Source organism: Nannobrachium achirus, assembly GCF_963921795.1.
Source record: "Nannobrachium achirus genome assembly, chromosome: 11".
In the NCBI taxonomy this organism is placed as follows: Eukaryota; Metazoa; Chordata; class Actinopteri; order Myctophiformes; family Myctophidae; genus Nannobrachium; species Nannobrachium achirus.
This window is the reverse complement of record NC_137820.1, coordinates 61,948,631-62,020,719: the sequence shown is the minus strand read 5'-3', so window position 1 is coordinate 62,020,719 and position 72,089 is coordinate 61,948,631. Positions and strand designations below refer to the sequence as shown.

At 41.2% G+C, this 72,089-nt stretch overlaps 2 protein-coding genes across 2 annotated transcripts in view; both read left to right on the top strand.

Annotated features, from left to right (window-relative positions):
• The window catches only part of dkk3b (dickkopf WNT signaling pathway inhibitor 3b), a gene marked incomplete at both ends in the record, with an annotated part of 4,996 nt that extends 190 nt beyond the window's left edge, over nt 1-4,806 (top strand). Inside the window, 6 exons of the mRNA XM_080737244.1 lie at nt 1-116; nt 463-573; nt 750-830; nt 3,195-3,287; nt 3,426-3,570; nt 4,652-4,806. The exon at nt 1-116 is cut by the window's left edge and continues 24 nt beyond it. Coding sequence (XP_080593370.1) covers nt 1-116; nt 463-573; nt 750-830; nt 3,195-3,287; nt 3,426-3,570; nt 4,652-4,806 — 701 coding nt within the window. The remainder of the gene's footprint in view (nt 117-462; nt 574-749; nt 831-3,194; nt 3,288-3,425; nt 3,571-4,651) is intronic.
• A 19,389-nt stretch (nt 4,807-24,195) lies between these two features.
• far1 (fatty acyl CoA reductase 1) lies at nt 24,196-49,893 on the top strand. Its single transcript, XM_080736717.1, has 12 exons — nt 24,196-24,315; nt 25,012-25,128; nt 26,153-26,328; nt 28,573-28,752; nt 33,792-33,969; nt 34,703-34,747; nt 35,529-35,656; nt 36,030-36,097; nt 37,261-37,432; nt 43,124-43,253; nt 45,863-45,990; nt 48,740-49,893. Exons 1-12 carry the CDS (start codon nt 24,244-24,246, stop codon nt 48,900-48,902), a joined length of 1,557 nt encoding a protein of 518 aa, XP_080592843.1. The 5' UTR covers nt 24,196-24,243; the 3' UTR covers nt 48,903-49,893.
• The last annotated feature ends 22,196 nt before the right edge of the window (nt 49,894-72,089 follow it).

Genomic DNA, 72,089 nt, shown 5'->3' with positions numbered 1-72,089 from the left:
CGGACCCACTGGAGGACACACTGGAACGGGGCACGGTCAGTCTGAATGAAATGTTCCGAGAGGTGGAGATGCTGATGGAAGACACACAGCAGATATTGGAGGAGGCAGTTGACCAGGTTTGCCTTTCTTTTATAGTTGATTGAATAGGTCATTTTATCGTATTAATTGTATTCATGTTGCACAATGCATTCAGCCTTTAGGAAGTATTCCTAAGCCAGGATCAAATCCATGGGGAGACAGCATCTGTTTTATTCATGATAACTTTCTGGCTGTTTAAGCATGTCTATAGTATACAGTATTATAGGTTGCTGGTAGCCTACTTCTTTGCCCTATATTATTTTATTTATATTTTGAGCCAGGCTTATTAACAGTCATTTACATTTTCTACAGTCCTAATTGTCTGCATGACATTTATTATCACTTTTTCCAAACAATTTCTGATATCCTGGTTTACACCACCAGATAGCTGCAGAGAGTGCCAAATCTTCATCTCTACATTCACTGGACCTCAACTACCACAACCACACCAGTGATGGAGACAGAAATGTTCAGGTCCTAGACAGAACTGACAAGGTTGGCAGTGTGTATTCTATTCTATTGAGACTGGAAATGCATCTAATGTAATACTTTTCCTGTCATCTTCAACAAGTAGACAATTCTACATCTACTGTTTATGGTTGAAATTCTTTTGGTTCTATTAGTTCCATGGGTGCTTTCAGAGATGAGTTTGTTTTTCCTTTTGCTTCTAGCAATTTGACAACAAAACAGGAGATATTCATCTTTCACATATCCATACGGAGATCAGTGGCCAATGGAATAGTGTGCATCATGTAAGTCTTTATACTTAAAATATTTTATTTCTGAACATCTGTAAAGGATATTGTGTTATATTCCATGTGATTATGTTTGTTCTGTTTATGGACCATTGACTGAAGAGATCAAGGAACAATCAGTTCTTTACAACACTGTTAAACCACATCTAACTTCCCCAGTTTCAGACAGACCATATGTTTCTTATGTATTAGAAACATATGGTGTTTAGGTTAGGTTATATTTTAATTATGTTTTTCAATGTAATAATTAGCGGACCTATTCTAGGTATTACTACTTCTGCCATATACATTTCAGATTTCACATTGCTGTATCTTCTAAACATAATATACACACCCCAAGAATTCCTTAGTTTTGCAAGTAGAAACAAAAACGATAGAATCATTTCATGAACTGTGGTCGTATTGTCCAGACCACATTGTATAAAGAGTTAGGTCATCCTTAACTAGCGTACATACCATATACTTTTCATAGTTTTAGCCACCAGGAGACCAGAAAGCATTTAGGTCATTATTCCTCCTTACTGCCTGTTTTACCATCATGCAGTTTATACGGTAATACTTTTTTTTTAAAGTTTTTCTTCTTTCTTTTCCTGGCAACCTTACAGAATGTGGTTACATTTATAGGGAATGCTGCTGGAAACAAAATGCCAGCGAGCCAAGCAAGCAAGCTGGCAAGGCACTCAGGGAAAGATCTACTCTGCTGTAATGACTAAAAAGCCATTCATTTGAAAAAAAGAAAAGAAAAAGGATTCTCCCACAAACACCTCTGGAGACATTACACTTCAGTTTGGGTGCTAAACTAAAGTTGGAAGATGTTCTTATGACAAATGAAAATAAGTGACTGCTGGGCTATAGTGTGACTAATAGCAGCTGTAGCCATATGGGATTTATTAAGAAAATTGCAGACTACAACCTGTGGTCCACTGTGTTTAGTCTCGCTTTAGTCTGCAGTATATCTCTGTCTGCCCCAGTGGTCTCTCTCTTGGTATCAGATGAATAATCATCATTTGTCACAGCAAAATACTGAAGATACACGCACACAATATTTTCCAACTTCTTTCTTGAGACACCATTTACCATTTACAAAACAAAGGATCTTAACAAAAGGGAGTTGTCGAGAGTGAATTAGAACGGTGCACAGGACAATCCCCAGTGTTTATTTAATGAGAGTGCCAAAATGTACCAAAATGGCTTCCATTTCTACTCTTTTAGAGTTAAATGAATACTGAGAATTTAATTGTGTATGGGAGGGGATTTGTGCAGTCAATGCCAGACATGCAGTCCAAATCATGTCTAGACAAGGTTTTTCACACTGTAGTCAGTGTAGTGTGTGTGTGTGTGTGTGTGTGTGTGTGTGTGGGGGGGGGGGGGGGGGGGGGGGGGGGCACGCACGTGTGCGGCTGTGTGCATGCGTATATATGTGTGTATAATATTGTGTGTGTGTGTGTGTGTAATAATAATAAATGGTAATAACAATGCTGTCCAAATCGTGTCTAGACAAGGTTTTGCACACTGTAGATGATGTGTTTGTGTGTGTGTGCATGTTCACACATATACAGTACATGTGTGAACATATGCACTGCACCGGCATGGATGGTGATGTGTGTGTGTGTGTGTGTGTGTGTGTGTGTGTGTGTGTGTGTGTGTGTGTGTGTGTGTGTGTGTGTGCGCGTGCGCGCGCGTGTGCGTGTGTGTACGTGTGTCCATGTACGTGGTCTGCTTGAGCTTTTCTTGTATTATTTGATATAATAGAATAGAACTGGGTTTAAAGGACGGCCCTCATGTTGTGATTGTACTGCAAAATGGACATTGTTTTCGTGCTTTTGTTTTAGTTTTTAACCTTGTTTCAGTGACTTGGCTTGATTTCCACACAGACTCCCCTGAGGGAGGACAGAAAGATAAAACGCTCAAAAGTTGACCTCATTTTGGCCCATGCCGTTTCCTCTGTCTGCAGAAGAAAACATGAAGCTTGAATCCCAAATATTAAATCACTTTTTCTCAAAGGGGTTTCACAAGGAAGTCAGGCCAGACTAGTCCTACATTAAAACTATATATTCTCTATTAAGCTGGACGAGGTCAGATCATTTTTGATATACTGTTAGGGCAGGATCTACTCTGTTTAGTACTCAGCTAATCTGCTTTTGTAAACAAATACAGTATCAGCTATTCATTTTGTCAAACACTGACTATATGGTTTACTTTGTTTTGTTTGTTTACTAAATTAAATATACTAAGATGAGGAAATGCTAATTTTATGATTCCTTTTCAGTGGAGCTTACTTTGAAAAGCCTTAATGTGTTCTCTAATCTTATTAATTCTATGCTCTTTTTCTTTTTATAACACTGATATACCTCTTGCCAGGAGTGCATGGTTGATGAAGACTGTGGTGATATGAGATACTGCCTATATGAGATTGAGAAATCCAAATGTCTTCCCTGCATACCAGCGGATATGGTGAGTGTTATATATGTTATATTACTTGAAATCGGTATTAACAAAGTGGGCCATGAAATAGATTTTGTGTCTACAAAACACAATTCATTGTGAGTGCATTAATACGGTGCTTTTGGGTGTTTGTGTGTCCTCATTCAGCCCTGCACTAAGGATGAAGAGTGCTGCTCAGGGGACATGTGTGTGTGGGGCCAGTGTACAGTTAATGCCACCGGAGGAACTGAAGGAACTATTTGTCAGTTCCAGAGTGACTGCAGAGCTGACCTCTGCTGTGCGTTCCAAAGAGGTGAGGATAGTAGCTCTTAGCATCATTCCAGTGTGGTCTGTGTTCAGCCCATTGACTATATGACTCACTGTATACTGTGAGTCATATAGTCCATTTTGCAATACAGCTCCCTGAAGAAAGCATACTTTAGCCAAGCCATTAAGTACTGTTCCCATAGGAATTCACAGGGAGACTGTTTTTTCAAAAATCTCAAAAAACATAAAAGAGCGTTGCAGGGAACTACCAAAATCAAAATTTCCCATTATCTTTTATGCACACTATCCAAACCTCCACCGGCTGTCCCTCCGTCACTCCCTCCGTCACTCTGTCACACGTCACACGTCACACTTTTGCCCTGCTCATATCTCTGCAACCGTTGCCCCGATCCATGCCAGATTTTGCACACACACTCCTTGCCTGCCAAACTACAACCTCCAAGGACCCCCGGAGTTTCGGGGACCCCCAGGTCCCTGGGGGACCCCCAGGTGTAAAAAATTACCAAATGTGCAAAAATGACCAAATGACCACCCCAACGGGGCTGCTCTCTCTGTGTCACACACACACACACACACACACACACACACACACACACACACACACACACACACACACACACACACTCTCTCTCTCTCTCAAACATAATGTGTGACCTGCCAAGTGGCAAGGAATGTTGCCACTGTCCTCTCTCTCTCACACACACACACACACACACACACACACACACACACACACACACACACACACACACACACACACACACACACACACACACCCCTTCACACCAGGGAGTCCAGGAAGGATGAGCCTCCATGCTTAAATAAACAGACCTGGGTCCACTATCAAGATCTGCCTGTGGGTGTGTCTTTCCCTGCTCCTACAGATTTTGCCCTAAAATCATGCACACCAGTACACAGTATCTCTACAGTCATGTAATCACAACGCATCTGTCCCATCTAGCGCCACCATCAGGACGATTTTGCACAAACTACTTTTTGGCCTATTTATGGAGATAAGCGACCAACGGTCGCTTATCTCCCGATTAGGGAGTCTTACTGGTATTAAATGACAGAGTAAAATGTGTTCTCTCTCTCTGTTTCTGCAGAGTTATTATTTCCAGTGTGTAACCCCCGACTGGAGCAGGGGGAGTCCTGTGTGAGCCACCCTAACCTGCTGATGGACATGCTGGCCTGGGACCAAGAGGGACCCCGTGACCACTGTCCATGTGCCCCTGGCCTCCAGTGCAAACCCCATGGGTGAGAACAACAATGGCATCAAAGACATGCTCGGTGGAGTGAAAGAATTCAATAGAAAATATAACTTTTTGGAGGTGATGGTGGAGTTTAAACTCATCAGGGGTGTCATTTGTGTCATCAGGGGATGGCAATCGACATGCCCTAGTGTTCACATTTAACCTTAAATTCAGTTGTTTTATGCATACTGTCCCCAAAAACTGAATTGTTTTAGCAGATTCATCTGATTTCATCGCAATCGATGCCCATCCATCTACATGTGACACGTATTATAATTTAGATAAGCATTTTATAATTTTTTACCATATTACTTGACTTTATTCTTTCTTTCCATCCATCCATCTTTCCGGATAAACTTTATTATTATTCCTATATTGTTATTCCTCCCACAGTTTTGGTGGAATGCACTTGGGCCAAATGTCAAATCGACCGGTTTCTTCGGGACTCGTGTTACATAGTTTAATTTATATTAATTTATTTGAGAATTAAGTTTCTCCATTGACTTGAATGGGAAAATGAAAAATGTAACTTTCCTTAAATATAGAGATGACTGACATCATAGATGTCTGACGTCATAGACCACATGAGACTGACACAGTATGTCCAAATATGCATTCCAATATATGGGCTTAATATTGATAACATCATGGATCTCCATATATGGGCATAAAAGGGACAAGGATGGAATGGTTAGCACCGCTCAACTAGGGACAAGGACTGACAGATACAGAGATATCCATATATCGGCATGAACAGCTATTTCCCAGAGGATTCCTCGTGTCAGGGCAACCACACTTGCAAATTCTCTGAATTGCATCTTTCTAGTTTATTAACCACTTTCAATGTGGCATCCCTATTCTGGGGAAATAGTTGATCTACAAGCTCTCAACATCTAGCTTGATGAAACATTGAGAGCTTGTAGATCCCCTAGTATTGCTATTTCTTTCTGAAATTACACCTCTGTGTACTCTATTTAGAGCCACTGGTATTTCCCACTACATCAAAAATAGACGATCTACAAGCTCACAATGCACAGTGTGGTGACACGTTGTGAGCTTGTGGTGTTGGCCCTCAGAGTAGGGACATTAGGGTTCATTGCGACTGTCAGGTCGCAGTTACTATGAAAAGCTCCACTGGCTGTCCGTCAGTCACGTCACACTGTCCGTCAGTCACGTCACACGTTTGCCCTACTCTTATCTCTGCCACCTTTGCCCCTATCTATGCCAAACTTTGCACACACACTCCTTGGCTGGCAAATCACAACCCTAACCCTAACCCTCATTTCTCACATTCCCCTCTTCTAGCGCCATCATCAGGCCGATATTTATAAAACACATTTTTGAACACCACCAACAGATTTTGCCCTAAAATCTCAAAAGTCATGTCATCAACATGGATCTGTCCCATTTCCCATATTCCCTCCTGATTGCCTATAGCTATACAATTGCCTTCTAAAGTTTGTGTATGCAACGTGGCGGTCGCTTATCTCCTGATTAGGGAGTCTTACTGGGGTTAAACTGAGCCCATCATTGTTGTATTTTGTGCAGAAAATGTGAACAAAATCACTCCTGGGTTTCAAACAGTAGAGAAGATACAATGATCCATGGGTTGGCGGTTCAAATCCCAGCTTCTCCTGTCTACATGTCGAAGTGTCCTTGGGCAAGACACTGAACCCCAAGTTGCTCCCGGTGAGCTGGTTGGTGCCTTGCAGGGTTTCCACCGCCACCGGTGTATGAATGTGTGTGTGAATGGGTGAATGTAATGCACATTGTAAAGCGCTTTGGATAAAAGCGCTCTATAAATGCACCATTTACCATTTACTGTAAAATCCTGAGTGTTCATTCAACTGTGTACACATTTGGTTACATTTGCATTTTACTCAGAATTACAAATGGATAAATGAACATTGTATTAATATTGTGTTGTTTTCCCTAAAATCTCCTTCTAATTATTTTTAGACGTGGATCTCTTTGTGGGAAGTAGCTGGCTTCAGTCCCTGGAGATGAATGACTGATCATCAAAGAGGAAAGCTGGTATTATTTTAAACTGCCCTGTTCAGAAGTTATGCTAATTGATTCAGTTATTCAAACAACATCAAAGACTGTTCCAAAAAACTGACAATGCATGGTGTTGTTTCTGACAGGACTCACTGGTTGCACTACTGTATCATTTGTGCCTTACTAAAATGTTTTAGATAGCACATTTCTATGATATAACTACATGGAAATTAAAGACATGTTCTTAGTTTTATCGACTAAGGACTAAGAAGAGTATTGTTGAAAGGTGTGTATCTTTTAATATGAATAAACTTTGAAACAAATGGACATCTTATTTACAGTTTTGTATTTTGAATAGGGTAAATGTAGCTTGGAACACTAGGTGGCAGCATTGCGTTCTTTTTTTTTATAGACTAGATTGAACATCACTCACTGTCCCTGCCAAATCTAACAAACCACCCCATATGCATGTATGTGCTTGTGCGCGCGCGCACGCACACACACACACACACACACACACACACACACACACACACACACACACACACACACACAGATTTTAATTATGATCCCTCATGAATATAACACCAAATTAATGTACATAAATAACATGTAATTAGACAATGTACAAACTATAATTACAGCAGTGGGTATAGAGTGACACTCTTTGTCACACACACATACACATATTGATTGATTGAAGACTTTATTAGAGGTTTGCATAGGAAAAGGTACAGGACAGTACAGTTCACCGGTACAAGGTCAACTAACTAACACCACAAGAAAGCTTTTGGCTTGTTTAAATTGGGTCCCTTTTTACAACTCGTACTCATACAACATTAAATGACAAATAGAACACAGTACTATGCAGAAAATATCGTCATAAGACAGTCGGAAAACAAAATAAAAAATAAATGGTATTTACATTAAAAAGGTCAGGGGGAGGTAAGGTTATGCTATGTCTTTTTTACCAGTTTCGAGTTGCAGCCACTGTGGCTTTTCAGAGCGGTTTTAAAGGAGGGTATAGGGATTTAAACTCCTTTGAGGCATTCGTTAGGGCCTTCCAACATTTTGGGGCATAGCAGGAGAACAACTTTAACCCTTAGTTTGAGCCAAATCTGGGTTGGACATGATTTGTGGAGCTGTCTCTGGTGGTAATTGTGAACATCCTTAACATTTAGGAAGTATTTTGGCACATGGGTATCTTATTAGTAGTGTAGTGTGTCTTGTACACCAGACCCATTGCAATATGCTGTACTCTGTCAGCTACCATGAGCCAACCCACACTTAAAAATGATCAGGGGTCAGGTGAGCCTGAGATGGAAGGTTAAGCAGTAGCCTAATCAGTTTGTTTTTGGGCTGTTTGGAACCTTGCATTTAAGGCCTTTGAGGCAGCTGCGATACCATACGTGGACACAATAGTCAAAGTGGGGCTGAATGAGTGCTCTTGCTAGAGTGTTCACAGACGTTTAATTATTAATCAACACCAACCACCGTGAAAGTCAGAGGAAATGAACAGGAGATTTTTTTTTTGGGACCAGTAAACCACGCCCACTTTTTGTTTTGCCAATCAGACCTTCCCATTTTCAAAGCATAACATTTAAAAATGCATTAACACTTATTCACAAATCATTTGGACTATACTTTTTTTTTTCAAAACCTTCAACACCAACATTCAATGTCCCCTATCTGGAGGAGAACAATCTGTGAACCCATCTGTCTTGAGAGATTGGGAGGAGAAGGACATGTTTCTCAATCTCGAAAGCCTCAAACTGTCAACACAAAACAATGATCTCCTGCATTCAAATTCAGTCTCCCCCATTCAGTCTTCCATCCATCCATCCATCCATCCATCTCTCTCTCTCTCTCTCTCTCTCTCTCTCTCTATCTATCTATCTATCTATCTATCTATCTATGCTACATTAGCCTATATATTATGTGTGTGTGTGTGTGTGTGTGTGTGTGTGTGTGTATGTGTGTGTGTGTGTGTGTGTGTGTGTGTGTGTGTGTGTGTGTGTGTGTGTGTTGTGTGTGTGTGTGTGTGTGTGTGTGTGTGTGTGTGTGTGTGTGTGTGTGTGTGTGTGTGCCTCTCTCTGTCCCTGTCATCAGATTTTTGTGCCAGACTTGCCCAGAGTCTTTCCTGTTTCATCTTTTCTGTCGCTGCTACAGTATGACACCTGAATTTCAAGGATCAACAATTCAAAGGAGCTTTATTGGCATGAGAAAACATACATTTACATTGCCAAAGCAAGTGTTACAAGTAAAATAAAAACAGTTGAAAATGGGGAACATATACAGTTGGAGGGGGTACAGCATTGTGTAAACAGAGTTAGCCTATGTCGCATTGTGACATTTTATATATATATATATATATATATATATATATATATATATATATATATATATGTTACAGTACGTTTGGGTAACTCAGTACGTTCATGGTAAGAGCGCTTGTTTTGTCGTTCACCACACACCAATCACCACCAGATGGCGACGACAGCCATTCACTACTGAAGGCGCTGATGTCACTCGTTTGCTAGTCTCGCGTAGCCAGACAACTATTCCACAATCTCTGAATGCTATATAGAGTCTGGAACAGCAGCTCCCGAACGGCGGGTATCGAAAACGGGCATTAACGTTCAAAAAAATATTTTTTAAAATGTCATTTCTGCTAAGCAGCAAGCTAAACATGCTTATATGATTTTTATTTATCCACAAGTTTCCTACGCCCCATAGTGCATTGCGCAGACGTCTGCATCGATCTTCCGCCGCCGATTTACAAGCTCACAGCGGGTTGCATCTGCGACGCGACGTGAGCTTGTATGTCTGCTGTTAAACCCGTAAGTTTGGTCCTGATAGTCTCCAGTAAACTCCCGCGGAAACTTGTGGATATAATGATAAATATGTGTGATGTGAGACTGAAACGGAAGTGACGTGGGGGATTCACTTCCGCTTCATCTCGCACTCGCCGTTTCTTCCCCCAAGAAGTATCCAAAGAAGGAGAAGTCACTGGAAGTCACGCCCACACCACGGTCCATGCGCCATGACACTTTGGGTGGCGGAAGTTGCAACGGAAGCTCGATGAATAACATTACATCTATGAGCTTCGGCTGGGACAGCTCATGAACAAAAAATAATTCTGAACGATAGAGACCTTTGTTGTATAGTCGCTCCAGGAATATAAAAGAAGACATATCACAGGTATTTTTACAATCACTTGCTTTTCGATGTGCACGGTACATAATGTTATTGAGGCAGCTAAACAGCGGCGGCGGCCGTTTCTGTCTCGGAGCTATCGCGAGATTTGGATTCCAGACAGGGAATGGTGGAGAGTCTCGCGATACTATCTAGTTCAAAAACGTAAATTGTGCTCTTTAGATGCCTCTATACTGTTGTACAGTGTACTCACCGAAAAGCAACACAGCACAAAACAATGTGTGACATGTTTTCTTTTATATTCCTGAGCTGAGTGTTTTATAAAGGTCTCTATCGTTCAGAATTATTTTTTGTTCATGAGCTGTCCCAGCCGAAGCTCATAGACGCAATGTTATTCACCGAACCTCCGGTGCCACTTCCGCCACCCAAAGTGTCATGGCGGATGGCCATGGAGCCTAAAATGACGTCGGTGTCCCTTCCTTCTTTGATCTTCCTTGTCTTCCCCGGTGCGCCAGACTGTATGCTGGGAGCATTTGCCAAAATCGCGGAGGCAACAGTCTGGCCTCGCGAGACTACTCGTTTGCGACTCTCTTTCTTTATTTACTAGCCTAGCTCGGCAGTGTTTAGCCATTAGCTTACTATGCCTTAACCCTAACCCTAACCTTAACCTCAGTAAAACTATGCCTAACCCTAACCCTAACCCTAACCCTAACCTCCGTGGGGTGAGGCGCTATCATTCCTGCCGACGCTACGATGTTGTGGCTCAAAGCGACCGCTTGTTCCGCCCCGTGCCGCACGACGAGTGCTTCGTTTCTCGATCGTACTGTTTCTCTATCAAACCGTGACATATATATATACACACACACACACACACACACACACACACACACACACACACACACACACACACACACACACACACACACACACACAGGGTACACTTGGAACAAATAGCAGCATTATTTTTTCTCAAAATGCATTTAAAGGTAGCAGCTCTGTTTCACACTGTGCAGTAGGTCTAGATGTCAATCCATGGTTTGTAGTCCTTAGGGTGATTGTGTTTCTAGCCTTCTTTTGTCGCAACAGTTCACAAATCTTGCTGCTGTGTTCGCGCATTGTTGTATTTCTCCTAGTAGGTATGGGAGTTTTTCATCATTGGTCATGTTTTCTAACTCACTTCGGGTGTGTGTAATCTGTGGGAAGTATGTGTCTCTGATGTCTTGGTATAGTGGGAAGGTGGTTAGGAAATGTAGCTCTGTTTCTACCACATTTTGTGAGCAGTGGGTGCTAATTCTGCGCTGCAAGCATTGTTTGTTGTTTTCCGCTGGGTGTGGAGTATAGATTTGCAGAGTTCTGCGTGCAGAGTCTCAGTTTGGTGTTTGTCCCATTTGTCAAATTCTTGGTTGGCAAGATCTCACAGCCATAGAGGGCGATGGGTTCTATGTCTAGTATCTTTAGCCAGATTTTTATTGGGATATCCTTTTGATGGCATAGAAAGCCCTTCTCGCATTTTCTATCTCACTCTCTCACGCACATATTAACACACCGCCGTTGTAGTGCACGAATAATAAATCATCTTGAATCTTGAACATAAGTATTTTCTAAAAGACTTCAGTTCAGAATCAAAGTAACACTTCCTTTTCCGTATATGGGGGGGGGGGGGGGGCGTGGAAACTTTTTGAGTATCTAACGAAGCCTAGTCGTACGACCTACAACGGTGTCGCGCTTAACAGAGATCTACATCTCACGACAACGCGTCCCGTCGACGCGCGTACACAGGCACAGCTGCTTGTATATCTGCGTTTTTTTTGTGGTCGACACTGTCGTACGACAAGATAAGCCACCCCCAGACTCTCCTCTTGTTGCTGACGTCACACAGTGTTCATTCTGATGGGACCACCCTTCATGTTTCCTTCCTGTTCTGTTCTGTGCTCTACTTTCCACTGTGGACTCCCTCTATGCTCCCTCCTCCCTCCCTCCGCGCCCTGCTGCGTCTTTCCTCAAACTGTGGCCGTTCTTCACTCACCCAGCACCGGGGGAATCACAAGTTAACAGCCGGGGCGCAAAGAAAAAACATCTCTTCGATCGATATTTCAGGTACGTGGTGAGGCTGAGGCAAGTCAAACGAACCACACGGACGCGCGGTGACACGCGTCGTTATCTTGACTGGATATGTGTGTAGTAGACTATATTTTAAATCCGTTAATAATAACGTTGATGATAAGTAAAGAGGATTGGCATGAAATGAATGTGGGGCTGCGAAAACCAAACCAACGTGCGACAGCATGCATTTCATTGCCAGTCACGAAAGGGATGCGCAGCGCAAGAGAGGAAGAAGAAAACGACGAAGAGGGAGGGGTGGCTAAACCTAAACGCACTGCTAGAACTAACGTTCCATTATCTTATTCTTTGACATTTGATTTGATCATATCCTTGAACTGTTCAAAACAAGAGGCTTTGGTCTGGTTCAAGCCAAGGCCACCTATTGCTCTCCTTTCCGAATCCGAGGAAGCGATTCATTGCAATTTTGGTTGACTGATGGTGTCACGTCAAAAAACGAGGGACGCACGAATGGGAAATTGCTCCTCTCTGCTGTGCTTGCCTTCTTCAACCATACATTATTATATGAATGGGTCTGTCAGTTCAGTTATTTCGTAGCATGAATTACCGTATGTCACATAGAACTTTAGGTCTGACGGTTGCGCACGACCACCGTGACTGGTACCGAAAATAGCAGATATACAAGCTCACATGTTGCTGACACCCGGGTCGCCACTATAGTGTAAATCAGGCTTGCTTTATTGAAGCCTATTTTATGATGAAATGTATTGATTATGTGAGTTTTCCGTGTGCTCTGCAAACGAACTGTTAACGGGTAGGGTATAATGATGGCGGTTGTAGTTAGTAACGATGCAGAAGCAACATCTGTGTGTACTGTAATGACTATCACGCGATCCTTTGCATTCCTACTGGCAGTGCTAGTGTTGTCCGAGGCTGTGCCACCTCGAACTTAGAGAAGTGAGACAGATGTGTCGCTCACTGAATGGGGGGAGATCATTGTTTGTCTTGTGTCAATCTGGCAAGCCATCGTCAAAGAAAAGGTCGATCCTGGAGCCCAGTTTTAACTCGAGCTCAGTTAGGCTGTACTTAAGTTGAGAGACTGGTCTTGTGTTGACAGTTTGAGGATTTCGAGATTGAGAAACGTGTCCTTCTCCTAATCTCTCAAGACAGATGGGTTCCCAGATTGTTCTCCTCTAGATAGGGGACATTGAATGTTGGTGGTGCAGGTTTTGAGGAAATAAAGTCAATAAATTGTTCAACATGCAACTCTAGTAGTAACCAAATTCCATCTGCTAAACCTTTATGGCATTTTAATCATAGAATGTCCTAAGAAACAACATTACTGGGTTTCATATAATCCATTGGGGTTTCAGTAGACTAATGTATTGTCAAAGTCATAAAAGATGGAGCATAGCTGAACTTATACTCTATATGCATGCAGTCCAGCTGGTCTGTCTGTTTGGGAGACTGAATGGAGGAGACCATTGTTTGTCTTGTGTTGACAGTTTGAGGCTTTCGAGATTGAGAAACATGTCCTTCTCCTCCTAATTTCTCAAGGCAGATGCTTTCTCAGATTGTTCTCCTCTAGATAGGGGACATTGAAGGTTGGTGGTGAAGGTTTTAGGAAATAAAATATCCTAATGATGTGTGATCACTATCCATCCATCCATCTTCAACCGCTTATCCGGAATCAGTTCGCAGGGGTAACAGTTCCAACAGAGATTTCGAGAGCAACTTCCTGTATTCCCTCTGGGAGTATACAGAGGCGTTCCCAGGCCAGTGAGGAGATATAATCCTTCCATCTGGTCTTAGGTCTGCCACGAGGTCTCCTCCCAGAGGAAGGCGCTCGGGACTCGGGAGGCATCCGTACTAGATGCCCGAACCACCTAAGCTGTCTCCTTTCCAAGCGTAAGAGCAGCAGTTCTACTCCAAGTCTCTCTCGGGTGACTGAACTTCTCACCCTATCTCTAAGGGAGATACCAGCCACCTGTCTGTGAAAACTGGAATGGAGTGTGATCATTAGCTAAAAAATACATATGAATTGTCAGGTGTGTTGAAGACAGTTGAGTGACATAACCCATTCTTCCTGTAACAGAGAAGCTTCCATTCATATGCCATTTGGTTAATAATACAATAATACTTTTCAGTATTTTATCCTTGTCAAGCTATGTCAATGATATTGCCTTAGGCCAGCCCAGTCCACACCAATGAAATGGTGAACTCCTTGCAACAAAACCATTTTAAGGCCAGTCCAAAACAATGCAACTCCTTGCAACTGGCAACCTATTATTTTGTAGTGAAATAAATTACCTTGTTTTTATGTTTTTTGGGGATTATGGTTGCAAGGAGTTGTGTTGCGAATCATTGGTGTGGACTGGAGTGGTCATGGGCAACAACATAATAATGAACATACATCTAATACTTTATCCTACATGCATTAGTTTATGCCATAGCCTCATTGTGTTGCCTGTGCATCACGGTGTTGTCAGGGCAAAGCCAACAGGTGTTTGAATTGGTATTAAAAAAGTGCCAGATATACAGAATGATCTGTTGTGTTTAAATAATTAAACCTGAATAGGTCTATGTCTAAACAGAATAAGGAACATTAGAACCTACATTATTAGGACAGGAGTTTAAAAAAACATTAGATTCAAAACAAGTACCAATGCAGTCAGTTTGCCAGTATTTAAGTGTTTGATCTTGATCAGCATTGTTCCTCTGGGGGTATTTATGCCAGAGCTAAAGAAGTCTCTCATCCATTACAAACAAACCATTTAACGTACAGCAGGAGTCCAAGTGCCCTTTCCATCGATTTGTGTGTGTGTGTGTGTGTGTGTGTGTGTGTGTGTGTGTGTGTGTGTGTGTGTGTGTGTGTGTGTGTGTGTGTGTGTGTGTGTGTGTGTGTGTGTGTGTGTGTGTGTGTGTGTGTGTGTGTGTGTGTGTGTGTGTGTCAGTGTGTGTGTGTCAGTGTGTGTGTGTCAGTGTGTGTGGTGCAGACTGCGGTTAACCTCCATTTGTTACCATGCATATATGAAAAGGTTTTTTTACGCTTGGCTGTGGATCAGCTTTCAGGGACAGCTCAGATGAATGGTAGCATGCCAGCCTGGTACTCACTTCAGTGAATTAACTAACTTGGTTTAATACTACAAGTTTGTAGTCTTCCGGTACATCAACTAGTGTTGCCGAATAATTTATCACTTGTGAGAGACCACTGACCACAGAAGAAAATATTGCTTTTACCAGTTTCACTCTGTCCCATTTTCCTAGCTGCCCTAGTTCAGAAATTCACAAATGGATGGCAAAAGCTCCAGAAATTATTTTTAGAATTCGCCTGAATGAGATGTCAAGTCTTGAATGAGATGCCTGCAAAGTGCATACAGGTGCAGCATCCTTTTTAGAGCTACAGTATATTGGTATCAATGGAATTTGCAATGCCACAATAGTTTGTAATGGCACTAAGATGGTAATATACCCGGGCAATGAAGTGCAGTGACAGTATATAAACACATGTTTTTTTTAGACATAATAGTTGAGGCCTTTGCTCTGTCAGGTCACTGTTCTGTTTGCAACCTTCCTTTTTGGTATGATTGAGGATTTCTTTTACCTCACATACAGGCAGACACTTACAGTTATTATATTGTGTACTCACACTGCATGATAGAGTATATGCAGGTATACCTCAGAGGTCGCGCTAGGATTTTTAACAGCCCGTCACCGTGACCGGCATGATTAAAATTTACCGGATATCTGAAGAAAATACCGGACATAATCATTTTAATGCATAAATTACAAGCAGGTGCACAAACAGCCAATAGCAACAGTTAAAGTATTAGGCCTACTCACTGCATAGTTGGGACTGAAAACGAATTGAATGAAAAAGTAGGCTAAAAAGAAAGAAAAAAAAAACGCTTCAATCTTGCATAAGCTGGGGAATTAATTATATTGGACTAATCGTGCAGACTGTCTGCATGTGGCACACTGCTTTCACAACAAGGTCTTTCTGTTGCTGCATCTTTCATGCCAACAGTACCATGTCTTGACTTAAGAATATTGAAAAATAGCAATTGCTTCATAAGGTTGATAAATTCATCTGGCCAGCAATGAATCCAATACTCACTGTCGAGTGGTGACACAGACAGACAGTGCGTCCGTGCGCATGTTATGCAACTTGAAAAGTTGAAAAGGCTCTTCCTACTGTCTCCACTCCATCTCCTCATAAAGAACTTCAATCAAGTGTATAATGTTTGTTTATATGGGTTGATTGCTGACCGTGCGTGCATTCCTTAATTCCCATGGCTTTACATGCAGTGCATCGCAAACTGACACTGAAATGAGCGAGCGAACGAGCGCGAGAGTGAGAGAGAGAGAGAGAGAGAGAGACAGAGAGACAGAGAGACAGAGAGACAGAGGAGCAGACAGCGATAATAATAAATTACCATTGGTTTTTCAATCGGTCAGAATGTCCGGGAGGAATTTTATTTTCCGGTCTTGGCCATAAAAAATCGGTCAAAACCGGCAATTACCGGTCTAACGCGATCTGTGGTATACCTGTGTAGAGTGTCGGGAATACCAGCTTGAACATAATTGAGTACTGGCCTTAAAATGGTTTTGCTGCAAGGAGTTCACCATTGCATTGGTGTGGACTGGCCTAAGGCAATATCATTAAAGGTGATACACCATGCATTTAAAAAGTAGTTATGTCATATTGTTTATGTCCCAAAAACGTTTTTCAAAAGGTTTGAGGCTAAATTACCACTCCTAAATAGAGAGCCTCTCTCATTTTTGAATGGCTCTCAGAGCATTTTCAGCTACAGTACCACCTTTGGCCTGAACTGCGCCACCCCCCCCCCAAATCTTTTTGAAAAAAAAAAAAAAAAAAATGTAAGCATTTTTTTGTTTTTTTGTTTGTGATGACGTCACAATCGGCAGATGACGTCACAATCTGCAGCAAATCTGGACAGCCTGTTTTGAGAACCCGTGGGATACTTTTAACCTTCGCCTTCTCAAAACCAGAGAAAGACACAACGGTCAGAAATAGGACTTTGTGAGGATAGAAGGTGCTAGTGGGACCCCAAAAAAAGGTTTTAAAATAGGAAAAGTGAAATTTCATGGTGTATCACCTTTAACATGGCTTGACAAGGATGAAATTGCACAAGGTTGTATTATTAAACACATGGCATATGAATGGAAGCTTCTCAGTTGCAGGAGGAATGGGTCATGTCACTCAACTGTCTTCAACACACCTGACAATAACTACCGTAGTTTTTTTTTGCCAATCAGACCTTCCCATTTTCAAAGCAATCACATTAGGACTCTTTATTTCTTCAAAACCTTCACCACCAACCAACATTCTGTGTCCTCTATCTGGAGGAGAACAATCTGGGAACCCATCTGTCTTGAGAGATTAGGAGGAGAAGGATATGTTTCTCAATCTCGAAAGCCTCAAACTGTCAACACAAGACAAACAATGGTCTCCTCCATTCAGTCCCCCAAACAGACAGACCAGCTCGACGACTGCATGGATAGAGTAAGTTCAGCTATGCTCCAGCTTTTATGACTTTGACAATACATTATTCTATACTGGAAACCCCTATGGACTATATGAAACCCATTAATGTTGTTTTATGATTAAAATGTCATAAAGGTTTAGCAGATGAAATTTGAATTTGGTTACTACTAGAGTTGCATGTTGTGGCTGGGATTTGATTAAAAAAATAATAATTAATGATTAATTACATATGATGTGTTTTCAATGTCCTGTACAGACTTTGAATTTGTACACATCAGTGTTCTTTGGAGTCCCAATTTGAACATGGAGGAGTTCCAGAAGCATGAGCATCCCTCGAAGAAGAATCTGCAAATCCTGTACAATATGATGAATGCACAGGTGGCTGCAGTCCAGAGTAGACCCAGTCTATCCTAATGGATGGGTCACCCAGCCTATCCTAATAGCTGACTCTGATCTATTTGTCCTGTTACTGTACTGGGGGGTTTGTCTGATGTTCGGTCAGTAGTGCAGATTAGGGATGGAAATCGGAATCGGCCAATATCAAAAATCGGCATGTATGATATCAAACCGTCCGAATCGGTGACCGGCAGGTCACTGACATAAATACCGGTTTTATGCCAATTGTGTCTATGGCACTGCACAGCATGATGCTCTGGTCCTGTGACTAAAGTAAACATTAGCAATTAGCAGCCAGTCTACTTAGTGGCAGCCTACAGAATACAGATGGTGCTGATTACCTTTGCAATGTAAGGATATATTCCATAATCCTGTGTCAATGTCATCTCCAAAAAGAAGGGATAAAAAGCATGCGTCACCTGCTTTCCTCCTGCCTAGTCCAGATGGTCATATTAGACTGGATATTAGCTGTGATTTTGGATATTGTAATATTGTGATTGATTTGGCATTAGTGTTCTTCTAGCTTATTGGTACTCAAATTGAAGTATGTCTTGTAGGCCTACTTGGCCTGAAAGGGTATTGGAGCAACCCTATTTTCTAGTTCTTAGCTAAAGAAATCTGTATCGGAAAAAATCGGTTTTGGCAGGTCAGACCTTCATAAAACCGGTGGATTGGTACCGGCCAAGAATTTTGCAATCGGTCCATCTCTAGTGCAGATGGTGAAGTGGACTGGCACACCATCATGTACATACAGTAAAATAAATGCCACAGGGCATTGGGTGACAAATGTAAGGGAGGTTTTCCTGGGGATGTGACACTTGTCCTCTACCCCTTTGGAAAGGGCTAGGCATCGGCACAGAGAGTAGGCCTACTTCAAGAAAGTGGAAGGAGGAAAACGCCTGCACACTGTTCATATGCTCCAAAAACTTACTTTTACTAGACCTTACCCGTTCGAAGATATGTGCTCCAAAATATGTGCAGAGTGTGGGTTGTGGGGAAAGTTACTGTAACTGGTGCGTGCGTGAGAATATGTGGGAGCATATGTGGGAGCATCATAATGTAAGGCATAATGTATGCGCTTGCTCCACATAGTTTTTTCATACCCGTTGGAAGATGAGAGAGAGAGAGAGAGAGAGAGAGAGAGAGAGAGAGAGCACATTCCTAACTGTGAGAGAGAGGGGTGTGTGTGTGGGGCTACAGATCCCATGGCCTGGAGGAACGGACCGTAACCCTGACAACAGGCTAAGAAAACGCTAATAAACAGCTTTAATTTAGGAGAAATGAAATTCGGGCTCCGTCACCGTTGGTATAATGCTAATGGCCAATACCATGTGAACTTTGGGATCAGTTGCTGAAGCGAGTGAATAGATAAACGTAGATAGAGAGCGTTAGAGCGTGAGTGTGTGAGTGAGTTTGCTGGTTTAATAGATAGATTATAGGCAACTGGCTGCAACGTTTCGACTTTACGTCTTCATCAGGCAAAAGTTCCTGAAGACGTAAAGTCGAAACGTTGCAGCCAGTTGCCTATAATAAAAGTAAGTTTTTGGAGCATATGAACAGTGTGTGGGTGTTTTTCTCCTTCCATTATCTGATACCTTGATGTCCAGCACCTGGCCTGAATATAGGCTTGAGATGTGCACACAATCTTGTCTATGAACTACTTCAAGAAAGTGCCATGCCAGGTCTCATTACAGTGCTCGGGGTACAGTACCCGATGCCACCCGCAATGACCTAAAAGACACCTTCCTACTGATATAAACTTGCTATTGCACATGCTGCTTGTTTACCTTTGGATCATGTTGTGGAAGCCTGCAGATCAGAGGGTTTAGAGCCACCTGCACAGCGCAGATGCATCACTAAATCCAGGTGGGAACTTGCTAAAGGAGGGCCTGTCATGCCCGCTGGTTCCGCCCAGGCAGTGGCGCCAGTTAATTAGCTTGACGTCACCAGCTGCAGCCCGTTGAAGGCCTGCGGGCCTGCGGCCAAATAACTGCAGCTGCCATGCTGCCAGTCTCGCTTGCACTGGCAAGTGTGAAGGCGGTGAGCTCCGCTTCTGCTGCAACGCACTCACAGTACATGAAGGTGAAGACAAAGACGAGGAGGCTGAAGGGAATTGGGAAACGGTTGATGAAGCTGGTGAAGGCCACTGAGTGTGAGCTTGTGGTAGTGGTTCTAGCCTAGGTAACTTAAAGTGAACTTGTAGTTGTTTAGTGTATTCAGTGATTTATTTGGCTAAATATCCAAATGATGTAAATGGTTGTAAACATAATCTAGGTTACTTTCCCCCCCTTTTTCTTGGGCCAATGTTGTCCACGTCTGGCAAAATGTATATTCTTTATTTTACCTGATAATGAGATATTGAAAACATGCTACATACAGTATGCAAGTTACCCAACATGCAACTCTTGACATCCAAGTAAAATCTCATCCCTATGGCCTATAGATGACTTTTCAATCGTAAAGGTTAATAAGAAACTGCATGACTGAATCTTTCTTTTTTTCAAGATTTGTTTTGGGGTTTTTATTATTAATAGACTAGAAAATAAGTATGCAATATACCTAATATAATATGCATATTATCCTATTAGAACTTTCATTTTTGGTGATTAAACTGTCCATCGTTTTGGCAGCAATGCAGGTGATTTCATTTTCAATGACTTTTTTTTGCTGTTCTCAAGCCAGACAGTGTGCAGCTTGGTAGTGAAGTCACTCGGCCATTATATTCGGACAGGCTTACAGCTGGACTTGGCATGCTGTGTTATGCAGCAAATGGTGCATCTGCAGCATTGGCCAGAGACTAAGCTGAACAGGGGCTCTGTTCCACACACAGGGGGCAGGGCCCATAATTACAGCTAATACATAAAATGTCTTTCGGAGACTCGGGAGAAGCAGTTGCGCTTCATTGAACTGTACTGCAGTAGTTGAGAATAATGCAGGGTAATATAACTTAAAGTTGACATGTCTAATCTCTATGTTTATGGAACAAATGTATGATATGAGTCTCTCTGTATATTGTATTATTTTTTTAAACATTTATATATATTGTTATTGTCAGTATTATGATGATATCTGTTGGAGAATTCAATAGACCCAAATTGCCCAGCCCTAATTCAAGGAGAAGAGAAATCTGTCATTCTTCTGTACAAACTCAAAACTCCACAGGATTGGAACTCAATTCACTTCGGCTTAAATATACTGAGGGGCCCATTGTGTGTTCTGAATAGATTGATGCTTGTATTTGAACTTGAAGTTGAACAACATTCTGCTGGTGTTGCCAGCATGTAAAGCTGAATAACTGGTTTAACTGAATCACCTAGCTGAGCACTGGCAGGGTTGCCAAATCCCAGGGGACGCCTCTGACTTGAGGTAGAGCACAACATACTGTAATTACAGTATGATCCTATCTATCTGATTGTTTTGGCTTTCAACTGTGCAGATTGTAGGCCCAGTTTTGTTTTTTTAGCTTTTTTGTTTCTTGGTTTTAAAATGATAATCTTGTTTTGCTGCACTAGGATCATCAGACAATAACCAATAACCGAAAATAGCAGATCTACAAGCTCTCAAGGTTATTCTTTTTTCTCGATTAGAGCATTTAAAGGGGTCAAACTAGCAATATGATTAGATCTATGATTTTCCATAAAACTATAATGGTCTTGGATATTTCATAAAAACAAAGGTTAAAGCCTCAATCTGTCATTTCTTCTCCTGGTTGGCAATATGTTAAACAGCGTGATACAATATCACTAAAACGTAATCATTTCTACATAATTGTGTTACCGGTAATTGTTTAGGAAACAGGCTCCTTTCACACTATTTCATAAATAGGACTCGGTTGGCCATACACATTTATTTCAGTCCCTAATGCATGGTATACTGTAGCTTGACTGAATTCTGGATGAGAATTCTGGAGTCTGCATTTTGGTTTGTGTGATTGAGAGTGTACATTCTAGCCTGAACACTGCAGCAGTTCTCCATCCATGCAGTTCAACCCCCAAAACCTCCCAGGCAGGCAGTCAGGAACGATCCTGAGACAGATCAGTGCTTCTCTAGCCTACAACATAATAGTGCAGAAGTCATTCTGTCTGTTTCCTAACTTTAACGGTCCTAAAATAATTATTACAGAAGTCGGTTACGTGTATTTTACATATATGAAAAACATTCAGATGGGAGCTGTTTGTTATGGAAATGTACTGGTCTATGTTGGAGCTCTTTGACTATTAAGCCAAGACTATTGGACAACAGTGTGTACCGGACACCTGCATAATAGGGTCCCTTTTTAGAGACTACTGATTTGGAATAAATCTTGGTTGCTATTATCAGTTAGGAGAGTAGGAAAGAGAAAGCAGGTATTTCAGTTGACGATTGTACCACTTATCTGATGTGTGCTGCTATCAGCGTAAGTGGCTGTAACTCAACACCTTTAGCTAGCTACTGGATAAGAATTTCCGCCAACGCCTAAAAGATAAGACTGCAAAGGTTGAGACAAGCAATATTAATACTAGTAATATCTCCCTAGTACCCAAATACGCTTACATTAATCCAACATTCGGTCTTAAATTTGAAACTAATTTATTGGCCCTACCAAACCTGACTCAAATCAGGCATACCTGACCTAACATATTGTTGCAATGCACTTCCAATGTTATAGTCTGCATAAGGCTCATATCAATGTCAACTGCAATCTTGGCTTCATTAACACTCATGCTGCCATAGTTTTTTCCTGTTCGCGGCCGTTCAAAGTCTTGTCTTTTATGTGGAGAAGAAAAAATATGATATGGTCCATAGAAAACAGGCCGTTTTGACCAATATCAATGTCAACTGGAATCTTGGCTTCATTAACACTCATGCTGCCATAGTTTTTTCCCGTTCGCGGCCGTTCAAAGTCTTGTCTTTTATGTGGAGAAGAAAAAATAAGATATGGTCCATAGAAAACAGGCCGTTTTGACCAATATCAATGTCAACTGCAATCTTGGCTTCATTAACACTCATGCTGCCATAGTTTTTTCCCGTTCGCGGCCGTTCAAAGTCTTGTCTTTTATGTGGAGAAGAAAAAATAAGATATGGTCCATAGAAAACAGGCTGTTTTGACCAAATAAGCCATATGGGAAAAGAAGCAGAGATAATTCCATGTTTGTGCAGCGAGTTTGTATACAATGCAATGAGGAAAGGTAGGGTGACCATATTCTGAAAACCCAAAAAGAGGACACTCTACCCGGCGCATATATATATATATATATATATATATATATGTGTGTAGGCTACTCCTAAATTTACAGCTCAATTATGCCCTATACCACTAATAGCCTATTATTAGTTATGTATTTATTTTTGAGGGGGTTCCAATTGGACCCTGTACAGATCTATAGGCTAGAGAGATCCACTGATTTAAAGTAGACTATGCCTTTTGACTCCTGTCCTGTATGAACGTTCAGCTTTGTAACAAAGCTGAACGTTCATACAGGAGTCAAAAGAGAGGTAGCCCATTATTCAAACCGCTGTATCTTCTGCTTTACAAGGTTGTACAAAAGATTCTGTCAATTTAGTTAGCAGAAGAGCTCTCACCTCGCGCACAGACTGTCTTGTAGGCTACTTTGCAGTCACAGTGTTGATATGGGCTTGAAGCAGAACCTTTATTTGTAAATGGACACAGAAGTAGGCTACCAGCTTTGCTGACAGAACGCTCTGCTTCTCATTGTTGGTCACTGGCACTTTTCGCGCATTTCATCAGTGAAACAGCAGCGCGAGCTGCTGCAGAGCTCTGCTCTGCCTCTGATCTGAATGAGACAGGCTGAGGGAGCGATCGCAGCGCAGGCAGAGAGTAGTATGAATAATACAGGTTCCGGGGTTTGGGGTGGAAATCCGACTCTCACAGTGTGTTTCCAAACGAACCATTGAACGTGCATTGTAAATGCCCGTGCTTTAACTGTCATATGCGCGAAACCCCAGACATTTGAAGGAATTTATAAAACCCCCCCGGACAGCCCGGACAGCCCTCTAAAAGAGGACATGTCCGGGCAAAAGAGGACGTATGGTCACCCTAAGGAAAGGGAAGTCACCAGAAGCGGCTTTCGCGAGGCATCATGGGAGATTGAGTTTTTTACACTCACTAGCGCGGGGGGGGGGGGGGGGGGGTCATTATCACATTCCCAGTGGACGTGTTAGGCATCCCATGTGTTAACCTAAAAGCAAAAATGCAGAAGTGTTCCTTGATACAAGCTTCAGCTTGATGATTCTCTTCCTCAATCCTCAATCTTGTGTTTCTTTCTCTGCAGGTGGTGTGGTGTTGAAGAGGGATTTAGTCCATTAGGTTAGGACTGTTGTCGCCATGGTGAACATCCCAGAATACTATGCAGGAAAGGCTGTGCTGATCACAGGGGCAACAGGCTTCATGGGCAAGGTACTGTACAGTGTACGGCCAACAGTGTACATGATTTTTCACACAATACGGGCTACAATTTAGTTGTAAGGCTTTGTCTAAAGCAAAACAATGATTTTGTATGCAAGCAATGCACAGTTTTGAATATCTGACTTAACAATATGTATCTAGCATTGATCAGGTTGCACACACAAATTCCCGAGTGTTCATTTTAACTTTGAGATAGCAAGAGTGAAATAAACTCTGAGCATTTTGCTTTGCACATACAGTAGACCCCGGGCATCTGCTGTTTTACAACATCAGAATGCGAGGGGAATGTAAAATGGTTTTCTAAACATTTATTCTAGGTGTCACATGATCCCAAGACATCAGCCTCGTCTGGCTAACTCTCCAAACTCGTTAAAGAGTCTGGTTTGTATCAGGCAAAAGTCCCACTGGTTTAGTTCAGCACATCAATTATCCTCTAGTGATTATACTTTTTTTTAACTAATTGAATGTGCTTTTTATCAACAAATTGAGTAACCAGTTAATTGTTATTTCATATTGGTCACACAATCGGCAAGGACTCTAGAGACTGAGAGTGCGGTACCTGCCACTGAGTCGTTCGGATATGCGGTGGTCTAGAACTGCCGATCCGACCGATATTTCCAGTACAGACCTACAGTATGCTAACACTGATCATCTTCCCCCCCCCCCCCCCCCCCCCATTCACTCCAGGTACTGCTGGAGAAGCTGCTGAGGTCTTGCCCCGAGGTCAAGGTTATGTATGTGCTGGTCAGACACAAGGCTGGCCAGAATGCTCAGGCTCGCATCGCTGACATGATCAACTGCAGGGTGAGAAGGAAAACCTTTTTCTTATTTTTTTGAACCCTAGTGTCCTTATTCTGAGAACTTTAGCCACAAATAGCAGATCTACAAGCTCACAATGCCTCATTGTGAGCTTGTAGATCGGCTATTTTTGGCAAAGAGCTTTGGTATAGAGGGAAAAAAGCAGACTAATTACAGAGTGAAAGGTCAAGTTTATTAAGTATTAACGGTTCAAGTGGTTAAATATCTGAAAACACAAATTGACATGAATCCAAAGTCAAACAATGAAACTATATGGTATATCTATGCTTCATCTCTCTCTCAACTAAGGGGTCCTTGGCCTGAAAACGTTGAAGACCCCTGGTATATACTGTACATTATGTGAAGCTGTGCAGAGCCCACACACTGTTATTTCTTGCAGTGCTTGCTGAAGTTCTGTTATTGCTTGTGAAGTTCTGTTATTGCTCGTATCACTTGCTGAAGTTCCAGGGCAAGGTGTATTTGGGGGGGAGAGAAGGAAGGGAAGCTATATGGCTGCAGACAGGGAGGAACAAAAGACATGTAAGCCCTCAGGCATGCATGGAGGATGTGCTTGACTAGTGCTATAAGGAAATGAAGAGAGGAGTGAAACAGAGGGCTAGTATGCCAGTTTGGATAGCGAGAATGAAGAAGATAAGTGATATTGGACACGCTTAACTTGAAGCTGGTCAAATTCAATTGCAACACAGGTGGGATCAAATGCAAAACGACTGAGGCCACGTTTACACGGCAACGATCAGAACAGCATAACTGACATTTGATTTGGCTGTTTTCTCTAGAGACTGTCACTGTGTAAACGTGGCCTGAGACTAACTGTGGGCATGGAATGCATTAGGAAGAAGGGAGGACAGGAAGTGGATGGATGAGAAAACAATGAATGGAGCTGTAGGCGGAGAGAATGGAACACATTTGCCTATAGACTTGTTATTTATGTGTCTCCATTTCGGTAACCATAATTAAAGTGTGTGTGTGTGTGGGTCCCTCTCTTTTCTTTGCTATATCATTCTGTTAGTTGTTTGACAGATTGCGAGACGAGCAGCCAGACTTTGCAGAGAAGATCGTAGCGGTGAACAGTGACCTGACGCTGCCAGAGCTGGGCCTGAGTAAAACGGACCAGGAAACTCTGGCTGAGAACGTCAACATCATCTTCCACTGTGCTGCCACCGTCCGCTTTAGTGAACCACTCAAGTGAGATTTCCATTAATATCCTCCATTACACTTTGTCCTGATTTTCTTGAGACAATGCAGCTAACTGAGTGGGGAGGCGACTAGAGATTTCACAATTATGACATTTTACATGACGATTAATTGACACTCAAATAATTGCGATTAACGATTTAATTGTGTATTTGTAGTTGACAATTACATTTCTGTTTGGCTTTTAGGCTTTGAAGTTGCACATGGCAATCATGAAACATAACTTAAATATACAAACAAATTACTGACATATTTGACAAAAATACTTAAAAAAGAATATTGATAGTGGAAATAGCCGATCTACAAGCTCACAACAGGTCGCATCGCGAAGCCTTGTGAGCTTGTAGATCTGCTATTTCCACAACTTTTTGAAAGTGTTTGTAACTATATTTAACATTTCTCAACATGGAAATGATTATGACGATTATGCAAAATAATTGCGATTACCTCAAATAATTGCGATTAGACGATATTATGTAATAATTGTGACAGCCCTGGATAAACATAGTCAATAAACATAGCTACACTTAAAAACTTCATTATATAATAAATGACACATTTTTATCACATTTTTTGTCCTGCCCAAACATGTACATTTCAAGAGTGTTGCGTTCACATTCCAGTGTCAGTTCACCAGAGAACTTTGTACCCTTTCTATTGTTATTGTTAAGGGTGTGTAGGCCACACTTGGCACGGTGGTGTTGATGGCTTGTGACTGAAGCGGAGTTCGCTATGAAACAAGAAACTAACTTGACATGTCTTCCTTAAAATGACGGAAATTATCACACTTCCTTTTTCTGGAACTGAGCATGTTGCTTAAAGGAAGTTGTGCAAGTGTTAACTCCTCTTTACGCACCTATTAAAGATGCTGTGTATCTTTGCTGTGTCTTTTGGTTTTATTTTATATTTGAAAGATAGAGCTGTTCTGGGAGTCAAACATCATTTCGCGATCATGCCGGAAGTAGGGAGAGCAAATTATTTTTTAATTAGAGTTAAGTTAAATTAGTTTTTACTGCTGAAGAACAATTATTCATCTTTTTTTTATTTTAGAAACTACGCTTTTGGTCAGCACGCCATCGTCACAGCAATGAATTGTTAGTACATAAATCACAAAATACCTACAAGCTTCAAATACTATATCATAATGGCAGATATGTCATCAAGTTCTGTTTACACTTTTATTTTCTTATTGATATACTAATGTAATTTGTAGCTGTTGGATAGCAGCTTCTCGGGCGTGTGTCCCTGATGCCTAATATTTTGAGAAGGGGGTCGGCAGCCAAATACTTATAATGTTGGGGGTCCTTGACACGAAAAGGTTTGAGAACCACTGATGATGGGAGCATTAGTTTTTCAAAAAACCCTAGAAGGATTTAGAAGACATTCATAGAATCGGGTCAATATATTCAAAGACTATTCAAAAATAGCATGGGTGCTCTGTTTGGGGTCTTCCCCTCACTACCATCTCTCTCCAAATTGGAGAAGGATGTTTTGTCCTTCGTTACTCTGTTGGCCAGGAGACTAATTCTAATTAACTGGAAATCCCCTACCCCTCCCTCATACACTCACTGGTTGAGAGACACTTTGCACTGTCTCAAACTGGAGAAAATTAGACTCGCACTAAATGGCTCCACCGAGAAATTTGGGAAGGTATGGGGTCCTTTCCTTCATTTTGTTACAAACCTGAATCCATCTCTGATTGAGGATATACTATGAGGATGCATGAGGTCCATTGGAGTTTGGATATGATGGGTTTGCTGTGTCGGGTGTGTTGTCCTGCTATGCGGATTATATGGATTTCATAGATATGGATATGTGTTGTTTGACTGATGTTAATGTTGTTTGTTTTTGTTTTGTTTTTGTTTTTTTGGTTGTTGTCTTGTCTGTTTGTGCTCGCTTGTCTGTAAAAAACATATTTTCTTTATCCTATATATATTTTTTATTGTTGTTTTGGGTGAAAACGGCAATCCTTATACCACTGTTGTATATTTGATGTTTGTACAAAAGAAGCTGCTACTCTTACTATTGTGCCACTTCATTGCCTTAAATGCTTCATTTGAAAATCTAATAAACAAAGTAAAAAAAAAAAAGCAAATCTACGAGCTCGCTGTGAGCTTGTAGATCTGCTATTTTTTTAATAGCATAGCATAAAACAATGGTTAAAGTGGTTAACATCTAGAGTGACACGCATGCGTTCCACGTCTTAATGGCTTAAATCTCTCCATTGCCCTTCAGAGATGCCATGCAGCTGAACGTCCTCGCCACCCAGAAGATGGTGGCGCTGGCCCAGCGGGTGAAGCACCTGGAGATCTTCCTCCATGTGTCCACAGCGTACGCCCACTGTGACCGTGAGCTCATTGAGGAGGTCGTCTACCCTCCTCCTGTAGACTACCGGAAACTCATCGACACCCTGGAGTAAGTTGGCTGTTGCTTCTAATGTGTTGAGGATGCAGTTGGTACAGTTGATAAGATTGATCCAAGCTCGACGTTGACGGCTTTAAAGTTTCATGTCCCAGTGAAGAAAAAGGTGGAGACGGACAGGGATTGCTTTCTCTGGTCTGAGTTTTACGTTAGCTGGCTGAAAGAAACTATCGATTATCTTCTTAGTGATTATTCTAGATTACTTTTTTGATTAATCAATTAATAGAAAAAACTATGAGTGCATTTTGAGCCCTATTTTATACATGGTTGTACAACAGTGTCAAGCACGCGTGAGCAGGTAGATTGGCTATTTTTTATTACATTATTAAAATCTTATTGATTAAATAAATGTGTTTGATTAACCCATTTAGGCCTAACCTATAGTTAGACCCAAATCAGAAATTAGCCTACAAAAACAAATATGTTGATACATACTGTACATGTACTGTAAGCCCCTCCCATACACTAAAATGTGTACCCGGCCTGAATGGGTTAACTGTGGTGTTTTGTATCCAAATGCTTTTAAAATGATTCAGAATTTTAAATGAGGTCTAATGTTGGTAGATAGTACTAGATACATTAATGTTGGTAGATACATTAATGTTGGTAGATACATTAATTCAGGGACTTATTGGTTGGATAGTTTCTGTTAATTTGAAACTACTGTTTGAGCAGTTTTCCATCTATTTGAAAATACTGATTGATTTTTAAATGGAGACCATACAGACCATAGGAATGAAACCTTGTGTTTCTCCCTCAACTGGTCTTGCCAGACCATCCTTTCATGTCATCCAATGATCCGATGATCGTAAGGAAAACAAAATAGGTTTTCCAGATATCACCATCTGTTGGGCTTGAGTGTGACATGACTATTAACCCATTTAGGCCTAGGAATTATTGACTGCTTTAACTATTGAAAAATAGCAGATCTACAAGCTCACAGCGCGGCACCGAGTGCCGCGCTGCGAGCTTGTAGATCTGCTATTTTTGAAAAAGTCGTAAAAATGTGTGCAAATCTTTGAATATATGTATTTCGAAAGCGAACGTTTGTAACTCAAATTTTGCTTCTGGGGGGGTCCCTGGAACTAAATATTTTGAAATGGGGGTCCGTGGCCAAATACATATCATTTTGGGGGTCCTTCACATGAAAAGGTTTGAGCACCACTGACATAGTAGTCTCTCAAGAACAGACTAACTGAGCTCCAGTTAAGTGAAAAGGACCTTTTCTTTGACGATGGCTGGCCAGATTGTTGACATACAAACATCGGTTTTTCAAAAAATCTTAGAAGGATTCAAAAGACACTTATGTAATCGGGTCAAAAATCTAATTTTCACGATTTTTCAAAAATAGCAGATCTACAAGCTCGCAGCGCAGCACTCGGTGCCGCGCTGTGAGCTTGTATATCTGCTATTTTTCAATAGTTAAAGCATAAAATATTGCGTCATAATGTGTTCAGGCCTAAATGGGTTAATAAGTTGGATGTTTGCTATAATTAACACGTCACTTTACATAATTCTATTCCTATTGATTGCTAGCAGCACTACACTGTTAAATGTAAATCCTTAAAGATTATGTAGATTAACGTCAGTCAATACAGTATGGTAAATGGCTGCTGAGCAGAACTTCATTTGGAAAAGGGCAGATGTTGACTATAGATTAGCTGGATTTAAGCATTACAATTTCAGCCGTGATTTATGTAGTTGAATAGTGATGTCTTAGTAGAAATCTAGCCTTTTTTTTTTTTTGAATAATATGTTTATTACATTTTTAGACATACATTAATTAGACAATAACAACACTATACAAGAAAATGAAAGAGACAAACAAACTGGAACAACAAAAACAAAAGTATAAATCATAAGCTCAGGCAATAACATGTAGAATGGAAAATTGTATACTTGATGAGCGAAGCAATCAATCCCCAGCCCCCCCACGACCCCCTCAGAATGGAGAGGGCAGGCGCCCGACCCAAATCGGAACTAGATACACTGAGCACAGTTCAGCATCAATCGAGAAACTTCAAGACAAGTAAAACAGCGACAGATAAAAGTCAAGGCCGACAGGGGAACCCTTTAAGCACAGCAGCAGATAGCGTGGAGAAATCTAGCCTTTAAAGAATGATTGTGCAATACACATATTATATGTTCATTTTAGCTGTTGAGGCTGTTGCTGGAGGGGCCTTTCATCATAATGGCATTGCTGTGGAAGGGAAGTGTGGAACATAGTTCTGGGAAATAGCGCACGTACCTTTGTGTTGCTGCAAAGTTACTTGCATGTTGCAGATTTCCCTGCTTGGTAATAAATAGTTACTGTATAGCAGGGGTCTTTAGTGTTTTCAGGCCAAGGACACCTTAGTTGAGAGAGAGATGAAGCAGGGACCCCCACAACCTTTTCATAGATTCCATATCGTTTAATTGTTTGACAGCACAATCATCAGTGTATTTTGGATTCATGTCGATTTGTGTTTTCAGATATTTAACCACTTGAACTGTCAATACTTCTCCCCTCTACACCAAACCTCTTTCCCGAAAATAGCCAATCTACAAGCTCACAATGCCTCGCAGCGCAAGGCGTTGTGAGCTTGTACTGTAGATTTGCTATTTTTGGCTAAAGTTCTCAGAATCTGGTTAAGAATCTGGCTTAAAAGCAGATTTAATTTTTTTCTTTCTATAACACAAAGATTTTGAGGACCCCCTGTAATAACTTTGAGGACCTCCTAGGGGTCCCGGACCCCCTGTTGAAGGCCCTTGCTGTATAGTGTATACTGAGGAACTGAGTAAAATGCAATCAGACCACTGTATAGAAAAGAGTCATATTTATTTATGACTGGTTAGTGATTGAATAAAGCGCTAACTACTTAAGAGTTCTTCATTGTTGGGTAGGTCAAATACCTGTGGCCTTCAAGTGGTCTTTAAGGTCCTTCATTGACATTGCTAATCTAACCCTATTCATTAACAAACCCTTCAGCTACAATATGGAAATTCCATTTAACGTGGCTGACTGCCTTACGTCATCATGTGTACAAAAAGCTTACCTATTGCATTCAAACTCTGAAGGCTGGTCAGTGGTCCATTCAAGCCACAGATGAATGATCTGTATGGCGTGACAATTGTCTGTTGTATGAAAATGGACGTTTCCTCTTACACAAAGACTAATGTGGATAAGGATTTGCTACTAATGTTATGCAAGAAACAAGGTTATGCCATGGCATAACTTTCATTGCATATCCACCTTTCTTTATATTTAGTTTGTTAAGTGATTGATGACATGATGACTGTAGAGAGGGTTAGGGTTAGGGTTAGGGTTGTCCAAAAATGTGTTTTGCAAAAATCTGCCTGATGGTGGCGCTAGAAGAGAGAGCCATGTGTAGAAATGAGGGGTGGAGGTTGTGATTTGCCATCCATGGAGTGTGTGTGCAAAGTTTGGCATTGATAGGGCCAGCGGTAACCTCGCGCCACCAGGCTTTCTGGGAGAAAGCCTGGTCTTCGTTTACGAAACAGGTCGTTTGATCCGGTCTAGACCGGATGGCATCCTATGTCATTTTGTAGTAAAAATGGACTACACTTTGGCAGGAAACGCCAAACCAGAAACAGTTTTAACCCAAAACAACAACTACTTGCGCATGCGCCACCAGCCCACTGAGCATTTTGAGGTATATTAGTTGCCTAATAGTGGTGTTTTTATCTTCAACACCACGCGTTGAAAATCAGTGTTGTAAAGGTCTAGATTTGATATTTTTTGCTAGTTGTTTAGTCGGCTATATTTACACGGGTTGCTACACTAGACCACTATTAGTCGGTTACAAAAAGTCTACATTTCGCCGTTAGCGGCCGTCGAAAGTAGTGAAAAGAAGGGCGACGGTGGGATTCAATCCAGCGATCTCTGACACTCAAGTCGGCGACGCTATCCACTCGGCCATCAATGCTGATATGATAGTAAAGACTTTCTGGCCGTATTAAAAGGTGACATTGCCCACCTGTGTTCATTTTAGGGTAGTGCGCATTGTTGAGGAAACTACATGTATTGGGCGCCTAATAATTATTTTGTTTAATCAATACATATTGAATGATTTGGCGGAGGCGGCGCCGCGGCTGTGTTTGACTGTGTGTGTTGCTGTCAGAAATGTAATTCAGAGTAGCACGCTGTCTGGACGTTTCCACTTTACAGTGAGTGACCACACACAATCACGGTAATTAATTAACACTCTACCGGCTTACCGCGCCTTAGTACCAAGGATAACTTTTACATGGTCTAAAGATAGTCGTTGAAAAGCTGTATTTAAAACGACTACACCCAGACCGTCCAGACGTATACCTTATAGTGATGAATGGCTATTAAAATAATTTTACACCAATATTTGGCTATCAGTTCTGCAACGTGAAGTTGTTTTTTTAAAGAATGTTTATTGAAATATGGATTAAATCTAATTGTCTAAATTCGGTGTAAATATAAACGTTGATAAGGCGACTATAATTAGTTGGCTAAATCTCGGCTAGATCTAAACTATACTTAATAATGATCAACGGATATTATAATTATGTTAGTCCAATATTAGGAGATCAGTTAAGCACCTTACTGTTGTTTTTTTTAATAAATTGTTATCGAATCATGGAATAAATTGCAAAGTATATTTTCGGTGTGAATATAACCGGAATCTAGCCGGGTGAAATTAAGGCTAAAAAAAAACTAGTCGTGTAAAAAACGACTATTGCTCAGTGGGAGGCTACGCATGCGCTAACTGGGTTAAAACCGTTTCCGGTTTGGTGTTTTCCGGCCAAAGTGTAGTCCGTTTTGAATACAAAATGATGTAGGACGCCATCCGCTCCCGACCGGATCAAAAGCCCGAAATTGGAAGCGATCCCAGGCTAGGGCCAACGGTGGCAGAGATATGACTAGGGCAAAAGTGTGTCGTGACGTGACTGACAGACGGTGGAACTTTTCATAGTTACTGCGACCCGACGGTCGCAATAATGAAATAATGATTTCTTTATCTTGGACTGGGGAAATTAAGTGTGTGTTGTGTTTTCTCCAGGTGGCTGGATGACAAGCTGGTGTCTGTGCTGACTCCCAAGCTGATTGGGGAGCGTCCCAACACCTACACCTACACCAAGGCCCTGGCAGAGTACCTGGTGCAGCAGGAGGCAGGCAACCTCAACGTAGCCATCGTCAGACCATCCATAGTGGGAGCCAGCTGGAAGGAACCCTTCCCTGTCAGTGCTGCAGCCTTCACTGTTATTTTATTATTTTAATATTGACTTAATATGAAGGTGGAAAAAGTATCCCACATACTGTATATTTTGTACACATTTTTTAATTTGACCCTCTTGTACAAAAGTCAAGTACAAATGAAATGCATGTTGATGAAAGATAAATTATTAGGGGAGACTTGATTTCAATGTCGTTTCTGTGTTATGTGGTTGAAATGTATTATTATTGCAACCATAGGTTGCAGTTTACTATCAGAACCGTCACATCTTGACCGTGTCTGTCTGTCTGGACGGGTAACGCTTGTCTTTTTTGTTGATTGACACTCACGCTCTGACATCACTGTGATGTCATGGGAACCAAATCCCCTTTTTTGCCATATATGGAGATCCCTGTGGTGCCAGGGGAACCAAATCCCTTTTATGCCCATATATGGAGATATGGAGATCCCTGTGATGCCAGGGTTAACCAAATCCCTTTTATGCCCATATATGGAGATCCCTGATGTCATAAATATTAAGCCCATATCTGTGAATGCCAATATATAATCACTGTGATGTCAGGGGAACCAAATCCCTTGCATTGCCATATATGGAGATGCCAGGGGAACCAAATACCTTTGGCCAGATGGCCAAGACATGGCGCGACCTTAGAGGTCATTTTTCGCCCTTAGGCGTCGTACTGGTTATTATTATATAACTGATTATTTCGTTGATAATCTTCTACTCCTCTGTTTAGGGCTGGATTGATAACTACAATGGACCTAGTGGGATATTCATTGCAGTAAGTGTTGGCACCCTGCCTAAATACATAATTGTACTCTTGTGGTCACACTAGAGGCGTGTCCCCACTTAAAGGGATATTCCACTTTCAAAAAACTTTTTGTCATTGTATGGTCTAATCAGGCTTGTATGAACACGCTGAACAGTTTTTAATTTGCTTCATTCAGTATTTAGATATTTGATGTAAATGTTATCTGGCCCTCCAGGCTCAGGGCCTCTCCCCACACACACTCATTGTAACTTCAAACTCCATTTTAACCATGATAGATTATTTAAAAACACCCATAATTTTTTCTGGTGACTCATACTACCCCCCTAATACGTGAGCAGGTCGTGTTTTTTCCTTAACGCTTTTCATTTATTTTTTATATATTTTTATTGTATTACATTTTTTCCATTTTCCCAAAGAATTATTAAAAATACATGAAAAACTTTATGGAAAAAACACAGCCTGCTCATGTATTAGGAGGGTAGTATGAGTCTCCAGAAAAAATAATGGGTGCCTTTAATGAATCTATCATGGTTAAAATGGAGTTTGAAGTTACAATGAGTGTGTGTGGGAAGAGGCCCTGAGCCTGGAGGGCCAGATAACATTTACATCAAATATCTAAATACTGAATGAAGAAAATTAAAAACTGTTATGATTAGACCATACAATGACAAAAAGTTTTTTTTGAAAGTGGAATATCCCTTTAACCTTGTTGTAACTCAATAAATAATTAATGACACACTTCTACAGGGCATTTATGTTGACAGTATTTCTCCACCCCCCCCCCCTGTAGGCTGGTAAGGGGATCCTGCGCACGATGAAGGCGTCAAACGATGCTGTGGCCGACCTGGTTCCTGTGGATGTGGTCATAAACAACACGATAGCTGCGGCTTGGTACTCTGGATCACAAAGACACAACAGGTTGGTGAGGTGTACCGTGGTCCTAGAAGCACAGTTCACATCAGTGGTGGAAAAAGTGCTCAAATGTTATACCTATCAATATAGAATTGGTCTGTTAGAGTAAAAAGTTCAGAATTCAAAATTTACTTGAGTAAAATGTACAAACGTATTGGCATCAAAATGTATTTGAAGAACCAAAAGTAAAAGTACTCAATAAGCAGAATGTTCTATTTTCAAATGTACATAAATCTTTTGAAATAGAAGATCTACAAGCTCACAATGCGTAACATCGTGACTCATTGTGAGCTTGTAGATCTGCTATTTTCAGCCAATCAGATGCACTAATTTCTCTTCATTCTATAATAATGTAGACTACTGTTGTTTCTTTTGACAGACCTAAGAACATCCTGGTGTACAACTGCACAACTGGTGGGATCAACCCCTTTCACTGGGGTGAAGTCGGTATGCAGTCCCGTCTTATCTTATCCTGGCATAGCTGACTACTCACTGTAAAAGCCTCCAACAATATAAGCTCAGATGTTTAAATATAGTCTCTAATGACATACTTAGGTTGTCATCTAGGCTGATGTCTGGGTTACTACCCCCTAGTGTTTTCTTTTTTTTTTCTTCGCCTGTTGCCCTGTTCATTTGGTTAGTCTCCGGATATACAGGCGTTCCCTAACGACAGAATACATGTTATTCAGAAGTTCTTAGTCATTTACAGTAAGATTCCTGATGCTGCGTTCATACTAGCGGCATACAAAAGCTAAAACATTAGCCAGCGTGGCCAGGCACGTTGCTGCCGAGTGGTTGTTGAAGTGTGAGAGAGCGAGAGAGAGATGCTTCACTGTGTCATTGGAACACTGAAACCAGCTGACCTTTCTTCAAGCGCCTGTCAACCAGCGACAAGTGTCAGTTTGTACTGTAGTTTTTCATGCCACTGGTTTCCATTGAAAAGGCCTTGTAGCCTGTTGGGTTGTCACCGCTAGTGTGAACAAAGCATGATTGTTGTAACCTCTACAGTAAAACTTAGATTATGCTGAGACCAATTGTCCACTTACGTTATATTAAACATTAGTGGAAATATCAAAGATGACAGAATGTTAATGGAGTGACTTTCAAGTGATAACTAGCTGCAGCTTTTGCACACAAGATGTCGTCATCCTGGAAACTACATAGTAGGAGGGGCCAGGCTTAGTGAGATGGAATATAAGTAAAAGAACAGTAATTATTTTGTAACTTGGATGGATTGGTGTTTTTAGTTATTATAGGTTGTTCATGAGTATCCAATTTAAATTGTCCAACAAGTTTACATTACATTTGATTAACCCATTTAGAACGGGTACACATTTTGTGTATCATTATTTTATGCTTTAACTATTGAAAAATAGCAGATATACAAGCTCACAGCGCGGCACCGAGTGCCGCGCTGCGAGCTCGTAGATCTGCTATTTTTGAAAAGTCGTGAACATTAGAATTTTGACCCGATTCTATAAGTGTCTTTTTAATCCTTCTAATTCTAGGCCTAAATGGGTTAAACTTATCTTTTCAGAGAAGGGTAAAATGAGGGCCAACTCTGAAGACTTGTATTGACTACTGCTTGAATCCACCCTTTTGTCTCTTAGAGTACCATGTAATATCCACTTTCAAGAGGAACCCCCTCGAGCAGGCCTTCCGCCGGCCCAATGTTAATCTCACAACCAATCGCCTAATCAATCAGTACTGGATTACTGTGAGCCACAAGGCTCCGGCCTTCCTGTATGATCTGTACCTCAGGCTGACGGGACGCGAGCCCAGGTAATTCTGTCTACGCCGAGCCTGATGTGCCAACGCTTCTCCTCTTCTAACGTCAGCCGCTGCTGCTTCACTTCTTCTACTGCACTTTGTCTCCGCATACAGTAGAAGCCTTAACATCCTAGCTGTGATGTTTTTGTGTTCAGGTGCTGTGGGGGCTTAAGGATGTGTATAGCCCAATCGATTTCCCACAGGAGATCATAGGATTGGGTTCTGCCCTCTTTAAGTCTCTCCACTTGAAATATCAGTATGTAGAGCTGGGTTTTCAAAACGCTCAGTGCTAGGACCATCTTGGTTCTTCCAGTGTACAATTAGTTCACTAAGATGGACTTAGTGTTGAGATGCTTTTGGGAACCCAGCAGAGCCTTCCTGCCCTTGTCTCGATATGCTGTTCCATGTATACTGTGTGCTGTGATGTCCTCCTGTGCTGTGTATTTCTCTCCTACAGAGTGCGTTATAAACATGACCTTCAAGAGCAACCCGTTAGAGCAGGCTTTCAGAAGGCCCAATGTCACTCTGCGATCCAACCCCTTTACCAATCAGTACTGGACGGCAGTCAGCCACACGCTGCCTGCCCTGCTCTATGACGGCTATCTCAGACTGATGGGTCGCAAGCCCCGGTAAGGTCGTAACACCCCTCCCTGTCTATCAGCCCCCCCCCATCTGTATCACGTGTTCCCTCAAAGCATTCTGAGGGGCAGAAGAACCACAGATGTTTGCAGTGGTCTTGCGCAACTTCATGACATTGGCTGGACTTGACCGATTAGACAGCCACTAGCCCCGTATACATGCACACTTCTAATCGTATTAAAAAAAAGATTTTTAGATAAACCCGATCTAATTCTGCATGTACCGGTATACACCTAAATAAACCCGATCAAAACCAACACGATTTAAATTCTGATCGGATGCAGAGGGGTGGTCTAAACTTTTTTACGCCCCGATCAAAAGGAAAATCCTTCCATGTATACACCTAACCCGATTAGAATGTGACATGTTCTTTCAGCGAAGCACATGAAGCATATTGCTGATGAGCGCGACAGAGACAGAGAGGGGAGAGACACGCACGCACGCACGCACGCACGCACACACACACACACACAACGCCAAAAAATCACGAGAGAGAGAGAGAGAGAGAGGTTACAGTAACACACCGACCCAAAAACTTCACGAGCGCAAACTCACTAAATGGACCTGTACTGTACGTGTGGTGTGTGAGTGTGAGAGAGAGAGAGAAAGAAAGAGAAAGAATCTAGCGCAACTGGACGCTAACCTGTCCCGTTCATCTATCCTCCTGTCGAGTCCTGTGCGTCTTTTACCAGGTCAGATTGACCTGGCCACTAACTAATTGTCTTCTTGCGATCATAAATAACCTAAGAAACCACCAGCAAAATATCCTTTATGCTATATCCTTCATCAGATAAATAGCCTAATATTTAAAGGGGACTGGGTTAAGGAGATATAAGAGTCGATTTTAAAAGTATTTAACTATACAGACTTTTTGTTTATTATCGTGAATGCACTTGTCCATGAAGCCTATTATGTTCTATGGGCCGTCGGGCCAGTGGTGGAAAAAGTAGGCTACTCAATTGTCTTAAGTAAAAGTATCAATACTGCAATAGAAATACTCTGTACAAGTAAAAGTCCAAAATTCAAAATGTACTTGAGTAAAAGTATGAAAGTGTTGGCATCAAAATGTACTTCAAGTGCCAAAAGTAAAAGTACAAAATGTTTGAAAATAGCAGATCTACAAGCTCACAACGCGTCGCGATGTGACCTTGTAGATCGGCTATTTTCAAACAGCCTAGGTATAAAATAGGGCTAAAATGGTTTATGTATGTTTTATAATATTATAATGTACCGGTATACCTGCAAAGTAACTAGTAGCCTAACTAAAGTTTTCAAATAATTGTAGTGGAGTAAAAGTAAAATATTTGGATCCGAGATGTAGTACAAGTTAGCCTAGTAAACGACCAACTTCCGTTCTCCAGGAGGATTCATGAAATGGTTTCTGGAAGAGGGGCGGGTACGAGGCTAAGTACAAGTAGTACAAGTGAAAGTATTGGAAATTGGAAATACTCAAGTAAAGTACAAATACCTCAAAACTGTACTTAAGTACAGTACTTAAAGGAGTAGTTCACCACTTTTCAACCTGTCTTCATATAATAGGTCCTCACTAATGTTCATGATAAAATATCACAATTTTTTTCTACTCGGTCCAAGTCTCCTAGGAGAGCTGTGGGAAGTTCAGAATCCATCGTCTAGGTGACATCATCATTTTCCAAAAAAAGAATTTTAATCAATATTTTTGAAAAAAAAAAAAAGATTTTTAATATCGCGAGAACAATGGCTTCCACTTTAAAATTGCAACTTTTCAGGAATAGAAAGCCTGCAGTTTCTATAAGCTGGATTGGTAATCGATGATGTCACAAGACTATGGGTTTTTGACCAGCCCACAGCCCGCCTCTAAGAAAAAAAGAAAAAAAAGAAAAGAAAAGCTATTTTTGAGTGAGGACCAATTATATGAACATAGGTTGAAAAGTGGTGGAGTTCCCCTTTAAAGGAGTAGTTCACCCCCAAAATGACTTTTTTTCCTATTGATTACTCATGCCATGGAGAGTAGAGTTCAATAATATTTTTAGTTTTTTGTCGCATTCCTAAGATAAAAATGTGATAACAATAAATTTACTCCCATTCATTTCGGATGGTGACCCGTTTTGAAACGGGTCACCATCCGGAATCAATGGGGGTAAATTTACTCAAATCAAATTTTTGTCTTAGGAATGTGACAAAAACCAAAAAATATTATTGAACTCTACTCTCCATGGCATGAGTAATCAATAGAAAAAAAGTCATTTTGGGGGTGAACTACTCCTTTAAGTAAAAGTACTTAGTTACTTTACACCACTGCGTCGGGCGCAAATATGGATTGTGACGTGATGATGATTATAATAATAATAGGTCTACATGTATACAGAACAACGCACATCCCCTATAATCTAATTAAAAAAAGCTTTGCAGCTTTTTTTCACTTTGGTGGGGCTGTGCATTTGCATTAGGCTCCATTATTATTACTATTATTATTAATGGATACAGGGAAATGCGATCACAACACGATTTAAAAGTGGGCACATGTAAACACCAGATCGGATTGATCTCACCCCATTTTAAACACTTGATCCAATACCTTCAATCGGGTTTATTTAGATCAGATTGGAATGAAGCTGTCATGTATACGCAGCTACTGTGTCATACAGCAGGCGTTTCTGTCCAACACCGATTTGAGTGTTTTTTTCTTGTTTGTTTGTTTTGGGCATTTTTACAGCGTGGCTCTGCATGAGTCTAGCTGTCTCTAGAGTCGGTCTGTCTGTGTGTCCGTAGCGAATCTCGCAAAATCGCTGAACCTAATAATAAGTGCCAGATTTTTGTTCACACTGCCAGTAGGCAGCAGAATTACCTCCACTATTTGACCCTAAGATTTATACTTTTTTAAATATTTGACATCAATTTGAACAATTATGGATGTCAATAGGGCTCTGACCATGCTCAAACCTTGCCCAAATGTGGAGTCTATAAATGACTGACATCACAGGCTGACCGCATGAAGTCAGAGATTCACATTAGAGCTACGCCGTTCCCATGTGGATCCCGAGATCCGTATGATTAAAGTATATTTTGGGAATGTCCATCCTTTTCTTACATTGTTTTTGTGATGCTGCATTTGTCTTTTCATGCAAGTTGAGCCATTTTGCATGCTGAGATGGATTTTTTTGTTGTTGTTGTTGTTGTTGTTGTTTTTAATCCCAAATCCTTGACCATTGTTTGTTCGTTCCTTTGGCCTTGAACATTTCTTTGTCTTGAGATGAATCATTGTACCTTTTTTTTCCTTGTCAACCTCAACTCCTCATCCAACCGCAATCAACTCCTCATCCAATCATTGAACATACTCCGGTTCCGTGGGACTTGTTGTATTGTTTGGCCACCTCCAAAGGATGTGTTCAGTAGCAGGCATTTAAAAAGTGCCATCCAATTACAATAACTACAAATCACTGCATCTCAACTGACTCCTGACTAAATTGAATGTCCCTCTGAACACAGCCCCCGTGGCACATAATTAATTGGTAAATAGTTTGTGTTTGTGTCAGACGTTTTCACTCGGCATTTGGCTGTCTGAAGTGAACTTGGTTTAGTAGCTAACTCTCGCATTCTAGGGGTGTCATTTGATCCTGTGTGCCACTGATACTGTACTGTACTGTAAGTAACAATTACCTCTCACTCTCTTTCTGCGTGCCGATCAACCATGCATGTTTGTCACCTCTTCTGAAACACTGGCTCTAATGGAGGGAATCTGAGTCACCACAATTCAGCCTTTGTAAAGTAAATGGCTGGCATGCCAGCATTTCATCCAAATCATTATACTGGTCGGTCTGTTTTTGGATTGTGGCCTATTTTAAAGACAACAAATTGATATTGCTGCCACCATGCTCTCTGGGCTCTATTGAAAATGCTGTTGCTTAATTAAATAAATGCAGCTTTCTAACCAGCGCTGGTTTGAGTGCAGAAGTGATTTGTGTGTTGAATCATAATTTCAAGTCCACACTGTCCTCAGATACCCTCTTGAGATATGTACTGTACAACAATGCATCTTGTGTTATTAGTGACGCATCAAATCAACTCCTAACAAATCGGCACAGTTTGGTTGCGTAGAAGATATTCATCACATTTTTATTGAACTTTACAGAATTTATTGAAGACAAATAACTGGATTAGCTTGTGCTCAGCTCGGAGATCAGTTTATGAAGACTAAAACATTGATATTTCTGTACTTGGGGAAACATTGCTGTGAAGCAGCTGTCATTTGTTGTTCAACATTTTACAGATCAAACATTACCTCTGTTGTATTGAGGTTAATGTCATGAATCAAAGTGTGTTTCCTTGTACAATATTGGCCACATCCATCCAGCAGTGCATTATCTGTTCTCCTGGCCTGCACACCGACTCAATCCAGTTAGCTCTCAGTTGATTGCTATCAATGTCAATGTCCAGAAGGATAATGGACAGGCCCGAGGCCATCATATTCCTATTTAACATCTGCACGTACTGTAATTACAGTGAGATTTGCTTACGAAATTTAGTCTGAGAGTAGGATTTGATGAGATGTGACTTACACGATGCTGGGAATGTTCTTGAAGCAGCCATGGGGTGTCCTCATTTGTGTACTCGTAAACATTGGTTAATATTGTCGAAAATTAGATTTAACTTTGAGACATGAAATTAAGGGAAATTCCTGGTTCAATGGTGCATGTATAATATGCTTGTTGTCCTTTCCTCCATAATGCTTTAAGTTCCGGCTCTATTCTCCCTGCCTCCACTTCATAACATTGTCCTTACCATTCTTTACCATCCAAACCCCGCCCTTCTCTCAAACTCTCCCTCCTTCACCTAATCTTCTCATACCTCAACCTTTTGTTCTCCATCTGACCTCGGTTTCACACCACCTTGTTGTCACTTAACCTTTTCCCTTCTACTCTCTTTTCTTCATTTTCCCCCCCACCCATCCTGCTCTATAATGTGTACATTCTACTCTCCTACCATAAATCATTCATTTGACCTGACACTATATTCTCCCTACACCACCTCCCTTGGTCTTGTTGTGTCCTTGCCCCCCTCTCACCCCTTCCCTCCTGGTCTCAGGATGATGAAGACTATCAACCGCCTCCACAAGGCCATGATGGTTCTGGAGTATTTCACCAGTCACTCCTGGGTGTGGAGCACTGACAACATGACTATGCTCATGGCACAGATGAGCCCCGATGACAAGAAGGTAGGGATGCAAAGCAAATCATCCATGTCGCCTCCAACTAGGGTTGTCACGATTATGACATTTTACATTAATTGTCACTCAAATAATTGCGATTAGCGATTTAATTGTGTTTTTGCCGTTGATAATTACATTTCTGTTTGGCTTGTAGACTTTGAAATTGCACGTGGCAGATATGACACATAACCCAAATATACAAAGAAATGAAGGACATATTTGACAAGTTTACACTTAAAAAAGAACATTGATAGTGGAAATAGCCGATCTACAAGCTCACAACGCGACGCGTTGTGAACTTGTAGATCGGCTATTTCCATTATTTTTTAAATGTTTGAACATGTATAAACATTTTACATGATGATTAGATGATTATCACAAAATAATTGCGATTATGTCAAGAAATTGCGATTAGACGATTATGTAATAATTGCGACAGCCCTACCTCCAACAAGGAGGTAATGGTTTTGCCTGTTTTTTTTTTGATCAAGGTCTTTTTATTATCATTTTTTCTTAATGCAAACAAACATGAACATACAAATACAAATCCCCACCCACCCACCCCACAGACCTGTAACAAGAAAAGAAAAACACATGACAAAGACAAGGAAAAGAAAAGAAAAGAAAAGTAAAAAAAAACCTAAACTAAAATAGATATAATTGCACTATGTTGCGGTTACAATTTCTGCCTTCATGCTCTCTATAAATGACATGAAAGGTTGCCAGGCTATGTCAAATTTTTCAATTGATCCCCGAAGGGAATATCTAATTCTCTCTAACTTAATGAACTGCATAACTTCTCTTATCCAATGTGAGTAAGTGGGAGGAAGCGGGTCTTTCCATTTAAAAAGTATCAGCCTTCTGGCCAACAATGTACAGAAGGCCAAGACGTTACCCTTGACATTATTTATTGACACCTCCGGTGGCATAGTATGGTTTTGCCTGTTTGTCTGTCTTTTAGCAGGATATCTCAAGCAGGGATTTGCACAAAACTAGGAAAGGTTGGTCTTCGGAGAACCGATTCACTTTTCATGCTGCTAAAAGGGGGCAGGACAGTGGTGGTCGGGGGCCGGTCTCAGAATTAAATGCACATAAGTTCTGAACGGATTAACATAACACCACAGTCCTGGAAGAACTGATTAACTAGTCACATGCATCCTTAAGTTATATTGACTTAACCCATTTAGAAGGGGTACACATTTTGTGTATCATTATTTTATGCTTTAACTATTGAAAAATAGCAGATATACAAGCTCGCAGCGCGGCACCGAGTGCCGCGCTGCGAGCTTGTAGATCTGCTATTTTTGAAAAGTCGTGAACATTAGAATTTTGACCCGATTCTATAAGTGTCTTTTGAATCCTTCTAATTCTAGGCCTAAATGGGTTAAAGGGGATGTAGGTGGCAGACACACAGCAACAACTTGTAGACAAAGGTCTACTCTGTGCTCTACAGAGTAGCGTGTGTGTGTGTGTGTGTGTGTGTGTGTGTGTGTGTGTGTGTGTGTGTGTGTGTGTGTGGATAATCTTAGGGCTGCGAATCTTTGGGTATCCCACGATTCGATTCAGAATCGATTCTTGGTGTCACGATTCACGTTTTTTCTTTCTTTGATTCTTTCAAATCCAAACGATTTGAATTCAGAAGCGATTATTTTCCGATTTAAAAACGATTCTCTACTCAAACCGATTCTCTATTCAATTCATATATCAGGATCTACTCCAGTCTGCTGGCATGAAAGCAGAGTACATTTACGTAGATTTTATGATTGTAAAGGTTTTATCAACTCTTTCCAATAATGTAAACACACAAAGGTAAATCCAACCTGTCTGATTTATTTATGCTTGCACACATTCTTTTAACTTGTACAAACACAACATAATATCTAATAAATTATCGTAATAAAAACATCATAATAAAAAGAAAAATCGAATCGATTTTTTTCCTGCACCCCTAGAAACCGCTGGACCGATCAGCGCCACACTTTGTATGCACGCACTGTCAGTAGCCCACTACCTCCACAAATGTTATACTTATTATTGAAATGTTTAACTTTCATTGTTTTAATGGAAGTCAACAGGGCTCTGCTCAGGCTGAGACCTTGCCCACATTTGGATTGTCAGATGGCTTGCATCTCGGGCTGTTTGTCTGGTGGGGGTTGGGCAAGGCTAAGTGCACTGAAGGCGTTGCACACTGGAGTTGGCAAGATGAAGATTTACCATTGGCATAGTGGCATATCTGTCTGGATACAATAGAGTGATTCATCTCAGTGACTTTGCTCGCAGTGAATGGCCACATTGTTGTGCCTGTGATTCCGTTTTTTTTTTGCGACCTTGGAAAGAAGGTTGACAAAAAGAGAAGAAATGTACAAGTCTTCATCTCCTTTCCACAGTAGATTTAATTAGTAGGTTTTAATTTTGCGGTGACATTTTTTCACTGGATTTAAAATGTAGTTCTTGCAATAAATGTTGTCACTTTCTGTATTGTACACAAAAGCTATTTGTCCTTCAGAAACACTGCATATCCAAACGGGCCATTTAAAATGAAATTCTATAATAATCGTTGAAAAAGCTATGTTTTCCACGCCATTAATTAAAACGTGTTCCCTTGGTTTCCCTAGATGTTTAATTTTGATGTGCGTCAGCTGCACTGGGCGGAGTACATGGAGAGCTACTGCATGGGCACCAAGAAGTATGTCCTCAATGAGGAGCTGTCCGGCCTGCCTGCAGCACGCAAACACCTCAACAAGTAAGACATGAGCCATGAGAGCCCAGGATTACAGCTTAGGCCAGGACCCCTTAGGCCATGGCTACACAGAGCTAGATATTTCTGAAGCTAGACATTTTTTTGTGCTGTTGGGGCTTGCAGCCATATGAAGCTGGATATTTCGGCCGCAAAGCTGGATATTTTTTTAAACCAGATAAATAAGTGGAGAGATTGAAAAATATCCGATTCACTGCATCCGTGTAGACGGGGAACCCGGATATCTCTGAAGACTTTACTGTGTGTGTGTGTGTGTGCTTGTTAGACCTAGATATCTTTGTTGTGTGGACCTAGATATTTTTCTATGTGGATATCTGAAAAAACGGGATATATGAAATATCCAGCTCCGTGTGGACCTAGATATTTTTCTACTGTATGTGGATATCTGAAAAACCGGGATATATGAAAAATCCAGCTCCGTATAGCCATGGCCTTAAAATGGTAAATGGTGCATTTATATAGCGCTTTTGATCGAAAGCGCTTTACAGAGATTGTGCATAACATTCACCCATTCACGCACACATTCATACACCGGTGGCAGAGGAAACCATGCAAGGCACCAACCAGCTCACCGGGAGCAATGTGGGGTTCAGAGTCTTGCCCAAGGACCCTTCGACATTAACTCAGGGGGAGCCCGGATTCGAACTGGGAACCCTTCGGGAACCCTTCGTGCTCTAATAACGGTTTCTCTACCCCTGAGCTATGCCGCCCCAGTTAGTTGAGAGATGAAGCAGGGACCCCCATTAACCTTATCATAGATTCCATATAGTTTCATTGTTTTACAGCACAATCGTCAGTGTATTTTGGATTCATGTCAATTTATGTTTTCAGATATTTAACCACTTGAACCATCAATACTAAATAAACTTGACCTTTCACTCTGTACTTTTTCCCCTCTACACCAAACCTCTTTGCCGAAAATAGCTAGGGTTCAAGTGGTTAATATAAAAGAAGGAGAGAAAAAAAAGAACGTTTCTATCACACAAAGATTTGGAGGCCCCCCTTAGTAACTCTGAGGACCCCCTGTTGAAGACCCCTGGCTTGGCACTGGGTGAAAAAAATGGGTTACAAAATCGTGGGATAAAAATTATAAAAAAAGTAAGACATGACTGGTGGACATATCTTACGTAGGTGAAAGTATCAATACTGCAATGTAGAAATGCTCTGTTACAAGTGAAAGTCGTGGAGTAATAAATATTTAATACAATATTTCCCTCTGAGATGTAGTGGAGTAGAAGTAAAAGTATTGAAAATTGGAAATACTCCAGTAAAGTTAAAATACCTAAGAATGTTACTTACTTGAGTAAATGTACTTAATTACTTTACACCACTACCGCTCACAAAGCCACATCACAGTAATGAGACAGTACTATACTATACCACAGTACTATACTATACCGTACTATATTAAGAGCAGTCATTTTCTTCTTCTAGCTCAGCATGGATAAATCTGTGGATTAACACTAAAATATCCTGTGGATTTATATACATAATGCATTTAACGTCATTCAGCCTTCCATTAACCACTGAAATCTCTTTTGCGTGTGACTTCGGGGATGACATCTGGGCCGTGTCTTCCCTGCGTGTTAGCCAATGGTCAGATTATCATTCCTAGTGGGTAGTGCAAATAGATTAATGTGGTTCAACACTACTGTCTTCATCTGGGGTGGATAACTGGCAACGATGAATGACACATCACATACCCAGCCTTATTTAATCACACAGAGAATGAGAAAATGGCATTTGACCAACACACAAATGATTCAGTTGCTCTGAAAGAGAAACTGTCCCCAGGTGGTGAATTAAATGCTAGTCCCGCTGGTATTCCCCAGCGGTGTGGGGAGGGACTTGGCTGAAAACACGATTTATGCTCTATATTTTCCTTTTGTGCTCCAATAAATGGAAAAATTCAGTCAGCACTCATATTATCCACAGGGAAAATATGGCAGCTGACCAATTTGTGCCAGGTTATCATCCTCTGTCCTTTTTTCTGCATATGTGATGAGAGGGTTTTTTGATTTATTTATTTGCACAATAAAAAAAACAGTACAAGGTAAAACATTAGTAAAATACATGGAAATGAGCACAGGCGAGAAAGGAAGCCCATATAGGGCTTATACATGGTTCTCACCTATAATAATAATCAAGAATAAGTTAAAACATAGAATTCAAACAGGATACTGAATGACAAACAACAAGAACCGTGAGAGCGTGTGAGTGTGAGTGCGTGTGCGCGCACGTATAGAAATAAAACCACTTGAGGTAGAACCCAATGCAGAGGCTTGATTCATCAGGCTGGCCTTCAATCTATGTTTAAAATTACTGATTGAAGATGAGGATTTGGCAATAAGTATGTGTGTATTCCAAAGTAAAGAACCTAACTGACTATGAGTGATACTACTAAAGGGAGGCTGGATATTGTTTGATTGTCTAGTATTATAATCATCAGGGTGTTATGTGGATCAAGCATGTACCCCAGAGTCAGCAGTTAGTGAATTGAATGTTTAGAATAGACTACTATATCACTGTTTCCTCTATGTGAAACATGTCATTAGCCTGGTGTATCTTGTCAAGTCAGAGTGGCCATTGACCATATTCAACTGGCGACCATGTTTGAAATTTGCATTGAAACCGGGTGGCAACTGGGATGGCATTTCATTAACTTAATGGCAAGATGGCCGCCGGGTGAATATGGTCAATTGTGAATTTTCCCAAACCTGTTTCTGTTCTCTAGGCTGAGGAACATCCGTTACACCTTCAACACCGTCATGGTGGTCCTGATCTGGAGAGTCTTCGTGGCCCGCTCCCAGATGGCCAGGAACATCTGGTACTTTGTGGTCAGCCTCTGCTTCAAGTTCCTCTCGTACTTCAGAGCCTCCTCCACGATGAGATACTGAACCAGGAGTAAAGGAACGAAGAGGACAAAGCAGAGACGTGTGATGCCTGGGCTTGCAGACTTTAATACCAGTCTGCATTGCTAGCTATCTTTGGCTACGTGTTTACTCTGATACCAAGGCATACAGGAAGCATTAAGACCACCAGCTACACACTACTGTACGACCATGGACTAGCACTTGATCTATCGGCGCAGTCTTTTATTGCACAGCCATCTAACTTAATCTAAAATGAATCCCCAGCAAATTACCATAGCATCTGGACTTGGTATACAAAAGCAACAACCTTGGGCCCGGACAGACCCAGACTGAAGTTGGCTGCCAATTAGCTTACAAGAAAACAAGACCCCATACTCCCAATTCAAGCCCCCAGTTCACTCTCTCCTGTATGAGTAGCCCCCCACCCCCCCAAAGCCTCACACTCAACATGCTCAGATCATGCCTCACTGCAGGAAACTATGCATTGGATGATGCTCTGCTGCAAAAATCTCTTTGCCGATTTTGAGTCTGTCACATGGTCTCGTGTGTAGTAGTCCGTGCGATGTGAACTGCTGTGGGGTTACTACTTGGCAGAGGAAGATGCAGGTGCATTTTTTACATTTCACTTCCATCAAATGAAATGTTCGTAGCTCCAGTCCTTTGTTTTATGAATTTTTCTAAAAGGTTTCTTATTGTCTAATGGCAAACCTGTATCGTTGTCAGTCTGGCAATCTACATATCTAACAGTTGTTTTAATGGTAGCTATGGCTTTATGTCAATTGGTCTGTTTGCTCGGTGGAGAGGCTTAATTAATTAATTTCAACTGTCAAAGTTGTATTCATTGCAAATGTTTGGAACCTTTGGAAGCTACTAGATGTCTTTGCTTGACTTACCCAGCTCTGGGTTTTGGGCTATCGTTGGTATTTCTTTGTGAATACCATTTAAGGATTTCTCTGCTTGAATCTGAGAAAAACACATTCGACAGCTTGTTGGACACAAGCTATAGTCGGCTCTCTGATATCCAAGCACAAGGTGGATTGTACCGTTATGTCATTGTTTTATACTGTGCCTAAAGAATACTTAGTGTGATTGCTTTTGTGTCAGCAGATCTCACAGGCGGTTTTATAATTTCTTTCCCTTTTTTTTTCCCCTTCTCTCTGTTTGTCTGAGATCTGTTTCTGATGATCTTACACAAAGTATATATATATTTCCTTTTGCCAAAATACCTCTTTGCTACTGCTAACTGGCTCATAGCAACAACAAAAAAAAAGGAGAATAAAAAGTTCTTTGGAGGATGAGACGACGGTAGATGAAGCCGAAGATGTCACATCTGGAATACACAAGAGTCTGAATCTTTGAAATGCTACAAGGTAAACTTGATATACCTTGATGAGCTTGGAGAGTTTGCACTTTGGGAACGGTTCCTTTTGCCTCCAACATGCCTGTGGTAGGTGAAATTATTAACAAAGCCAATATAAGTTTATCCTTAGCGAATGAAGGATGGTCAGGACTGCATACAGGCTAGTGTGATGCAAGCATCGGTTGTGCCATTCACAATGGGTTTGTGTTTAGGTCAAAGCTGTTGTAGGTCAATATTTTCAAGTATGTGTTTATTTGTGTTGCCCCTTGTCCATAGTCAAACAGCATCCATTTGCTTTTTTTGTGTCATACTTTTGCGAGTTTGGAGAGGGTTTGGGAAACCATACCTTGTCGTCGGGCAGTGTGAAGGAAGAGCAAAATAGCTGCTGTGCAAATATGGTTAATTGTTTTTCTATATAGAAATCTTCTTATGGCTGTTGTTTATTTGTTTTAGTAGTCAGTCTATCCATGGGTTTGCATGTTGTCTTTGTATTACCATTTTGTTTGTTAATCCTCTTCATCTTGTCTCATCATATATACTGTAGGAACCAGAATCTGTACTGATGCCAAAATATGCATGTTGACTTAACTACTGTTTAGAATATATAAAACAACACCAACACCGCGTCACATTCTGTTTGGAACCTGTAAACAAGTTGTTCTGTGCTACTGTACCAAACTGGATTCTGACACTCCAGCGTAGTCTTCTTAGATGACCAAAGCGGGGAGTTGTGTGTACTTTGTTATGATGTTCCTCTCGGTTTCCGATGTCTCAACTGTTGTGCGCGACCACATGTGTCTAAAGGTCTAGTTAGTACGTGGCTCTGGGCACTTAACTTTGGTTGTTTTAAAGTTGGTGTGGTGAGTACACTCCAAATGTAAGTCATACAATGCAAGAACACATAACGATGATATTGTGTGGATGTCTGTGTCATGAAGCAGTTGTTATAGTCTACAAAAATCTTGGATTGGTTTGATTAGGTTCATTGTGGGGTGGGTGGGGGGGGGGGGGGTTAACCATTGGCATTGTGTATGCTGTGCCTGAACTTTGTCAATACAGTATATATACTGTATATAACAATATGGTGTGAGCAGTTGGATCCGTGTTTTCTAACCCGTTTGTGTACAACTCTATTTAGGTAGACTTAAATGTAACGATAAAGACATTTCAAAATCAAAGTATTTTTTATGCTAATGATATTGCGTGGATATTTATTTACTAAAGAGAAGCTTGGGGACATAAATGTCACTGAACCAACTGCAGCTGCTGTAAATCCTTGTACTTAACATAAGATGTATACATAACTGCAATATGTTGTTCACCCCTTTTTCGTCTGAATGTAATAGAACAAGAGCCCTCTGACTTAATTGCACAGGTGAACGCTTCCCTTTGTTTTCCAGAATTCAACGACCTACAGTAGTACTCTAGTAGTTGCTCGTATTTCCAATAATATCAGTGGTTTATCGCGTTTCCTTTTATCCTCTGGATTCATATATTTTGCGATAAACCCATTCCTTTAACTTTTATAGCTGTTCATTATTAATTCCATGTACCTGTGATTGCTTGAAAGTAGCAGTGGGACATTTTTGGTGGTGTATGACAATTGTAGTCTAGACTGTACAGTTTCCTGTATGTTGTTGCTTTACTTATCAAACCGAAGCAATGGAAGGTTGATTCAGGGTTTCTCTCTTCAAGGTTGTCTTACTAGTGATGATTAAGAGGTGAGAGTAATGGACCGGTCCTTTCCAGTTTCTCTGTGTTGATGTCAGGGATTCGGGCTAAAGGACCACTCACCAGTTGTTTTCTAATCAATCAGGGCATTGTTGCACATGTCTTAACATCATTCAGCGTTCATTTTTTGGGGGGGGCGTAATCTGAAATCTGTGGAAGCTACATCGCTCTGTTTGTATGAATAAATATGTACACGGGACATGTCAGTTGAAGTCATTAAGACTCACAGATATCGAGTTGGGATTTTACACCCTTTTTATTTTATTTTACTTATGGCGTTTCTATGCCTAAATTATATAAGGCTACTCGTATGTTAATTTAACAATTTCTTCTCACCGCCTCTTTGCCTGCTAAAAACATGCTTTTTTTTTTTATTGTCTTCTGTTTTGAATATTGTTCTTCCCATGAATAAGACATGCATCCTGTTCAAGATCACCTGTCTCAGAGATTGTTATTGCGGGTGGTTATGTTATCAAACTTATAGCGTTACTGTCGGGCAGAAATCTTGTATATATAAGATTCAAATTTGTATGTTTTTTCATAAAGTAAAGCCCTACATCACTATACAAGACTGTCCCACAAAAAAACGGTGAAAATAGCAGATCGACAAGCACAAACGCCTCTGTGTGCCTGTAAATGAACTATTTTCATCATTTTAAATCATTTTTTAAATGATAAATACAAAACGAACGGTTTTGGACATACAAGGTTTCCACCCGACAGCAACGATAGGGTAGGTAGGTTGATAAAGCACAGGCCATTATCTCTTCAGCTTTGAAATGGAGGAATTTATGTTTTTTCTGCAGTCTATGTAAATGGGAGAAAAAAAAGAAAGATTCAATCGGTGCCTTTTGTTTGTAAACCAAAAAGAAATAAACCATGTTAAATCATATGCCCTAATTGGAGATGTTTATTTTCTGGGAAGATGTTGATACTGTTCTTGAACCGCAAACACGATTACCGGCTATACTGTAGCTCATGCCAAGAGTAACAAGGTTTTCACTTCTCTATTGAAAGTGTAATCTCTGTATTCCGCTTTAAAAACCGAGGAGAGAGATTGAAGTGGAGGCTGTTGAACAGCTCTATTAAGATTCAAGATTATACCCTTAGAATCAAAGGCTTGGGCTGCGCCTTCCTTTCATTGTCTAGAAAAGCTGTAAGTGCTGTAGGCTATTTCCTCTAACCATTATGAATATTTAGGCAGAAATCTTTGGCATTTTATATGTATTTTTTCTCACATGGCCCTCTTCTAGTGCCACCATGAGGCCAATTCTTGCAAAACACATTTTTGGACACTGCTCCTACAGATTTTGCCTTAAAAGTCATGTCATTAACATGGATCTGTCCCATTTCCCAGATTCCCTCCTGATTGGCTACCATTGCCTTCTAAAGTTTGCGTATGTGACATGACGGTCGCTTATCTCCCGATTAGGGAGTCTTACTGGTATGTATTTATATTCCTAACAATACAGTGCCAAACGACTTTTAGATCAACTTTCTCACTATGGACTTCCCTGCCAGACGACTTAAATCGACTTTTACTTTAAAAAAAGAAGAAAAAAAAAAGATTTTTAATTTTTATTTTTTTATTTTTATTTTTTTGGACCCCATTAAATCTAGTAAACATGATTTCAATCGCGATTTTGCATGTTCCACCCCCATACAACCCCATCTTTCATACAGGGTAGCCATCTTTGCTTACATAACATGTAAAACATAATGGCTATTATCTCAAGAATGCCTGAACGGATTTCCAATCTGTTTTTTTTGTTTGAAAGCTGTGAACAGCCTGCACAAACATGGTGCATGATCTGTGCATGGGCGTGCATGATCTGTGCACTATAAATTACATGGAAGTCTATGGAGAGGGCTGGCAGGGAGAACCCAAAGAAGGCATATTTAATTGGCAGTAACTGAGAAGACCATGGGCTAAAATACATTGTTAATGCAGTTACTAGGCACACCCATAATGGAAAAGATGGGGCCGGATAACTGTTATGTAATTTAAATACTAATAGATACTAATCTGAACATGATGCCTTTAGTTGTCACTTGTTGCTGTGCAACCTGACCTTGGGGATTGTGGCGGGATATTGTTGCACAATGGAGAGGTTTTATGTTACTCTCCCTGGCGCTATAATGCTCTATCAGTCTATCTAGTCTAGCCCATTTAGGCCTAGAATTATTGAATGCTTTAACCAGTGAAAAATAGCAGATATACAAGCTCACAGCGCGGCACCGAGTGCCGCGCTGCGAGCTTGTAGATCTGCTATTTTTGAAAAAGTCGTGAAAATGTGTGCAAATCTTTGAATATATGTATTTTCAAAGCGAATGGTTGTAACTCAAATTTTGCTTCTGGGTGGTCCCTGGAACTAAATATTTTGAGATGCGGGTCCGTGGCCAAATACATATCATTTTGGGGGTCCTTCACATGAAAAGGTTTGAGAACCACTGTCATAGTAGTCTCTCAAGAACAGACTAACTGAGCTCCAGTTAAGTGAAAAGGACCTTTTCTTTGACAATGGCTGACCAGATTGCTGACATAGAAACATAGATTTTTTCCAAAAATCTTAGAAGGATTCAAAAGACACTTATGTAATCGGGTCAAAATTCGAATTTTCACGATTTTTCAAAAATAGCAGATCTACAAGCTCGCAGCGCGGCACTCGGTGCCGCGCTGTGAGCTTGTATATCTGCTATTTTTCAATAGTTAAAGCATAAAACATTGCGTCATAATGAGTTCAGGCCTAAATGGGCTAGTAGAGCAATGAGCAATTTGCAAACTTTAGGAGATACATTTTCAAAAAACAATTTCCCTTGCATTTCCTTAAGTGTATCTCTTTTTAGTTGCTTTTCTCAAAATAACTATTTTAACAATACAGCACTAGTCTGTGCAAATGGATGTTTAGCACAGTGTGCATGGGGTTAACAGCTTTTGGCATCTTCCCTGCTTGTGTGAACTGCCCTTAACAATGAAACATGCTGATGAAGTGCAGCTACGGTAGGTTGCCAGCTTATACAAAGAATTCATCCACATTAATGCTTATTGAAGCTATATTGCACTTAGTAAACCCGCAGACAAATGCTGTGCTGACATTATACCCCAAATGAGCAGACAGCTGCACTTAATGCCACCATAATGAAATAAAACATTTAAAGGATTATTTTTCTTTGTTCAAGCAGCTTTATAGTATGTAAAAAAAAAAAAGCGTGGTCACAGAATGAAATATCTCACGTCAGTGTTTGTACCTAAATCCTTCCCATTCACTCTCCTCAGTAACAGATGCTAAATACAGTATCATGTGTCCTTTATGTATGCAACACCTGGTAACAGCAGCATAGCAACCATGCTGGATACTGGATCACAACTGAACATAGCCATTGCCCCAGAGACTTATATTAGAAAGTTCTGCCAATGCAGGGTCAGAAACACATGGTTCATGTAACTCGAAATGTCACTATTTCCCCATAGACACAGATGCATTCTGTGAGCTTCCGGTTCAGCGCTTTGTCACTATTCGCCAATAGATGTGTATGTATAAGACCTAGCCCTATGAAGTGAACGGAGTTGGCACAACTCTCCAATAGAGGCTCTGCATTGCCTTGCCCACTGCCGAGTCACCCACTGAGGCATGCCCACTGGGGCTGCCTGGAACGTTGAGCAGCAAAAACAGGAACTAGGGGCTTATGGGGCTTAGTAGGGTGGGAGCCACATGGGCTATGATGAGGGGAGATAAAAGAGAGACACAATTACTGTGTTTGTACTGTTACCTCTTTTATCGGCGTGTGTGTGTGTGTGTGTGTGTGTGTGTGTGTGTGTGTGTGTGTGTGTGTGTGTGTGTGTGTGTGTGTGTGTGTGTGTGTGTGTGTGTGTGTGTGTGTGTGTGTGTGTGTGTGTGTGTGTGTGTGTGTGTGTGTGTGTGTGTGTGTGTGTGTGTGTGTGTGTGTGTGTGTGTGTGTGTGTGTGTGTGTGTGTGTGTGTGTGAGTGAGTGAGTGAGTCTAGCTATATCTTCCAAACCACTGTCTGGACTGATCTGTGCCAAATTTCTTGAGGACGCCTCAACTTACATTTGATCAGGCTGAGAACCTGCCCGACATAGAAGACCTACATCTCAGGGGTCTTCAACGTTTTCAGGCCAAGGACCCCTTCGCTGAGAGAGAGAGATGAAGCAGGGACCCCCACAACCTTTTCATAGATTCCATATAGTTTCATTGTTTGACAGCATGATCGATCATCAGTGAATTTTGGATTCATGTCAATTTGTGTTTTCAGATATTTAACCACTTGAACCGTCGACCATATTTAATAAAGTTGACCATTCACTCTGTACTTAGTCAGCTCCTTTTCCCCTCAACACCAAACTTCTTTGCCAAAAACAGCCGATCTACAAGCTCACTGCTATTTTTGGCTAAAGTTCTCAGAATATGGATGTTAGGGTTCAAGTGGTTAATATAAAATATGTGACACTATCACACAACGATTTGGAGGACCCCCTGTAGTAACTCTGTGGACCGCCTGTTGAAGACCCCTGTCATAGATGACTGAAGTCACAGGATGGCCACATGAAGTCCACAGATCCACATTGGAGACAAACCATTCCCATGTGTAAAGAACCATGCAGCTGACTCATTCATGCTCAGCTCCACAGAGTGGCAGAGAAAGCTGTGTTTACCTCATTTGTTGTCGTCTAAGCATCAGGCTTGTGTCTGTAAAATATACCGTATGTCACTGTCAACAGGAAGCAAGCTGTATCAGTTGTAGATGTACAGTGTGTGAAACATACATGGACATTCTGACCTGTGATATTTTTGACATACCTCTTAGTTGTGGAGATGCAGGGGGGCTGACAGTGGTGAATGAGCATGACTGGGTTTATTTAGCCCTGCATGAACTACAGAACTCCCTCTTTCATTCCCAGGTACATAATGTGTATACACGTATTGATTACTTACTGGCGGATGCCAAATTGTTGCCACATATACACAACCCTAAATATCATAACATATTGATTTCTGACCATAGCCCTCTCACATTTACCCTTAATCTAAGTGGTCTACACCCGTCTAGACCCTTATGGAGAATGAACCCTCAACTAATTAATGACTCTAAATTCTGTGAGTATTTACGCGCACAACTGACAATATTTTTTGAAGCTAATGACACGCCGGAGGTTTCCTCAAGTTTACTCTGGGAAACGCTCAAAGCATTTCTGAGAGGCTGTATAATCTCCTATATGGGGGCTAGAAACAAAAAGAACAAAGCCAAGCTTATAGAGCTTGAAAAACAAATTAAAGACTTAGATAAGAAAAACGCGGATCACCCCTCCATGGATTTATACAAACAGATATTAGAGCTTCGGATACAATACAACCGAATCACCTCCGCCAAGATTGAGAAATCATTTCTCTTTTTGAAACAGAAGTATTTTGAGTTTGGAGAGAAACCGCAAAAGCTACTCGCAAGACAGTTGCGTAAACTGGAGAGCGATCGCACAATACATAAAATTAAATCTGAACAAGGAACCCTCCTTACATCACTGAAAGACATTAATAACCGTTTCAAAGAGTTCTACGAAATATTATACTCATCTAAAACAAATGCCGCGCCGGGTGATATGGATCAATTTTTGGATCAGATTAACCTCCCTTCCTTATCAGATAGAGACCGCACCTTTCTGAACAAAAATATCACAATTTCTGAAATTGCGGAAACGATAAAAACACTAAATAGTGGCAAGACTCCTGGTCCGGATGGGCTTCCCTGTGAACTATATAAAGCATTTGCAGATATTTTGGCTCCACATATGCTTAAAATGTACACTGAGGCTCTTAGCAATGGGTCATTACCACAAACACTTAACGAAGCCATTATAACACTCATTCCCAAAAAGGGCAAGGACCCAGAAGAAGTTGGAGGTTACAGGCCCATCTCTTTGCTTAATGTGGACCAAAAAATATTGGCCAAGATTCTAGCTAACCGACTCAGTAAATTTGTGCATAAGCTGTCCCACCCGGACCAGACTGGTTTTATCCCAGGCAGGGATTCATCCTCCAACCTCAGACGCCTTTTTGACATAATATACAATCCTGACCCCCTAAGGGAAGACCTTGTAGTTGCATCTTTAGATGCCGAAAAAGCCTTTGACTGTGTGGAGTGGGACTACCTATTTGCTGTGCTTGAGAGACTTGACCTAGGAGATATTTTTATCTCCTGGGTTAAACTCCTTTATAGTGGTCCCAAGGCTCGGATTTTAACAAATGGGGTGCTATCTTCGCACTTTGATCTGTCCCGCTCTACAAGGCAAGGCTGTCCTCTTTCCCCGATTTTGTTTGCGCTAGCTATCGAGCCATTAGCGGAGTCAATCCGTATAGACCCTAACATTCATGGTGTTGACTGCGCGGGCACGTCTGATAAGATTTCGCTTTATGCCGATGATGTGCTTTTGTTCATCACTAAGCCTCAAATTAGTTTCCCTGCTCTTTTGAATAAAATAAATCAGTTCGGGACATTTTCGGGTTATAGAATTAATTGGACTAAAAGTGAGATAATGCCTGTTAAAATGGAGGACCCGTCCAGGATAGATCGTTTACCGTTTAAAATCTCCCACGAATCCTTTACTTACCTTGGTATTCAAGTTACTAAAGACTTCCCTTCTCTCTTCCAAGCCAATTATCCTCCTCTGATGGCTAAGTTGAAGAACAACATTGAGTTCTGGAAATCACTCCCCCTTTCGCTAATTGGTAGAACTAACACAATTAAAATGATGTTTCTTCCTCAAATATTGTACCTTTTTCGATGCCTCCCAGTGTTCTTACCCAAGTCCTTTTTCAAACGCCTAGACTCTATTATTCTCCCTTTCATTTGGGACTACAAAAGACATAGGATTAAAAAGCCCCATCTCTGTAAACCTAAACAGGTTGGGGGACTTGCCCTACCTGACTTCAGGTTATATTACTGGTCCTCTAATTTTGGGGCAATTTTGACCTGGTTAAATAACCCAGCTGAACCCCCCCGCTGGTTACAGTGGGAACGGGAAAGATGCCATCCATATTGTTTGGGGTCGATACTTTTATCCCCGAAGACTTTGGATAAGTCTATTTATAAGGGCAGTCCAGTTATACATAACGTGATTAAAATCTGGAAACAAATTAAATCTTATTTCGGACATAATTCATTATTCTTTTCATTTCCTATAACTGATAATCCCTTATTCCCACCGTACCAATTAGACAATAGGTTTTCACGATGGAAGGACTTGGGGATACGCACAGTTGGAGATCTTTATATAGAGGAAGATACATTTGCCTCATTTGCACAGTTGCAGGAAAAATTTGGACTCCCCAGGAGTCATCATTTTATGTTTCTTCAGGTTAGAGACTTTGTACGTACTTTTAACCGTACTTTCGAAACGGCATCACCTTCACAATTAGACAAGTTCCTTTTTCGGAATATAGGACAAGATATGAACATATCATACTTCTATGAGTCTTTACAGGCTATCGGCCTTCCTACTACCTCAGCTATTAAATTAGCATGGGAAAATGAGTTGGGGACCCCGATATCGGAGACACTCTGGGATGATGGCTTAGAAGAAGTTAACTATTGCTCGATTAACTCTAGACACTGCCTTATTCAATTTCGAACTATACATAGGCTTCATTATTCCAAATCCAAATTGCACAAGATATTCCCAGACATCTCCCCAAACTGTGACAAATGCAAGGCACCGGAAGCAAACTTATTACACAGCTTCGCACTATGTCCTCAAATACAGAGATATTGGATTAAGATTTTTGAGGCGCTCTCTGATATTCTGGACACCCAAATTGACCCTGACCCAATACTAATTATTTTAGGCACATCAGACCCCATTTCCAACTTGACAAGTTCACAACGACATCTCCTTTCATATGGTCTGATTACAGCAAAGAAGCTGATTTTAACTCATTGGAAAAAAGAGGAAGCACCTGCATTTAAACACTGGCTTAATGAAATGACTAGTACACTTCACCTTGAGAGAATACGATATTCCCTTAAAGACAGACAGGCACAATTTGATAAGATCTGGCTGCCCCTTGTCCGTTACCTGAGTAGAAGGATGATGTTAGTGTAAACAGACTGTTTATTCTAATGCATGTCCATTGGATAATTCATTCTGATTCTCTATTATGCGTTTCGTCACTGAGCAGTAGGGGTGGGAGGGTATGAAGGGGTTGTTTTGATGACATATTGTATTTTATTTCTTGTTGTTTTCAGCTCTTTCTTTTTCTTTCTTTCTTATATATGCTAAAACAGAAAATTGTTAATCTTATAACTGATACATCCTGTTGTTGATAATCTGTTGGCAATAAAACTTATTTGACAAAAAAAAGAACTACAGAACTCCCTCAAGCCCAAGCCCATCCTTCACTGCTCCACTAACTACATTACTGGGTCAGAGCAGATGCATATTTGGTAGTAGAGTAGACAGTCTTCTACCTCATCTAATTTTCAGTAAGGCAAGTACAGAACTGTCTGTGCACTAACTCTGAGTCACCTCTTGGCACATACAAATGTTCTCCGACTCCCATTGACAAACACATCACTTTCAAGTTTCAACACAATTTAGAACACAATTTACAATTTAGGCATTTAGCATTTAGTAATCTAGGATTGTAGGTAAACTAAGAACCTCGTCATCAGTCTAACAGTAGTGTGCCAGGTCAACAATGACCTGGCAACATAACATTGGCATAATTACATTTTAGCCTATGCGTAAGCCTGCAAGGTCGTCGAGGCTAGGGCAAGTGCTACGGTAAATGCTACAATTTATTTTATTTGTTGTAGGACTAACGTCTCATTAGTATCCACAAATGTAAGCATTTTTATGGCTCAGTTCAGAGGCGTCACAAGGGGGGGAAGTGGGACTGAGTTACTATGGCCCAAGGTGGGGTGGGGGGGCTTGAAACCCCAATGAAGAACATTCACAGGGAGGCCCACAGTGAATCCTTGTTCCCAGGGCCCAGAATTTGGTGCTACACCCCAGGCTCAGTTATAATTATTGATCGTGAAACAATCTTCTGTAAAATCACACCCAGTGTATGACAACGTCGTACAACACCGTCGTACAACAATTTATATTACTTTTTTTTTCATTGAGCTTGGGTTCTTCTAAGGCAGGGCAGCTCTACCAGCCCACTATTGGAATGCAGTAAAACTCCGGTTTCCTGTAAACCTTTGTCTCAAAGGGCAACTTGACCACTTTTTAACTCTGTTTAGTTTCTCCTCAACGTTTTACAAGCAGGATCGACTTTCAATCTGTCGTATTTGACCTTGGCAAAGCATTTCTGTGAAGGGACTATTGTTGTATGGCGGTGTGACGTTTTCAACTCTCTTCCTCCCACTAAACACCCTCTCCTTTCTTCTACTGTCTTGTTAATGGGGGACCCATTACAAAACTCTCCACACACATACACGTGCGCACACACATGCACACACAGGGCCACATAAGCCATTTTGTCTCTGGTAGTTTTGTGTTCTAGTGATGAAGGCACCTGCAGCTGTGATCTGTGTCAGCCTCTGGGTGTACACTGCTCTCCATGCCTCTCATACCGGTGAGTGATGACATACATAAAACTGATGTTTTCACCTCTATTGTAATAAAATACTGTAACCACAGAGTTAGAATACAATTCAGTGTCTGTCTGTAGTGAAGCTTGAGGGCATGCAGGCTGTGTTATGCAAAATTCTAAAGGAATGTATCGGACATACTGTATGTAAATTGTATGTATGTGGTTGTCATATAATGCATCTTCAAGAACCACAAATATCATCTCAACCAGGGCCAAAGTGTGGCAGCCCTCAGGAGAGGAGCCCTATGGACCACCAGACTCTCAGGATTGTTGGAGGTGCTGAGGCCAGACACGGGTCACACCCATGGCTGGTCAGTATCTTTTACTCACATTCTCCCTGGTTTGGGGCAGATTTTTAAAGTTTGTGAAACGTTTTCAGACTTTCTCAAATACTGTAGGTCTGGAAATGATCTTGTGTCTGTCTGATGGGTACACACATGGGTAACCACTGAAATAGCATTAGGGTTAAATCCTCATGATAACCTTGATACTATTGCAAAGGGCTACATTTCTCATTTACACACTGAATGGAAATGATGTTGATGTGAATGTTAGCAGGACAGCTAATTTGGTATTCTCTCGTAGGAGGTAATCACACAATTAGTGCACTCCTCTTGCAACCATTGCTAAATACATTTCGACCATTTGAAAATAGCTGATCTACAAGCTCACAATGCGTCGCATCGCGTTTTATACATTTGAAAATGTGACATTCTGAATAATGAGTACTTTCTACTTTTGGTGCTTTGTTACCAATACGTTTAACTAAAGTATATTCTGAATTCCAAACTTGTACTTGTAACAGAGTATTTCTACATTGCGATATTGATACTTTTACTTAGTTAAACAATTGAGTACCTTCTCCACCACTGTTCTTCTGTGCAGGTTTCTCTGAGGAACAGAGGCTCTCATTTCTGTGGAGGATCCATTGTGTCTGAGCGCTGGATCATGACTGCTGCCCACTGCTTCACATCTGTCTCAAAGTATGTGTACCAGTAAGAAGCCTCAGGGCGACATGCAACCAGGCGCTACCTCGCCCTAAAGGGCGAGGTTGTGCCAATTCTTGGCCATCTGGCCAGTGATGTATATCGCAGGGGTTTTCAAAGTGGGTGACAGGGCACCCTGGGGTGCCGCGACGGCAGTCCAGGCGTGCCGCAAGATCATTTGTTAATATTTGAAATGTATTTAGACACTTGAATAAATATTTAGTATCATTTTAAACTTGAAGTACAAAGTTATTTTCAGGTCCTGTTAGATATGGGCTTATGTCATATTGATGACATCAGGGAACTATATTTATGGGCATGAAAGGGTTTCTGTTAGTGTGACATCACAGTGAAGCCAGAGCGTGATGTCAGAGCGGCAAACCCATAAGAGTGGTTCCCCTGACATCACAGTGATGTCAGAGCGACAAACCCATAGAACCACAGTGTCAGGCGTTATAGACAGAGATACATACGGACAAGCTGTGACCGTTCACATACTAAACTTCGACCTTCGGTCACAATTACCTCAGTGGTTCTCAAACCAGGGGTCCTTAAGGGCTTTTGTGTGCACCCCAGACAGTTTTTAGGTTGGCACTAAATATTTCCAGATGGGGGTCCATGGCCTGATAGGGGTCCTTGGCATGAAAATGCCAATGTCCTTGACATAAAAATGTCAAGGACCACTGTATTGAGAACCCATTACAGTGGAATGGCCCCAAAGGAAACTACTTCTCAAATATACAAATGTCTGATTTCTCCTGCCTGGTAGTCAATGAACTGAAACTTGTTTCTCTCATTGCATTGCTCTGCAGGGAATTCCTCAGCAGAGTGAGCGTGGTGGTGGCAGAATTTGATCAAAGAGTACGTGATGAAGAGGAGCAGATCCTCCTCGTCAAGTCTGTCTTAATACATGAAAAGTACCAGCACGCTTTGCCCATGAGCTACGACATTGCCTTGTTGGAGTTGGACGAACGCATCCGTTTTGGCAGGTTTCCTTTGTTTTGTTTCATTTGACTCTCAATTTTTATCTGTATTTTAGTTATACGATATGTGTCGATAGCAGGCCTGGAATTTCATCATTTTAGGGGCAAGGCAACTTGGCCTTTGGTGTTGTCCATTTGTTGAGGGCACAACGGCCAAATGTCAGGGCAGGAAGGCTATCAAATAAAGCTAAAACTATTAATTGAATTTAAGGGTTAAGGATTTTAAATTGAATATGTAGACTATCTGGCTATGAAATAAATAAATTGGTAATTACAATCTGATCCATGCTCAGCCCTGCACAAATCAAAGAGACTGGATTGGTTTAAAAATGGGGACTCTCACTCAACAAAAGACACTGACATGACAAGAAAGAGACACTGGTGTCGACATGACAAGACAGAGACAGGGGAGAAAGTAGTACAGTCAGCTGCAGGGGCATTAAGGCCACAGTGGCCTCAGGGCATGCCATTTTTTTGGGGGGGGCACAAGGCCAAACTGAGGGGCAACGACGGCCATGGCCTTTATGGCCTCCCTGAAATTCCTGCCCTGGTCGATAGTCAACTTTCCTGGTTGAATAAATGTTCAAATATAACTTCTAGGTAGTTTCCTAGTTGCTCATTTGGCTAATGTGCATCAGGGGTGTCACACCAAATTCTGGGCCCTGGGTACGAGGATTCACTGTGGGCCCCCCATGAATGTTCTTCATAGGGGGAGAGGGGGCTTAACCCGTTTAGACTGGGAATGCATTATTAGGCATTATTTTGTGTTTTAACTTTTGAAAAATAGCAGATATACAAGCTCACAGTGCGGCACAGAGTGCCGCGCTGCAAGCTTGTAAATCTGCTATTTTTGCATTTTTTTTAAAAGTCTTTGAATATTTCAAATCCTTCTAAGTGTTTTTTGAAAAACCTGTGTTTCTTTGTCAGTGGTGCTCAAACTTTTTCATGTGAAGAAACCCCCAAAATGATATGTATTTGGCCACGGACCCCCATCTCAAAATATTTAGTTCCAGGGACCCCCCAGAAGAAAAGTTTGAGTTACAAATGTTCGCTTAAAAACTATAATAATTATATTCAAAGATTTGCATACATTTTCACGTCTTTTCAAAAATAGCAGATCTACAAGCTTGCAGCGTGTGCTGGGAGCTTGTATATATGCTATTTTTCAATAGCTAAAGTATACAATAATTCCAGGCCCCTCCACCTTGGGAACTTGTAACTCAGTCCCACTTTTCCCCCCCTTGTGACACCCCTAATGAGTATGCCTACTACAGACAGATGAGTTTCAATCCGGCTCATGAGTCATGACTCTGAGTCCCCCTCAGAATGTGTGTCATTCTCCATTGTAAATACATTGTAGATACAAGTTGTAAATACAAGCCTCTCATGTATATGTCTTGTTTTTAAAGGGGCCCGTGTCCAGCCCATCTGTCTGCCTCTGCCCAATGAGAGCACCCCTCCTAAAACCAGCTGCATTGTGGGTGGATGGGGCAGGTTGAGGGAAAGTAAGGATTTATAGCATTTAACCTATTCACTATACTGGACATACTAGTCGACTTGTGATGTACTGATTGATTGAATGATTGTTCAAATTTAAGTTAATCACTTCATCATTACAATTATGTATTATGTACTAGTATTATTATTTTATTCTATTCGTCCCCAGGGGGCCGTCTTCCCAAGGTATTGAGAGAGGTCCAGTTGGACCTGATGGAGCCAGCCCGGTGTAAACATGTCCTCCAAACTGTAAGAACATCTTTTCAGAATGGGGACTCAGGCCAGTCTCATCCTGCCTTCACTGTGCTTTGTGCTGGGCCTGAGAGAGGAGGAAAGGATGCTTGTCAGGTAGATGATAAAATATTTAAACTTTAACTGCCAACGAAATATCACTTTCTCTGACTGTGAAATAGATATATTCTGAAGAAATGGTGGATTCGGTTCACTTGAATTTAAAGACATTTGCTTCCCTTTAAAACTGTCTTGATTCAAGCAGAATTTCTAATGAGTAGATCAATCTTATTTCAATACATAGTCACTGCTAACAACTATGGAAGCAAGTGAGGTTATTGAACTTGGATTCACCAAGTGCAATAACCCTCCACCAATGTGCAGGCTTTTGCAAAAACACACACTGTTTGAAATATAGATAAATTACTTATTAAAATGAACATTCTTTGCAGTGTAAGTAGTCTAAATAAATAAAACAATTCCAGTCCATTCCTCAGTCCATCCTCTCCCTTGTCTGCCTCTCTCACAAACAAGGCACAGTTTAGAATACAAGTTATAACACATGGTTGGAATGCATATATAATATCAGCTTAACACTGCTTTTAAAGAACAATTCTCTTTCCACCTGCATTCCTGTCCCTCCTTCCCTCCCTTAAACCCTCTCTCTCTCTCTCTCTCTCCCTCTCTCTCTCTCTCTCTCTCTCTCTCTCTCTCTCTCTCTCTCTCTCTCTCCCTCCCAGGGGGACTCAGGGGGTCCTCTGGTATGTCCTGTGGGGCAGGGCAGCGGTCGCTGGGTAGCGGTGGGTGTGACGTCCTGGGGGAAGGGCTGTGGTCGGAGCTGGCGAAATAACGCCGCTCGCCCGCCCTCTAAAAGAGGCTCCCCGGGACTTTTCTCGGACGTCAGGCTGCTGTTGCCCTGGATCAAAAGCAAGCTGAGAGATGGTAAAATATGTACAAAGTCTAATGACGTTACATACTCAGTTAGGGATTATCTTTGTGAGACGTCCGTTATCAACACAATAATTACATGGACATTTGTCTCCTTGTGATTGGATTATTTAGCTGCTGGACACCATAAAGGGAAGACTCTGCCAAGTGAGTTATGTTTACTGCCATACATCAGGGGTCTTCAACAGGGGGTCCGGGACCCCTAGGGGGTCCTCAGAGTTACTACAGGGGGTCCTCCAAATGTTCCAATGCTTTTTATATTAACAACTTGAACCCTAGTTCTGAGAACTACCCAAAAATAGCAGATCTACAAGCTCACAACGCCTCGGCAAAGAGGTTTGGTGTAGAGGGGGAAAAAGAGCAGACTAAGTACATATAAGGTCAAGTGTATTAGGTAATGACGGCTCAAGTGTTGAAATATCTGAAAACACAAATTGACATAAATCCAAAATACACTGATGATCGTGCTGTCAAACGATGAAACTGTATGGAAACTTTGAAAAGGTTGTGGGGGTCCCTGCTTCATCTCACTCTCTCAACTAAGGGGTCCTTGGCCTGAAAACGTTGAAGACCCCTGCCATACATCACATTTATAAACACATTTGTGTGGTTGTATTTTTATACTTTTGTGTGTGTGTGTGTGTGTGTGTGTGTGTGTGTGTGTGTGTGTGTGTGTGTGTGTGTGTGTGTGTGTGTGTGTGTGTGTGTGTGTGTGTGTGTGTGTTTGTGTGTGTGTGTGTGTGTGTGTGTGTGTGTGTGCAGGACTCTGCAGTGTGCAGGACGGGCCCCTGACTGTCACTGAGGGGATCATCCGAAACCCCGCCCTCCCAGGTCATCGCTATGACAACAACGAGTGAGTGTTATTCCAAAGAAGACACCATGTGACACTGAAATGTCAGAGAAGAATTTGTGATTGTACTTTTTGAATGTTTTAATTGGTTCAGACAGCTGGGGAGGAGTGTCTAGGACGGTGTTGGAATCGGATAGCGAACAAAGCAGTCTCCAACAGGAATAACAGCATTGTACGTGTTCTCTCTCCAAGCAGGCTAGAGTTCATGAACAGCCTCCCTCCAGGCAGGGGTGTCACACCAAATTCTGGGCCCTGGGTACAAGGATTCATTCACATGTTATGCTTTAACTATTGAAAAATAGCAGATATACAAGCTTGTATATCTGCTATTTTTGAAAAATCTTGAAAATTTGTGCAAGTCTTTGAATATATCAAAGTGGTTCTATGTCAGTGGTTCTCAAACCTTTTCATGTGAAGGACCCCCAAAATTATATGTAAATGATGTATTTGACCACAGACCCTATCTCAAAATATTGAGTTTCAGGGACCCCCAGAAGCAAAATCTTTGTTACAAATGTTTGCTTAAAAAGTACATACCGTAAATAACCAATTAATAGCCCGGTGGCAAACTGCCGCCTGGTCTCTTTTAAACGCCCGGGGTCTGACCCCATTTTGCTCAATAAACGCCTGTCTCAAATAAACGCCAGGTTCGTTTAAACGCCTGGGCCATTATTTGCAATTTATTTTAACTTATGACCATAATTATGGTCCAGAATCACTCATTACCTACTGTCGCTGCCTGGGTGTTCATACCAATTAGGGTAATAATAATAATTATTATTAATTTTCGATTATTATTACTATTATATAGTTTGAGTAAAAAAATAACCAAACAATGGCAAGTGCCAAAATAAATAAAAGCCTGTTACCAATAGCCGCCTGGCCTCTTTTAAACGCCCGGGGTCCGACCCCATTTTGCTAAATAAACGCCCGGGCTACTAATAGCCCGGGCTATTTTACAATAGCTAAAGTATAAAATAATTAATGCCCCTCCACCTTGGGCCCTAGTAACCCAGTCCCACTCCCCCCCCACTTGTGACGCCCCTGCTCCAGGTGTGAATGATTATAACTCTGAAGAAGAACATTAACTGAAATATGACTCAAGTTTCAAACCAGGAATCTATGACCAAGGCTTTAATGGGAACGAAAGGACATTACAGCAGTATGTACAGTACAATAATAGAGAAGGGGGACATGCAGAGTTTTTACATTTTAAGGGCAAAATATGATTTGGAGAAGTATGAGCGTGTGACAAAATAATATCGGCTCCACCAAACAGAAACCTTCCGGACATGGAAAAAAGAAGACAAGTTCCAGCTTCTTTTTTTCTGTGTCCTGAAGGTTTCTGTCTGACCGACACAATGTACTCTGACACTGATGGATTATCGTTGTGCCTCTCTCTCTCTCTCTCTCTCTCTCTCTCTCTCTCTCTCTCTCTCTCTCTCTCTCTCTCTCTCTCTCTCTCTCTCTCTCCTGCAGACTGTGCTGGTGGATTATCAGGGTCCCTCCAGGTCACAGTATACTGCTGGAGTTCAATCACTTTGAGTTGGAGAATGACTCTTATTGTCTCCATGATCGACTCACTGTCTCGATAGGGTCCCGCAGGCCTGTTGGTGAGTCTGTATATGCCACACACATATACTGTACACACATGACAATTTAATCCTGTTACACATACTTTGGATTTAGTACATCTGTCGTTATTACTGTATAGTGCAGGGCAGGGGTCTTCAACAGGGGGCCCGGGACTTTTTTTTTGTGTGATTTTCTTTTTTTATATTAACCACTTTTTTATATTAACCACTTAAGCACTTAAGCACATCTACTAGCTCACAACGCCTCGCGCTGCGAGGCGTTGTGAGCTTATAGATCAGCCATTTTTGGCAAAGAGCTTTGGTGTAGAGGGGGAAAAGAGCAGACTAATTACAGAGTGAAAGGTCAAGTTTATTAAGTATTGACGGTTCAAGTGGTTCAATATCTGAAAATACAAAATGACATGAACCCAAAATACACTGATGATCGTGCTGTCAAACAATGAAACTACCGGTATATGGAATCTAACAACAGGTTGTGGGGGGTCCCTGCTTCATCTCTCTCTCAACTAAGGGGTCCTTGGCCTGAAAACATTGAAGACCCCTGCTGTATAGTGTACTAAAGGCGGGTCTGTGATGATACACCTGTTCTGGCAGTGGATCATAAATAAATTCACACCACATACGCACGAACACAAAGACATTTACAAGATGCCTGTACACGAAATACAACACTGTCTTTGTGTCTCTCTCCTTCCTTAATTCCATTCTTCCATCCAGTTCCATCTCATTTGTTCTCTCTCCCTCTCTCTCTAAAAATAGTCATGGTAACTATGACTATTTTTGGTCATAGTCATAGTAACTGTTTGCATTTAATAGTTGCTCTTTATACAGGCATGAACATTGTGTATCAAGCACGTGCTTGAATGCCAAAATCTCTCTATCTTATAGGGATGGGACCATATGAAGATTTCATATCACGATTATTGTGACAAAATAAATCGCGATTTACGATATTATCGCGATGATCTAAATCTATTATCCTGGGGTGGAACATTTGCCAAAAAAATAGCAGATCTACAAGCTCACAACGCGTCGCGTTGTGGGCTTGTAAATCAGCAATTTGATAGAGTGAAAAAAAAATACTGTATCAAGTATGTATATTATAAGTACCTTTTACCAATAATAGGGGGTTTAAGTGGTACAAGATATGCAGCTCGGCAAATAAAAGGTGAATTGATCCCTTATCACGATAAACGATAATATCGCGTATCGTCCCATCCCTACTCTCTTGTCTCTCTCTCTCTCTCTCTCTCTCTCTCTCTCTCTCTCTCTCTCTCTCTCTCTCTCTCTCTCTCTCTCTCAGCATCATACTGTGGCAGTACACTTCCTGGTCCAGTGCTTCTGTATAACATCCAGAGTGCAACACTCTTCTTCTCCTCTGACATCACTGAGACAAGAAGTGGATTTGTCGTCAGGCATCGTGCCATCCTACGTGGTGCCACCCAAGCACCTTCTGATGCTGGTGAAACACACACACACACACACACACACACACACACACACACACACACACACACACACACACACACACACACTTCACACACACGCACGCACGCACGCACTCATGCACGTACACACTCACTCACAGTTTACAGTTTAGGCATTTAGTAGGGGTGCAACGGTTTAGTCAGCCCATGATGGTTCGGTTCATATCTCGGCTTTTGGCTCACGGTTTCGGTTCAGTTTCGGTACAATAAAAAATGTAAATGAATTTTCTGCCAGTGATTTTCTCCAAAAAAGTGTACAGAAAGAGTTAAAATGTTTGTATGTGACCACAACCAAAAAAAGAAAGACATTTGGTTCATTTGGTATGGGCTGTTCAGTTCGGGACAGGGCCATTTGGTTCAGTATATCGGTTCGGTTCAGTATTGTTGCACCCCTAGCATTTAGCAGATGCTCTTAATCCAGAGCAATTTACAATAAGCAAGGTAATATACATCAATACAATAAACAAGGTAATATACATCAATACAATAAGCAAGGTAATATACATCAATACAATAAACAAGGTAATATACATCAATACAATAAGCAAGGTAATATACATCAATACAATAAGCAAGGTAATATACATCAATACAATAAGCAAGGTAATACATCTATACAATAAGCAAGGTAATATACATCAATACAATAAGCAAGGTAATATACATCAATACAATAAGCAAGGTAATACATCTATACAATAAACAAGGTAATACATCAATACATCAAATGCATAGAAATATCAATCTGGAAAAAATAACGCAGGTAGACCAAGCACCTAATCAGCAAACAACTTTATTTAAAAAACCTAAGAATGCTATCTAGCTTTCATGTATGGTCATTGAGGGAAGGCGAGTGCTACGTGTTGTGGGTTTAGGTGGAGTCTGAAGAGGTGAGTCTTCAGGGCACGGTGGAAGCTAGGGAGCGAGTCTGTAGTTCTCAGTGTGACAGGGAGTTTATTCCACAGTTTAGAGGCCAGGAGGGCAAACTGTCTAGGACGAGTGGATTTTTGTCCTGGGGTTTTTAGCGAGGGTTCTGTCAGCATCCCTGTGTTAGCTGATCTGAGTGAACTGGGTGGGGTTGTTGGGGTTGATCAGGCTTTGGAGGTATGGACAAAGGCATTAGCACAACTTTGTACTTTAGCTTAAATGGTTGTGGTCTAAATTGTTTCGGATTATGTCTTTCAACACATGACATATTTTACATGGATTTACAGTCTTTGCTTGTTTTTCATGCTAATTTAGTCGTTACGGCAACCAGGGAGAAGAGCTGGTAGATGTTATGTCCCATGATACATTAATGAGCTGCACAAGACATAGAGACAGAGACAGAGACAGAGACAGAGACAGAGACAGAGACAGAGAGAGAGAGAGAGAGAGAGAAGGAGAAATAGACAGAGAGAGGGAGAGGCGTTGGAGAAATCCCTATAGCCAGTGATGGAAATAATGTGTCTTTTGTTTTTGTAAATCAGTATCTGTGTGTATGTGTGTGCGTGTGTGTGTCACAAAAGACTATTCTCTGTAACGCTCTCTCTCTCTGTGTGTGTGTGTGTGTGTGTGTGTGCGTGTGCGTGTGCGTGTGCGTGTGCGTGTGCGCGTGCGTGCGTGCGTGCGTGCGTGCGTGCGTGCGTGTGCTTGTGCGCGTGCGCGTGTTCAGGGTGTGGGACAGTGGTTCTTGTGGAGGATCAGAATGTCATCCAGAGCCCAAATTACCCACACTCCTACAGTAACAACTCTATCTGCCGCTGGGTCATCTACGCACCAAAAGGTCACGTTGTTAAGGTGACGAATACGTTTTGGTGCACATCACAAAAGCTTTACACAAACACGCGCACACAATTGATAAAGAATGTTTCTATTGAACCTTAGAAAACCAGTCAATCTTGAAGTGAACATTATGTGACTGATGATTGTGCTGTACTGTTGTATTATC

Excerpts from the sequence above, each read along its gene's own strand:
- far1 (XM_080736717.1), top strand. The coding sequence starts at position 24,244 with ATGGTGAACATCCCAGAATACTATGCAGGAAAGGCTGTGCTGATCACA. Across the intron at positions 26,329-28,572 it reads CGCTTTAGTGAACCACTCAA|AGATGCCATGCAGCTGAACG; the intron begins GTGAGATTTCCA and ends ATTGCCCTTCAG. Across the intron at positions 37,433-43,123 it reads CTGACGGGACGCGAGCCCAG|GATGATGAAGACTATCAACC; the intron begins GTAATTCTGTCT and ends TCCTGGTCTCAG.